Consider the following 72089-nt stretch of genomic DNA (forward strand, 5'->3'; position numbering starts at 1 on the left):
CCATTAGACTGCCCTTGAGGCGGTAGAGGAGAGATCCATCGCCGAGTCCGAGCAAAAAACCGACCCTGGAGGGTAAACAGATAAAGAAGGAGAACAAGAAGAAGAAGAAGGAATATCGTCCTCTTGCCTAAGGCGAATTGTGAAGTTTCGAGAGTTGGTGGCTGTTTGGGGAAGTGATGGCTGTTGGCAATGTATTCTGTGGGTGAAATTACATTATGGCTCGTATGACTGTTAGTGGCTGTTCTTAATGGGGTGACGGGTGATTGTGGATGAGTGACATGGTTTTGAAGATGAAGTCAATGAATGGTTGGTGGATGACAGGGTGGTGTGATTGGTTGACTGAATGCTCGGGTGACTGACTAAATTTACGTATGGACGTTCTTTGTTTTCATTTTAATTAAATTTGTGACGCTGGGATAAAGTTGGGGATAGCTGCTGGTGGATGATTGGGTTTAATGGTACGTGACTTGATGGGCAACTGAGTAAATGCGTGGAGAAACAGTATTTAATTTTTTTTTTTCGTGAACCATCAGATAGGCTACCATCGGACTGAAGTTGGATCAAAACCGTCGACTGCGGCTGAGAAGTTTAGTGCTATTAGCACACAAGTGAAAATTTACTAGCCCTGGTAGACACAAGTCCATTGTAACCCCTATGATTACCGAGTAGAGTGTAATTCCAAACTCATCACCCTACCGCCATATTTCTACGCGAATATCTGAGAGAACGAATTGGCTTAAGCTTCTAAATGTTACCCGTGTTTCTCTTTACCCCAGCGTCCTCAGAGGGTGGTTGGTTAGCTTTGTCTTTCGGGTGACAGTTCTTTCTTTTGTCGGCCTCTGACCCTGCTAATTTCACAGCAAGGGGTCTGATCTAGTAACTGGAGATACCTGCGCCGCTTAGCTTTGCACACAGTGAGTAAGTCAAGGGCATGTCAATCACCCCCCCCCCCCTAAAAAAGACACTGGCGTCATATGATAGACGACTCAGGCCTTCATACCTGAAATATTGTAGGCCTACTTTCTGTATGTTGTAAAGTTTCTAAAGAGTAGCCTACAACAGTCAATAGGTAGCCTACAGTAATTAATGACAACTGTCTTAACATTCTGAGAACCAGAACATCTCTCTTTTGATAAAATTTTATTATAATAAAAATGTTATTGTTTTTATGTCCCACTAACTACTTTGACGGTTTTCGGAGACGCCTTTGTGCCGGAATTTTGTCCAGCTGGATTTCTTTTACGTGCCAGTAAATCTATCGACACGAGGCTAACGTTTTAGAGCACCTTCAAATACAACCGGACTGAGCTAGTATCGAACCTACCAAGTTGGGTTCAGAACGCCAGCGCCTGAACCGTCTGACGTCTGGCCGGTAACATTTCATAACAGAGAGTACTTCCCTAAAGGTGTTTGGTTGAGAGACAGTGAAGTGAGAAGTATACCACACCAAGATAAAAAAGAATACAGAAAATTGGAACACAAACATATATTCAATTTTAATTTATTTTTAATTATTTTCTGCGGGATATTCAATTTTTAAACAGTGTCCTTTTAATAGCATACCAGGCCTCAGGAGGATATACGAGCTCGCTTTCAAAATCGAGTTTTTCATGTACTGTTGTAAAATTAAATTCACTAATAATAATGGCGTATGGCCTTCGTAGAGAAAGAATGGTTGCCCAGTTGTACTTCCTATTAAAACAATAATCACCACCACCACCTCCTCCGTAGAGGCCTGGTTTAGGTCTTCTCTAGATTGGCGGCCTTCTAGGCAACCTGAGTGTCGGTGAGGATGGGGCCCTACCAAGGATGAATTCTAATGTTTGAAGATGACACAAACAGCCAGGCCTCGAGCCAGAGAAATTACATACATACATACATACATACATTATCATTATAGACTGTTATGCCTTTCAGCGTTCAGTCTGCAAGCCTCTGAGAATTTACTAAACGTCGCCACAATCCTCGATTTGCAACTAGTGTTGTGGCCTCATTTAGTTCTATACCTCTTATCTTTAAATCGTTAGAAACAGAGTCTAACCATCGTCGTCTTGGTCTCCCTCTACTTCTCTTACCCTCCATAACAGAGTCCATTATTCTCCTAGGTAACCTATCCTCCTCCATTCGCCTCACATGACCCCACCACCGAAGCCGGTTTATGCGTACAGCTTCATCCATCGAGTTCATTCCTAAATTAGCCTTTATCTCCTCATTCCGAGTACCATCCTGCCATTGTTCCCACCTGTTTGTACCAGCAATCATTCTTGCTACTTTCATGTCTGTTACTTCTAACTTATGAATAAGATATCCTGAGTCCACCCAGCTTTCGCTCCCATAAAGCAAAGTTGGTCTGAAAACAGACCGATGTAAAGATAGTTTCGTCTGGGAGCTGACTTCCTTCTTGCAGAATACTGTTGATCGCAACTGCGAGCTCACTGCATTAGCTTTACTACACCTTGATTCAATCTCACTTACTATATTACCATCCTGGGAAAACACACAACCTAAATACTTGAAATTATCGACCTGTTCTAGCTTTGTATCACCAATCTGACATTCAATTCTGTTGGATTTCTTACCTACTGACATCAATTTAGTCTTCGAGAGGCTAATTTTCATACCATACTCATTGCACCTATTTTCAAGTTCCAAGATGTTAGACTGCAGGCTTTCGGCACAGTCTGCCATTAAGACCAAGTCGTCAGCATAGGCCAGGCTGCTTACTACATTTCCACCTAACTGAATCCCTCCCTGCCATTTTATACCTTTCAGCATATGATCCATGTAAACTACGAACAGCAAAGGTGAAAGATTACAGCCTTGTCTAACTCCTGTAAGTACCCTGAACCATGAACTCATTTTACCATCAATTCTCACTGAAGCCCAATTGTCAACATAAATGCCTTTGATTGATTTTAATAATCTACCTTTAATTCCATAGTCCCCCAGTATAGCGAACATCTTTTCCCTCGGTACCCTGTCATATGCTTTCTCTAGATCTACGAAACATAAACACAACTGCCTATTCCTCTCGTAGCATTTTTCAATTACCTGGCGCATACTGAAAATCTGATCCTGACAGCCTCTCTGTGGTCTGAAACCACACTGGTTTTCATCCAACTTCCTCTCAACGACTGATCGCACCCTCTCTTCCAAGATGCCTGTGAATACTTTGCCTGGTATACTAATCAATGAAATACCTCGATAGTTGTTACAATCCTTCCTGTTCCCTTGCTTATAGATAGGTGCAATTACTGCTTTTGTCCAATCTGAAGGTACCTTACCAACACTCCACGCTAATTTTACTACTCTATGAAGCCATTTCATCCCTGCCTTCCCACTATACTTCACCATTTCAGGTCTAATTTCATCTATTCCTGCTGCTTTATGACAATGGAGTTTATTTACTATCCTTTCCACTTCCTCAAGCATAATTTCACCAACATCATTTTCCTCCTCCCCATGACCTTGACTGTTTGCAACACCACCATGATGATTTCCTTTTACATTGAGAAGATGTTCAAAATATTCCCTCCACCTCTCCAGTGATTCCCTGGGATCTGTTATGAGTTCACCTGAATTACTCAAAACACTGTTCATTTCCTTTTTTCCCCCCTTCCTAAGATTCTTTATTACTGTCCAGAATGGTTTCCCTGCTGCTTGACCTAGCCTTTCCAGGTTATTACCAAAATCTTCCCATGACTTCTTTTTGGATTCAACAAGTATTTCTTTCGCTCTGTTTCTTTCATCTACGTACAAATCCCTGTCTGCCTCGGCCCTTGTTTGGAGCCATTTCTGATAAGCCTTCTTTTTACGTTTACAGGCTGCTCTCACTTCATCATTCCACCAAGATGTTCGCCTTTTCCCATCTTTACACACAGTTGTTCCTAGGCATTCCCTTGCTGTTTCTACTACAGCATCCCTGTATGCCACCCATTCACTTTCTATATCCTGAACCTGCTTACTGTCTACTGTTCGAAACTTCTCACTAATCATATCCATGTACTTCTGTCTAATTTCCTCATCCTGGAGATTTTCTACCCTTATTCGTTTGCAGACAGATTTCACTTTCTCTACCCTAGGCCTAGAGATACTTAGTTCACTACAGATCAGATAATGGTCTGTATCATCGAAAAATCCCCGAAAAACTCGTACATTCCTAAAAGATTTCCTGAATTCAAAGTCTGTTAAGATATAGTCTATTATGGATCTGGTACCCCTAGCCTCCCATGTGTAGCGGTGAATAGCCTTATGCTTGAAGAATGTATTTGTAACAGCTAAACCCATACTAGCACAGAAGTCCAGCAAACGCTTCCCATTCCCATTAGCTTCCATATCTTCCCCACATTTACCAATCACCCTTTCGTATCTTTCAGTTCTATTCCCAACTCTCGCATTGAAATCGCCCATTAGCACTATTCTATCCTTGCTGTTGACCCTGACCACGATGTCACTCAATGCTTCATAAAACTTGTCAACTTCATCCTCATCTGCACCCTCACATGGTGAATACACGGACACAATTCTTGTCCTAATTCCTCCCACTGACAAATCTACCCACATCATTCGCTCACTTACGTGCCTAACAGAAACTATGTTGCGTGCAATGGTATTCCTGATAAAGAGCCCTACCCCAGACTCTGCCCTTCCCTTTCTAACACCCGTCAAGTACACTTTATAATCTCCTATCTCTTCCTCCTTATCTCCCCTTACCCGAATATCACTTACTCCTAGCACATCCAGATGCATCCTCTTTGCTGACTCAGCAAGTTCTACCTTCTTTCTTCCATAAGCCCCATTAATATTGATAGCTCCCCATCGAATTCCATTTCGTTCGCCAAGTTGTTTCCAAGGAGTCCCTCGCCTGTCAAATGGGAGTGGGACTCCATTACTCCCATAGGTCCGAGGCTTGCTTAAAGTGTTCTGAGCTCGGTAAATTCATGAAGCAGGATGCTGCCCTACTTGCACATAGTCCAAGTGAGGATCTCTCCTCTAACGGGTTATGGACCACCGGTGAATTGTGTAGTCCTGGCCGCCTGAGCACAAGGAGGGCCACGACTCAGAATATGTCCGAGATGCCCACTCCCATTCCATAGCAACTGGTATCCCGACTCTCAGGACCACTTACTAGGCCACTCAGCCGTTGCCCATGGTTCACGAACTAGGACGTGACTACAGTAACCCACAAACATGAACCATGCCAGAGAAATTAACCAATATAAATATAAATATAAATATAATGCAAACTATGTGCACAGACCACTTTGGACTTTATAAAATGAAATCATTGACGTTAATATCCGGCTCTGTAGTTAAATGGTTGCCATGCTGGCCTTTGGTCAAAGGGGTACCGGGTTCGATTCTTGGCCTGGTCGAGAATTTTATTTTGAACTGTTTCTGGTGTTTACTTTAAAAATCAATCAATCAATCAATCAATCAATCAATCAATCAATCAATCAATCAATCAATCAATTATATACATACGCTACAAAAGGTTTGGAATATTGTGGGATTAGGCACGTTATTCGGTTGGGCGTGTGCAGTCTTTTTGTAAGTAATTCAAAATTCAAATGCTTGTTTACAATACAGCAGATGTTGCTGCCTATAGCCTGTGTTGAGCCTGGGGTGAACTACAGTATGTCATTTCAGGTGAAGACTGGTAGTAGTATATACAGTGCAGTACGATGGAGCTTCAGCTAGTTTATATACAATGCGTATTTCTTAGTTTGACCGAGCCAGAATTGTGGCACTGATTCAGGGTGGACATACACAAGCAGCAGTATCACTCATCTTAGGAGTTACGCAAAGTGTAGGGTCAAAAACGTGGAAAAGTTACCACGAGATCAATGATGTGACTGACGGACGGAGGGAAGTTAGACCGAGGCAGACAACGCCACGTCAAGATTATATCCGCATAATCGCGCAGAGAAGACCATCTTCGACTGCTCAATAATTACGAGATAATTTCTTGAGGGTAACCGGGATCCGTGTGTCCGTACAAACTGTACGCAATCGGCTGCATAGTGCCTAATTAAGATCATTTCGACCGATTCGACTTGTTCTACTTGAGAATAGTCATCGTGTTGAGATGAGAAGGTGGGCCATCCGACATCTTGATTGGGAGTTGGATAAATGGCGTAATGTAATGTTTCCGGATGAAATATGGATAACACATAGGCCAGATGCACGACGACAGAGCGTGTGGGGATGTAAAGTACGTGGTGGAATGTACCGGCATGATCAAGTGATGCATGCATTTGGAGGAGGTGGTGAAATGTTTTGGGCTGGAATTATGCATGGCCGTGATATATACCTTTGATACAAATTCGATTAAAGTTAATTGCCCAGTGGTATATCGAGGGTATTCTTCTACCATTTGTACAACCTTTGAGGGATTAATATGATGTTGAATTCTTTTCTGTTGACAGAATGCTCGCCTCATTGAAGTGCATCAGTGAGGAACTTCATTGTGCATGGATGAGACAGGTTGCTAACGGCTGTTTTTGATCACCTACAACCTCCACAGACACTCCCAAACATCAATTGAGTTGCCCGAATAGAACGGGGCCTTCTTCCTTAAGATGACTTCAATCTACTGTTCTCAAGCTTGCCACAGCTCGTCGGAGACTTGCACAGTGCCAGACAAGACCATATACGGTACTAAGGCAGAGTGAAGAAGGGACAACCTTAACGAAATGGAAACCACACAAACTGTAATCTTTACATTATTACTATTTATTTGCGTTAGATATTGGAAGAAAAAGATTTGAGTTTTTAGTGTTTACACTTCCAGTTTGTCTGTCTCGGTAATACAATATACATCATTCTGTAATTTCCTTATTGCATTTTATCCTTGATATTCCAAACTATATTTTTACCATATATACGGTATATTCTTCAATGATATGACTATGCTGAGAGTGTCTTTCTCTGAGTGTATTTTGCATTCCCCAGGAAAATGCTGTGATCGTATCTTATTTCAAGTCACGTAGCATATGACCAAATTTTAGTCCTAACAATTACAGTCACAGTACATGCACTGCTATGGTCAACACAATATCACATATTATCAGACACGTTTTGACTCCCTGGAGTACACGGAGATGCTGTCTTACAATGTCCTAAGCCTCTAAAAGTAATCAGCAGTAGCATTATACTGACTGTAGTTTATGGAGGTGTGCTCCGTTTCTTTCGCAGGCATCATCTCCTTTATACGAACTGCATTTCTTACGACAACACCATTATGATACGATTTCAGTAAAGGACTGTAGCTCAGGTAATACCAAACTATCAAAGACGGGTGCAAAAGCTAAAATAATTTAGTAGAAATCCTTAACATTCCAACTGTCAATATTATCAAATCTAATTAAACACAGAATGAGCTGAATCAGTCTAGTCATCTCACACTAGCTTCAGTTGAGAGTACTAGAGCTGGGTAAGTGATCGTAATTTAATATCGTCCTCCATTTACTGTAAATGCTCTGCTTTAGAAGAGAGGATGAAATTCTGAGGACGTAAATTTATGACTGTATACAAAATGTTAGTCGCAGAGTACAAGCAGAGCAATAACAGCAGTGAGAAGTTCGGGAGCCGTGAACGGTACACGGATGTAGTGTAGTTGAGGAGGAATTTATAACGATACTAGCAATTACCCGCAGCTTCGCTCACGTGGATTTCGTAATTTGAACAAAGTAATCGTTCCTCGGCATTGTACTGAGATATTATCTGAGAGTTCCTAAAGTATAAAACTCACCAAAAAATTGAGTTTCATTTACCCCAGACATTCTTTGTAAACCATGTTTATCGTATTACCTTTTGAGGCTAAGACGACCATGCGACATAGAACTGTACATGTGAGAAACAATCTTCTCTCAAGTCGAAAAAATAAATATATGTTCCTTTACTTTTATAGGAGATTCCAAATACCTATTCCCACATCTGTAACATCTTCACTTTTTGATATGTATAAAATCATCCCCGTAAAAAATTCAAAACCTTGATCAGTCCTTCCCTCACCCCCACCCCCATCTAATTGTATTTTCCGAAAACAAAAATAGAAATTTCTTTGTTTTTGAATGAGATTCCAAATACCGATATTCACGTGTGTAACATCTTCAGTTTTTAAGATATAAGTATTCTCATGAAAAATAATTCAACTATTTTTCACTTCTTTTCACCCCCCCCCCCCCTGTTAAGTGCCTTCTCCGAAAATAAAAAGGTACATGTTCCTCTATATTTAAAGGACTTTCAAAATACCAAGTTTTCTGTCTCTAACATGTTACGTTTTTGACATATAATGTAGATATACCGGTACTCATCTTAAACATTCACCCGCTTTCCCAATTCTTTTCACGTTAATTTGGTCCCCTCCCCCTCCAAGAATAAAGGAGCGTGTCTCGTCATGTTTGAAGGAGATTCCACACCTGTTACCTTCAGTTTTGAGATATGAGTATCCCCATATATGTAATTCACTTTTTCACTTCTTTTGACACTCCCCCCGAATTGAATTTTCCGAAAACCAAAAATATTGTTTCTTTATTTATAAAGGAGCTTTCAAATGCCAATTATCACGACTGTAACATCTTCAGTTTTGAGATATATGCATCCTCATAAAAAGGAATTAAACTCCTTTTTCACCGCCGCCGCCCCATGTTGATTCCTCTCCCCAAAATGAGATTCCAAATACTAAGTTTCACATCTGTAACATCGTTTTATTTTGAGATATAAGTGTCCTCATATAAAGTAGTCAACTAATTTTTTTAATTACGGTAATTCACCCCTCTTAAGTGGATTTTCCAACGACAAAAGATTACCTGTTTCTTTACTTTGAACGAAAATTCCAAATACAAATTTTCATGTCTCTAAAATCTTCAGTTTTTTGAGATATAAGTATCCTCATGAAAAGAATTCAACACTTTTTTCACTCCATCCCCGCCCGTTAAGTTGGTTACCCCCACCCAAACAATGCGTGTTTCTTTACTTTTTAGGAGTTTGCAAATACCAATTTCCACGTCTGTAACCTTCAATGTCGAGATATAAGTTTCTCCAGAAAAAAAATTCAATTTTTTTAGTTCCTTTCACACTCCCCACTGAAGTGAATTTTCCAAAAACAAACAGTGCCCGTTTCTTTAAAAGAGCTTCCAAATACCAATTATAACGATTGTAACATCTTCAGTTTAGGAGATATATATATCTTCGAAAAAGGAATACCAGTTTTCACGTTTGTAATATCTTTAGCTTTTTGGTATATATACATTCTCATACAAATAATTCAACTCATTTTTCTATTCTTTCACCCCCTCCCCCCGCGCGTTAACGGTTTTTCCCGAAAACCAAAGAATTAGTTTTTCCGTATATTTAAAGATATTCTAAATACCAATTTTCACGTCTGAAACATGTTAAGTTTTTGAGATATTCTTTAGATACACTAATTTAAAAATTAACCCCCTTTTTCAGTTCCCCTTAAGTGGATATTCCGAAAAAATTATTTACGTTTCCTTACTTTTACAGGAAATTCCAAATACCAGTTTTCAAATCTGTAATGTTACGTGTGTGAGATAATTTGTAGATATGGTCTTTTTTAATTCGCCCCATTTCTCACTCCTGTTCACCCCCTATTCATCGGATTATCCAAAAACGCAAAAATACATGTTTCTTTACTGTATTTTCAAAGGAGATTCCAAATACCAATTTTCATGTCTGTCACATCTTCTGTTTTTGAGATATAAGTCTCCTCATAAAAGGTGTTCAAAACTTTTCCCCGTTTTTTCACCCCCTTAATGGGATTTTCCAAAAACAAACCAATACGTGTTTGTTTATTTTTAAAGGAGATTCCAAATACCAATTTTTACGTCTGTAAACTTTTAAGTTTTTGCGACATAGATCTCCTCATTTTAAAAATTCACCCGACTTTTCACCCCCTTAGCGGTGGAATATCCAAAAATCCTCCCGTAGCGAACACCAACATGTTAATATTAATGCATACCCAAAACTTCATATCATTATGTCCGGTAGTTTTGGCTCGGCGATGATGAATCAGTCAGTCTGTCAGTCAGGACAAGTTATTTTATATATGTAGTTTACCAGGAAAAGGTGATTTCAAGAGAATGAGGTCTTACTGAGGGGTGCCTAGTCCTTAGGAGAAGGTACAGAGAGAGAGGATTGCAAGGCTAAATAATAGATATTATATCTTTCTTTCCTTTATTCAATCTCTGGAAGGTCACCCTATTATATCGCCGAATCATAAATATTTACTAGAAAATAAATCCCAATTTCAACAACAGAATATCGAAAAATCAAGTTGACCAAGTAAAATTCTAATGCCTTTCTCAATCTGTTATGTCCATCATAACTTTCATGGCATAAATCTATATATATATAAAATAAGAGTTCTGTCTGTACATTGCTCAGAATTTGAAAATAATTGTATTTCTGTATCGGTCATGTCCAAAGTAACCAGGAAATGTACTTTTTGCTTTTCCGTAATTTCTGTCTGTCTGTCTGTATGTATGTATGTATGTATGTATGTATGTATGTATGTATGTATGTACACGCATCACGAGAAAACGGCTGAAGAGAATTTGATGAAAATCGGTATCTAAAGTCGGGGAATGAGCTACTACAATCTAGGCTATAAATCATTTTATTCACTCTGAGTGAAATGGTAGTTTAGGGGAAGGCCTAAAATATAATTCTCAAATATTTACATTATTAGTGGTCCTATCGATAAATACTACACAACTAAAGTTATATAGAATAACATTTCCGATCATTTATGACTTATACATTTTTACAGTACCGGCTATGATAACACAGATATTCATGAATTTGTATTTTTGTTGCTAAGTCCATATCAATGCCGAGCCACGAGAAAATGGGCTAACAGAATTTAATGAAAATCCATATAGAGAGGCGGGGAATAAGAAACTACAGTTTCTTAATTTTTAAAGGCCTTTGTTATTGGTCCTATCGATAAGTACTACATAACAAAAGTTATTTCCGATCATTTATGTTTTATTCAGTTTTATCGTACCGTCTATGATAAGAGTGGAAGGGGCCTATTTCAGAGTTGGAAGAAAACTAAATGTGAAGGTCTACAATATCGAAAGCGCGTAACAGTGATCAAAAATAACATTACATTGCCCATTGTTTGTTGTGATGTTCTTTGTCTCTTATGCTGCCACTCCTCCCCGATAGATGGGATTACTGCTGCGTACCGAGTATAATAGCCTGCCTGAATATTGGCGGGAAATAGGTGGGGAGTTAGGTAACTTTCTTCTTTAGTAAGCCATTCCTCTGGTTCATATATTTTCTGATACTACTAGCACGTAACACATTGGTTCATCATAGTATTCAAGCTATTCGATTCCTACTCTGACGCGCTGTTTTGAATGAGCCGTGTCACTCGCCGTGTACACACTTAAGGCATAGGCTCACTTAGTAGTAGTAGTATAACCTGGTCTAGAATTACAATTTCGGCCTATTCCAAATTATAGCGCCACAATTAACTAAATAACTCAAAATTAAACACTGAAGAGAGCCGTTTCTTTAGAAAAGCTTCTTCCTCTTCATTTTATTAAGTTCTTCATTGATTTTATTCCAAGTTAGCAGTGAACAGGGGGTTTCTCCTCTGGCTTAGAGGAAAAATTTCCCTCCAAGTCAAGCTAGATTTTTCCGCCGCCAGTGTAGTGAATTAAGATTTTCCGACTCCTCGGGAACGCCTATTAAACAGATGAGTAAGAGGGCATAGTTTTGGTCCTGGGACTCTATATTATTCGCCCCCTCCCCCCGCCCCGCCATCTTCACTCCCCCTGCCTCCAGAAATTAAAGAGTGTTCATGGATCACGGCTGTCTACGGCCTGGTCATTCCAGCTCTGGAACTTTGGACTGTTAGATCGGCAGCGTGGTACTGTTCGTTAAAAGTGAGAAAATGTGTGGTTTTTAATTTTTATTTCATATGATAGCATTGCTTTTAATTGCGACATTCCTACCGACGTCATTGTACCGATCTATGATGATTTCAGTTGGGAAAACCACTAAGACAGCCTTTCTGAGGATATAAAAAGGCAGGTGGACAGTAAGTATAATGAAAACACCCAGACTTTATTGTGACTGATGGTGGGCAAGAGGGCCTACCATTACAATTAACCCAGTCTTCACAAAAGACTTCCCCATCACATTTCTAGGGTAACGTCAAGAGCCTTGCAATTTAATGCAATCTGGCTCACAACAAGTACACTACTTAACCTAGAATTCTGTATACAATGTAGAATTCTGTAGCGAAGCACAGGTACATCAGCTAGTTAATAATAAAGCTTGTTGTAAGTAAATAAGAAATCCTAAAGTCTTTTCTATTGGCACTTGCGATTTCAGATTACGCTTTCTACATAAATTAAATAAAGTAAATTTGGTAATTCCTTCTTGTGAACACATCAAACTCAAATATGAAACACTTGAAAATAAATCTGATTTTCTCGCATAAAGTTCTGATTATCGTCCTATTTTTTGTAGCTTATTACACACTCTACGTAAATATTGTAAACTAGCAAGATACCCGTGCTTCGCTACGGTATTATACTGAAATTTATAATTGAATGCTTATTGTTTTAGATATATAATCCGCCGAAATTCGCGATCTGACTCGTTTTCTGCGAGAATCCACCAAAATTCCCGATCTGACTGGTTTTCTATGATTTTACGGCACGTTTCCTCCAATTTTAAAATCTTCCTTTCCAGCAATCGATTTCGTACTTCCCGGGCTAGGCTCAGGTATTGCTCCCGGTCAGTTGGGTTCGTAAATCTTTGCCATCTTTTCCTATAATATTTTTAATATGGATAAAATCCTTCAGGAGATCCGGAGTGGTGTCATACTGGGTGCCTTGGTGGCACTGAGCCCGCGGCCGGACTGCATTCTTAGTCATTACCCGTCCAGGAGCCGTTTCCAGCGCGGTCCGCACATTAGACGACGGTCCGGAATATTATTATTATTATTATTATTATTATTATTATGTGTTGCTGGAATGGCTGATGACAGGGAAAACCGAAGTATCCGGAGAAAAACCTGTCCCGCCTCCGTTTTGTCCAGCACGAATGCCACATGGAGTGACCGGGATTTGAACCACGGAACCCAGCTGTGAGAGGCCGGCGCGCTGCCGCCTGAGCAACGGAGGATCCTTATAAGTACATTAATAACAGTAAAATCAATTGGTCTCACCTCCTTCTACACCCCACCGCCGTTAAGATTATTTACCGCCACCCCCCCCCCCCACCAAAAAAATTAAAAGAATGCTTGTTTCTTTATGTTTAAGGGAGATTCCAAACACCAATGTTCACGTCTATTACCTTCGGTTTTGAGATGTAAATATCCCCATAAAAATAATTCACTTTCTTTCACTTCCTTTCACACTCCTTCCCCCCCTCCCCTAAGTGAATTTTCCCGCAAAAAATACTTGTTTCTTTAATAGTAAAGGATCTTCTAAATACCAATTATCACGACTCTAACTTCTTCACTTTTTGATTTATGTGTCCTCATGAAAGGAATTCAACTCCTTTACACTCCCGCCCTCCAAGATGGTTTCCCCACAAAAACGCGTTCTTCTTTGTTTTTTAAGGAGGTCCAAATACGAATTTTCACGTCTGTAACAACTTTAGTTTTTATTAGATGTATGTATTCTCACACAATTAAGTCAATTAATTTTTCAATTCTTTCAACCCCCCCCCCCCTCATTGGATTTTCCGAGAATACGTGTTTCTTTACTTTTAAAGCAGATTGCAAATATCAAATTTCACGTCTGTAACATCTTCATTTTTGAGATATCAGTAGCCTAATTAAAAGAATTCATCACCATTTTCAGTCAGGTTTACCCCCCCCCCTCCCGAAAACTAAAAGTACACGTTTCTTTATGTTTAATAGAGATAAAAAATACCATTTTTCACTTCTGTAACATGTTAAGTTTTTTTAGATATACTGTAAAAATTCTCATTTTAAAATTTCACCCCTTTTGAGTTCCCCTTAAGTGGAGTTTCTAAAAACAAATCACCTACATTTCTTTACATTTACAGGAGATTTACACCCACTCTTTACGTCTGTAACATTTTACGTTTCCAAGATATTCTGTAAATATAGTCTTTCAAAACGTTCACCCCAATTTGTCATTCCTGTTTAACCGCCATAATTGGCTTTTCCAAAAACTAAAACATACGTGTTTCTTTATTTTTAAAGGAGATACCATATGCAAATTTTCAATTCTGTAATATCTTTCGTTTATGAGATATGTGTATCCTCATTAAAGGCATTCAACCCATTTTTCACCCTTTTACACCCCTCCTATTAGGATTTACAGGAAACAAAAAAAATACGTGTTCCTTTATTTTTAGAGGACATTCTAACTACCAATTTTTACATCTGTAAATTTTAAAGTTTTAAGATGTAGACACACTCATTTTAAAAAATTCACCCCCCTTTTCACCCCCCAATATTTGGATTTTCCAAAAACGAAAAAAATACGTGTTTCTTTACTTTTAAAGTAGACCCCAAATACCAATTTTCAGGTCTGTAATATCTTCAGGTTCTGAAATATAAGTAGCCTCATTAAAGGCACTCACCCATTTTTCACCCTTTTACACCCTTCCTATTGGGATTTTCCGAAAACAAAAGAATACGTGTTTCTTTATTTTTAAAGGAGATTCTAAATACCAATTTTTACACCTATAAACTTTAAAAGTTTTGAGATATAGATACACTCATTTTAAAAAATCACCCCCTTTTCACCCCCCCCATTAATTGGATTTTCCACAAACCAAAAAATACGTGTTTATTTATTTTTAAAGGAGACCCCAAACACCAATTTTCAGGTCTGTAATATCTTCAGGTTCTGAAATATAAGTAGCCTCAGTAAAGGCATTCAACCCATTTTTCATCCCTTTTCACTCCTCTTATTGCGATTTTCCGAAAACAAAAAATACATGTTTCTTTATTCTTAAAGGGGATTCTAAATACCAATTTTTACATCTATAACCTTTAAAAGTTTTGAGATATAGATACACTCATTTTAAAATATTACCCCCCTTTTCACCCCCCCTTAATTGGGTTTTCCAGAAACAAAAAAATAAGTGCTCCTTTATTTTGAAAGGAGATCCCAAACACCAATTTTCAGGTCTGTAATATCTTCAGTTTCTGAAATATAAGTAGCCTCATTAAAGGCATTCAACCCATTTTCACCCCTTTTCACTCCTCCTATTGCGATTTTCCGAAAACAAAAAAATACGTGTTTCTTTATTTTTAATGAAGATTCTAAATACCAATTTTTACATCAGCAAATTTTAAAAGTTTCGAGATATAGATTCACTCATTTTAAAAATTCACCCCCTTTTCACCCTCCCATTAATTGGATTTTCCAAAAACAAAAAAATACGTGTTTATTTATTTTTAAAAGAGATCAAAAGTACCAATTTTGAGGTCTGTAATATCTTCAGTTTCTGATATATAAGTACCGGTATCCTGATTAAAGGCATTCAACCCATTTTCCCCCATTTTCACCCTTTTTCTCCCCTCCTATTGGGATTTTCTGAAAACAAAAAAATACGTGTTTCCTTATTTTTAAAGAAGATTCTAAATACCACTTTTCACATCTATAAACGTTTACAGTTTTGAGATATAGATACACTCATTTTAAAATTTCACCCCCCCTTTTCACCCCCTTACCGAAGGAATATCCAAAAATCCTCTCTTAGCGAGCACCTACATCATAATGTGAATATATCCCCAAAATTTCATTTCTTTATGTCCAGTAGTTTTGGCTCGGCGATGATGAATCAGTCAGTCAGGACAAGTTATTTTATATATATATAGATTGAGAGTTTATGATACACTTTCACTATGAATGAAACACTCAATTGATATTTTAAAGTTTCAATAAATGAGAATATACGACATTACGAGAGCACACAGTTATTTGAAGGTCTGTGTTTACTTTAAGAGTTGTAAAGCGTTAATTTTCCAAGTAAAATATTAAGTAAGTGAGCCTTTAATGTTCTTTGTCAGTAATGACACTGTTTATAAAAGTTTTGTTCAAAGTTAGAATTATGTTTTGAATGGATAAAGCACTGATACCACCTGACATGCGCCTTCTTGTTGAACTCGAACAGTTGAATACTGCTCTGCAAGCAGCAATCTGGAACTCAGCTATCAGCTATGTTCCGTAGTACCACGTCCCTGGAACTATCCCTCGTAGTACCAAGTCCACATTGATCTGCATGAAATATCCGTCGATCTCCGTCGTCTCGAGTAAGGATTTCTCATGTTACTAAAAGAGTGGCTTTAACACGAGAATGTTAGGTTGAAAATATGCACCGTTTGATTTTGCACTGTTAGAACTAATTATCACTGTCTCATAAACAATCACCATTCACTGGATGATAAATACGTCGGAGCACTGTCTATTATCGTAAATCACGATAATGAGAAAATACAATTCCCTGCACAGTTCATATTGACACTTACTGCACACTGTTCGTATTGTCAAAAATAACTTTCGTTCGAAGCACAGTTTATCATGGCTCACTTTCACAGTAAGGAATAAATAAATGGCTCTCTCTCGTAATATCTCGTAATGTTCCTTCTCACTATCACAGTTCTACAAGTATTCGTGCATGAATTCTATACTTCACAATATCACTGAATTACGAAGTTCATTATACAGTCTGTCCATACGGGTTGTTTTAAATGGTACAGACTGTTATGACGATACGCGAACAGTCTTTCGGCACAAATTAAAGTGTTCTAGGCTCTGATAATACTCAAAATAGTCAATGTGTTGCGACCTACACTCACGATATTCTGAGTTCAAGATCATTACAATTTAATGGAGCCGTGCCAACTTCAAGTTTGTTATAGTTATTCACACGAAAATTGAGATATTTGTCAAGTTCAAATATTGGTGAAATATTACAAGTCTTATGACTTTGATGTGATACACACGTTAATTTCCTAAGTTTGAATGTCTGACGAATTGCAAGTCCAACAATTTATAAGTTATTCACTGGTATTCAAAGAAACTAAGTGTCAACTTGCCGTCAAAATTATCTAAGTATTACGATGTCCGGCAGTATGAATATTGAGTTCGACTCGTCGCGTGCAGATTGACATACGAGCCAGCTGTGTAGAATGCGAACTGAATTGCTACGGTCTGGTCCGCTGCTTATATTCCGTACGACCCAAGGCTGCTTGCCACGTCACTGGGGGAAGTGTGATTCCTTTCTCGCTTATATCTATTGAATGCCGTGATGGATTTTATTGAAATTGACATATGTTTACATTCAGAACATGAGCTACACGATGATGTATGTCTCCTTTCTGTGTCTTTATCGGCTAAAAAGTTAGAAATTTTCCTTCCAGTACATTCGAGAGAGAGGCGCACATGTGGCAGCGACGTTACCCGCAGGTTCATTGCTCGTGACGTGTCCAGCTCGCCACGAGGAGCTTCGTATCGCGCTTGAACAAGATATCGGACATACGAACACATATTATAGCCGTCCCTTTTCAATATATTCCGGCAACTATAAAACAATGTACCGGGCTGGAACAGTTCCTGGTACAATAGATTAGGGAACATTCAATAGCAAATTACAATCATTTCTGGGAAATCTATATAAATAAAATTGTAGGGGGTCCGCTGTCTGTAATTTCTTTTGTTTCGCCAATTTTTCAGATATTTATCCGTTTTAGGTCAACTCAAGACCGAATCGGTGGTTTTTACGTTTCGTGTCTGTTTGTTTGTCTGTTTGTCTGTCTGTTAGTCTGTTCCACCATCACTTCGAAACGGCTGGAGAGATCCCAACCAAACTTCATATTTAGAGTATACTCATCCCGGGGAAGGTTTCGATATGCACATTATTTTAAAATCTTTGAATAGACGGGGGGTTTATAGGAAAACTAGAATGGGTTTTCCACCATCACGTCGAAACGGCCGGACAGATCACAACCAAACTTCATATTTAGAGTTCACTCATCCCGGGGAAGGTTTCGATATGCATATTATTTTAAAATCTTTGAATACACGGGGGGTTTATAGGAAAACATGAATGGTTTTTCCACCATCACTTCAAAACAGCTGGATAGATCTCAACCAAACTTCATATTTAGGGTATACTCATCCCGGGGAAGGTTTCGATATGCACATTATTTTAAAATCTTTGAATAGACGGGGGGTTTATAGGAAAACTAGAATGGGATTTCCACCATCACGTCGAAACGGCCGGACAGATCACAACCAAACTTCATATTTAGAGTTCACTCATCCCGGGGAAGGTTTCGATATGCATATTATTTTAAAATCTTTGAATAAACGGGGGGTTTATAGGAAAACCATTCTGGTTTTCCTCCATTTTTTCTTATACTATTGATTTTCTGTAAACTTAGTTTACCGTACGTGAAACATCTCTTCATTATAAACAACTTTCGTTATGTTCATAATTTACCTTACTCTTCACATGACGGAGAAATTTACAATTTTCCGCTGGTATCATGCTCTTCATTGAGTGACCGATAGACCGACAACGAACCTACAGGTTACCATGGCAACGTCTCTGACTGCATGCCAGCAGGGAAGTAACGTATTGCCATTTTCCTCATCATGCTTTTAAATTCGTGGTTATTCATTGGGTAGAAGGCAAGAGAGGCGTCAATAGGCCTATCTGCGGGATATTGGCGGAATATCGTTGGATGTTATAACCGCCCTCGAATAGATTAAGTAATAACACCATTAGTCATCTTCTTATTATTTGTTTATCTAAGAATCACTGGACCTAAATTTCTCCTCTGTTACCGCTTTATTATATCCATAACTCACACTAGCATAATTTATTGAGGGGCATTTGATTTTCCAATACATTCACTTCGCCTTTACATATTTGTCGTCATCTGGCTGTCCTAAGTTATAATCCATTTTCTATTACTTTCAACTTTCTTAACTGTATTATTTTCTTCCTTAATTACGCCGTATGTACGCGAGTGCTACAAACTACTGGATGTATTTCCACCAAGACTCATATTTAGAATACACCTGTCCTTGATAGGTTTTTGGGAAAATATTGTTTCTAAATCCCTGAACTGACTGCGGGTTTATACGAAACCGAAACAGTGATTTTCCACTTCCACAAAATATACACAACCAAACTTAAAGGAAATCTACCTACCTTGGTAGAAATTAATTTCTAAACCTTTTTTCTCATGTGCATCATTTCGATACGAGGATTAATAAGGGAGATATCATTAACGGACCGTTTTTCTGTACAAGTCCCATCGGACTTAACTCACGAGCGGGTGCGTGTAAAGCGTATTCCTTACAACTTGAAAACTACTGAAGACATTCGAACCAAACTTTATATTTAGCATCCACCTGTCCAAAGGTAGGTTTTAAACGTAAATAACATTTCATGTTCCGGAATGGACTGGCGGTTTATAGGGAACCGAAATGGTGATTTTACTCTTCCACAATATATACAGAACAAGACCGACCTGACTGGAAATCGACCAAACGTGATGGAATTCCACCTCTAAACCTTTTTTTTTCATGTGCATTTTTTCGTCACGAAGATTAATAAGGGAGATATCATGAATGGTCACTTTTGCAGGTTAAGTCCAGCGGACATAGCCAAAAAAGTGTTTTACATGGAGCAGATTCCTTATCTATATATATTAAATCGTAACGACTGTGTGCCTCTACACTGACTATTTTGGCGAAATTTTCGTACAGCTTTCCGTTTAAGGGGTAATAATGACCATCTCCATAATTTTTGGTTTAGTTTCCTGAAAGTCCTAATTTTTACCCGCCTCGCCCAAAATCCAGATTGCGGCATAATCTGCCAGAAGAAAAAGAAAATAATTGAAATTTGACAAAATTATACGTTTTAGCCTGTAACGAACGGAAAACATCCAAGATCATTAAATTTTTCACTTTTTATCCGCGAAGAATATCGAAATATGCAGGCAATTTTAATGATGGTGCAGACCTTCGGAAATTCCTATCACATCACGGATTTCGCAATCTCCGCTCAATTTGGAATGATCTACAATCTTGGTCTTATGACTTTTTGCCGTATCTGTATCCCTTTTACGTTGGATTTTTCTCTATTAATCGATGTTAAGTCAATTTGGAATTTTCACATACAAAATTCATACTTTCAATTAGCCTACTTATATGAAATACAGAATCATCAAACTCTTCACGAAAATTGGCCCACCCAGTAGCCATATGTGAGCCAAATGCTATGTATGTAGCTGTCACATAATTATCCGAAAAGTAATGTAATGTGAGATAATCTTACAAAACCTTTACCCTGTTCCACGTTTCTAACTCAATCTGACCCATGAATAGATGACATATCATAGGACCAGCCATTTAGGCCACTAAATCCGGCGTGTCTTATGGTATAATCCTTTGTCGATATGACGTACGTTTAGTAGCAGTTAATCTGTAAATGAAGGTCTTCAATATTGTAAACACGCATATACTTTCGTATGTCGATCTATATATATTTACTGATGTCGATTTTTAGCGATCGAGAAAGGGTGGGTCTGCTATTGTAATCAGTACTCCCCACACCGACTTTGACTGGCAGTAGGAAAGGGTTCCTTCTCCAACTCCTGTGTAACTGTCATTAGTAAGGAAGGCCTACAATTGTAATGAATAGTTCCCTTCTCGATTTGACTTGCAGAAGGCAAGTGAGCATGCAGTTTTGTTTAAAACTCCCCTACCCGATTGTGTTTGGCAGTAGGCAAGGGTGCCCGCCATTATAAAGAAATGTCCTCATCTAAAATGTGACTGGCATTAGGCATAGTGGCCTGCTATTTTGATGGAAACTCGCCAACTTGGTGTGACTGGCAGTAAGGTGGCTGGCAGTAGGAAAATGGGCCTGGCATTATAATGATAACTGCACAACTCAATTTCGAGTGATAGTAGGGTAACTGCCTGCCATTATAATAAAAACTGTAATCTGTCTGGAAGTAGGAAAGGGGGCTGCCATTTTAACGAAAAATCCCCAAATCGATTCTGTCCGCGTAGTAGGCAATGGGGCCTGCAATTATAATGTAAACTTCCCAACTCGATTGTGAATGGCAGTAGGCAAGTGAGCCTGCCGTTATATCACAAATCCGTTACAAACACTTTACATTGGAAACAACGTACGAGGACCTCCTCATGCTCTTTCTCGGATAACGCTAAGAGACATGCAATTTTAAAATAATCTTATTTACTGCATGTACACTATTTACTTCGATATTCGAATACAATGTAGAATACCGTAGCGAAGCACGGGTACATTCGCTAGTATTAAAATATAACGCTTATATAAATTTCAGACGAAATAAATGATGATATCCACCATGTGATCAATTTAATTTGTCAAAGTAAATTAAGAGGTGTAGAGCCTAATAGACAATTTCATACGCAAAAATGTGGAACATGAAAGCAGTCATTTTCAGCATCCCCATTAGTATTATGTGTAAGCACATAACTTCGTAAGTTAATTCGACTCTATAAGACTGTTACTCTAGTTTTGCTACCACGGGCTCTTCTGTAGCACCGTTGGCCGTGAGCGAAGGCTTGTTGGCCGATCCAGTTCCCGCAGCCACTCGTGGTCAGATAATAAAGTGTATTAGGAGTGCAGAGTACGCCTCCACTCAAGTTGGTATTTTGGGGCCATGTCATTATCCTGTTTCTTTACTGAATAGGCCTCAGTAGGTTGGGTATTTTTACCCCTGTTTTTATGTGTCCGGAGGACAGCTTGAAGGTGGAGTTTGGTGTGGCCTTTGATGGGCTTGAACTTTGAGAGCGGGTTGCTCTTTCTTAAATTTGGTTTCTGTGTACCTCGAGCAGGCTTTACTGGGTAATTGGGAGCAAGTGCTCCTGGGCATGATTGGGGTTTTCCGCCCCTTTGTCAAACCTTGTATTTGGGTAAGGTTGGGCTAATTGCTCAAGAATTGTGAGTCTGGGGCTCGAGGCCCAAATCCTGTAGCAAACTGTAATTGTACATTCTTAATTGGTTGATATGCAACTGAATACCTGTTATACTTGTTATTTCTTGATCCTGAAAAGAAAATATAACCTTGTTAAATTTTAAATTAACTTTAATTTCGTAAGTTGAGACCTATTCATCCCAACACCTTCTTTCACCTCTAACTACCACGGAAAACTCCGTAACAAAAACCAAGACGAGAATGCTATTTTAATGACTGTGGAAACCGAACTGAGCATTTTCACTACAGAATGAAATCACAGAATCCACTGCGTTAATCAAATCCGTCAGTGGAGAAGATTTCTCAACCTGTGAACTCATAGGGAAAGATACTACTTCTATGTGAAGACGTCAAACAATACCGGCCAGAGATCTACCTACTGTAGGCCCACCTTTACTGAAAGGTAGGTAAGCTGTAAGCAATGGGGCCTACTTATATATATTTTGTACAATTAGACAATACCTCGTATCATAATAATAATAATAATAATAATAATAATAATAATAATAATAATAATAACACAGTATTACTTTTGAAACGATGTCCAATCTGGCTCTAATAGAATTTGGCAACCCTAGTTGCCTCACTTATTGTACTACCCGCGTGTCGGTACTATGACTTCTTGCTTACACTTCTAGCATGATTGTAGGATTGTCAGTATTTTGCCCATCATTAGAGGTGATCTGTAATTAGTTTGGATATTTTAAAAGAAGTCTACGGGAATATTCGAAGGAATTTTGGTGGTCCACCAATTGGCCAATACGGAGCGTTACATATTTTATTTCCGAATAAGAGGCATGAAAGATAGAGACAGGACAAGAAGTTATCTCTTTTAAACTCGATTTTTATTCTTCTACCCTTCTACCTAGCAGCCACCCCCATTCTTTTCTACTTGAATACTTCTCTAACTTTCTCTAAGATGAGAAGGTAGAGAGTCGGTTCTTTACACCCAGCTTCGTCATGCAACATGGATATTTTCGTCTCTTTGATAAATACGTTATATTTCTCACCACATTAAACTGACTATGCCATGTTATCAACAGAAGCGGCTCTTAAAAGACTACTCTTTAACACTCGTGTTTTATAAGCTTCTCTTCATTTTTTGCCATCCATCATGCGTTTTCCATGATAAATCGTCTTGAATGTGAATGAATGGGCTAACAGCTGTTGAGCGCTACTGGTGGCACCTGGTGATGTCATCTCGTACTAAAGAGGGGAAGCGCGGCTTCTCGACTCCCAATCAGCTCTAATTACTCCACATTCATCACACTTTATGATCCCTGCAGCCAATTATCACATGAGGATGACGATGAGGGGAAAGGCGTTGACAAGTTCCACATCTCGCATCTCCAGATTCCGACCTTGTTTGCATAGAGAGATTCTTCGCGTATTCCCCCCCAACAGATGCCCAACTTTAAGCAGTACTTGAGAAGTAGAAAGTCCATGCTTCTCTTTTTCTCATGAGAAAGGAATATGCATCGGTAATTTTCTCGCTAAATGAAGGGCTAAATTCCAGGATCTATTCTAGAATGACGTAAAGTTATGGAAAATAGGACGCATTTATGATTTATGATATCATTTCTTCTGAATTATTTCCAAATAGCCCAAAGATAAAAATATTTCCCTACTGAAGAGTGTTAATGAATATATTTAAAACACACGGCTTGTTACTTGAAAACTTTGCTAGTTGCTTTACGTCGCACCGACACAGATAGGTCTTATGGCGACGATGGGACAGGGAAGGGCTAGGCGCGGGAAGGAAGCGGCCGTGGCCTTAATTAAGGTTCAGCCCCAGCATCGGCCTGGTGTGAAAATGGGAAACCACGGAAAACCATTTTCAGGGCTGCCGACAGTGGGTTTCGAACCTACTATCTCCCGAATACTGGATACTGGCCGCACTTAAGCGACTGCAGCTATCGAGCTCGGTACTTGAAAACTTGCCAAGTTCTTAAAACAAAGTAGGCCTATAATGTTTTCTTTAGTAAGCAATCCAGGAGGTTTATAACCATTAATATTGGGACTATAAGTATCGGAACCCTAATCTTACCTCGCAACATGACCCTTTCATAAAATAAAATAAAAACTTCTATCACCAGTCTAGTGCAAATTGAATCATAAACACTTAGATGACAATAATGTTACTTGCTTTTGCATCCCACTAACGACTTTTTCGGTTTTTAGAGACGCCGAGGTGCCAGAATTTTGTCCCACAGGAGTTCTTTAACGTTCCAGTAAATCTACTGTCTGACGTATTTGAGTACCTGCAAATACCATCGGACTGAGCCAGGATCGAAACTGCCAAGTTGGGGTCAGAAGGCCAGCGCCTCAACCGTCTGAGCCACTCAGCCCGGTCCACGTAGATGAGAGCTAGTTACTTCATCATAGGGCTATCGCAACCCTATATTAAGCCCAGTGGTAGATAGTTTAAGAAGATGGAAGGGCGTTAAATTACGGTATTCTGACTAAAATGAACATGAAAAATTTAGAATATCGAAGAAAATCTGGTGAAATGAAAATTTAACGCAAAATTATAAATGCAACAATTGGAAAATTGGTCTTCCTATCACCCCTCAATTTTAATGCTCGCTGTATTACATGAATGTCAACGACAGTACTTAACAACCCAGTAGTAAGAACTGATTTACATAACAACTCACATTTTACTGTGAGTTATATACAGTAGACTGTTCAGTGAGTCCAACAGTGCTTTTCGTAATAACCAGAGCCTGGAATTCAGAACTCCTCTCCATACGTTTATGTTCACTTTCCGCACTACACAGTTAAACAGAAATGTTGCCCATCCCTAGAAATGAAAATTAACATATATGCGATAATTAATAATACTTAATGTTGCGTGAACTGACTTTAACCTTGTTTGTTGTTTAGTTTAAGAAGATGGTGTGTACAAATATACAGTACCGTTAATATAATTTCATTTTGTGTCATTCTTTTGAGCCGGCCCCGTAGTGTAGGGCTGGCGTGCCTGCCTCTTAACCGGAAGCCCCGGGTTCGATTCCTGGCCAGACTAGGGATTTTCACCTGCATCTGAGGGCTTGTTCGACGCCCACTCAGCCTGCATGCTTGGAATTGGGGAATTATCGGGCGGTGAGACCGTGGCCCCGGTCTGGAGAACCAAGAATAACAGCCAAGGGGATTTATCGTGCTGACCACACGTCATCTCGTAATCTGCAGGCCTTTGGGCTGAGCAGCGGTCGCTGGTAAGCCAAGGCCCTTCACGGGCTGTTGCGCCATGGGTCTTTTTGTCATCCTTTTGAGCCAGTTTTACTAATTGGGTTATAAACCAAACCAAACTCCATAGCGCAACAGCCCCGAAGGGTCATGGCCTACTAAGCGCCGCTGCTCAGCCCGAAGGCCTACAAATTACGAGGTGTCGTGTGGTCAGCACGACGAATCCTCTCGGCCGTTATTGTTGGCTTTCTAGACCGGGGCTGCCATATCACCGTCATATAGCTCCTCAATTGTAATCACGTAGGCTGAGTGGATCTCTAGCCAGCCCTCAGATCCAGGTAAAAATTCCTGACCTGGTCGGGAATCGAACCCGAGGCCTCCAGATAAGAGGCAGGCACTCTACCCCTATACCGCCTGGCAGGCGCTAATTGGGTTATACATCTATAAAACCGATCATGAATGTTTTCCATGTTGTCCGGTTCTTCGGCCGCATGGTCAGTGTGCTTTCCTCGATTGCTGAGGTCTCCGAGTTAGATTTCCAGCCGGACGAGGAATTGTAACTGCCTCTGATTAATTTCATTAGGGCGGAAACTGGATATTTCTGTTCATTTATTACTAATATAGCATTCCTCCACATTGTGGGACTCGGAACTTGGAAGAGAAACGCTGACAGCTACTAGATTTTAAACTTTCTTAAAAATGCAATGGTCACGCAGCGGCAGAGATAAAATGCGAGAACAGTACACATATTAATTTAGGTATAACACGTCATACTATGAACCACCACAGGAAAGTACAATGGTGAATACATCCCTGCACACCGAATACAGCTTTATATTTGAAAGTACAGTACCAATAATCTGTCTAGGTACAATGTATTTGGGGCCCTAATGAGTCCTGTTAAGTACGAAGGACAAATAAATAAATAAATAAATAAATAAATAAATAAATAAATAAATAAATAAATAAATAAATAAACAAATAAACTGTACTAATGAAGATTATTTTTTCGGCTCCTTGGCTGAATGGTCAGCATCGGGGTTCTCCTATCAAAGGGTAGGGGATTTTGGCCACGTCTGGTTCATTCCTCTGACTTTTTTTTGCTATTGTCTTTACGTCGCACCGACACAGTAGGTCTTATGGCGACGATGGGACAGGAATGGGCTAGAAGCGGGAAGGAAGCGGCCGTGGGCTTAATTAAGGTACAGCCCCAGCATTTGCCTGGTGTGAAAATGGGAAACCACGGGAAACCATCTTCAGGGCTGCCGACAGTGGGGTTCGAACCCACTATCTCCCGAATACTGGATACTGGCCGCACTTAAGCGACTGCAGCTATCGAGCTCGGTATTCCTCTGACTAGCGGTCCGGGTGTTCGTGTTTGTCACAACACACATCTCCTCATCTTACAACAACACACCACTTTACCTACCACCGCAGAAACGCACAATAATTAACTTTCACAGAGCGTCTGAAACAGGAAGGGCATCTGGCCGTAAAACAGAACAATGTGTACATTTTGCACCCATGAACCTACCAGGATATAGGAGAAGTGGTGGAAGAAGAAAATAAATGGAGAATTATATGAGAAAGCTTAAGACAATTAACCTTCTTCGTCGTAAAGATGTGAGTTTTAGACAGAATATGTTTGATGGAAACACTGGTCGTTTTGTAAAGTGGTGTAAACTTAGGGAAGATGCTGATAAAAGAAATTCAAGCAGGGCTGAAGCTAATCACGTTCTGATTTGAAAAACAAGTTACCCTGTATGACCAAACTCACACAATTAATGCGGATAGAGCGAATTAGGTAAATGCAGCGGAGTTGGGTTAATAAAGAACTCTACCAGTGTGGTGTAGTTCATCAGCACTAAAAAGAGCTTTCGCCGCTACTATATTCGTACCGACAACGAGCTATGCGGGTTCCTTTCATCAGCTGGTCAATTAGTGCCGTAATTAGAACAATTAATTATTAAGCTAATATACTTCATTGCCGTATGCGTTTCTCACTGGTTGAGCACGTCATTAGTAGCACTGTATACTTATATGAAATAATTAAGTCGTGTGCCTTAGCTCTCCACTGCGCTAAAAAATTGAAAAGATTAAGCTAATAGAAATACCAGTAGCGCTGTGAACATTTCACTGGATGTCTATCACTCTGTTTCTCATCAAGAGGTTTTTCTTGACTTAACTCAGCATCGCATGGTCTTGTCACACAAGTGAATCAATACTGGCATATTAATATAATGGTTCATTCAGAAATTGGTCTTTATTTCTTCATTATTCGAAACAGCAATCAGTCTTTGTATTTTCATATTATTTTGTGTTTATAGAGAAAATACCCTTAATAAATTTAACGTTAATCCATGAAAAGAAACTTGGCTAATAATAATAATAATAATAATAATAATAATAATAATAATAATAATAATAATAATAATAATAATAATGAGCGGTAAGGGACTTTTTTTAAATTTCGTGTGGCTATTTCTAGCCTAGTGCAGCCCTTGTAAGGCAGACCCTCCGATGAGGGTGGGCAGCATCAGCCATGTGTAGGTAACTGTGTGTTATTGTGGTGGAGGATAGTGTTATGCGTGGTGTGTGAGTTGCAGGGATGTTGGGGACAGCACAAACACCCAGCCTCCGGGCCATTGGAATTAACCAATGAAGGTTAAAATCTCCGACCCGGCCTGGAATCGAACCCGGGACCCTCTGAACCGAAGACCAGTCCGCTGACTATTCAGCCAACGAGTCGGACAGTAAGGGTCTAAGATGGTATAACTCTGGCTTCCTGGGCCCATGTTGGTGAGTTCGATCCTGGTTCAATCCAGATGTGCTCAAATACACAAGCCTCGTATCGGTAAATTTACGGGCAAGTACAAATGAACTCCGGCGGATGAAATTTGCTGGTTCATCGCCGCTTCAAAGTGGTAAAAGTAATTAATAGAGCGTAAAACCATTGACATCATTATTATTATTATTATTATTATTATTATTATTATTATTATTATTATTATTATTATTATTAATGAGTGGGTAGCAGGAGGAACAATATCTGCTCACATTAATTGCATTTCATGATTTTTCTCACGTGATATATTTTCTAATGCAGCCCATTATTCCATTAATTTAATATAATTTTAAACAAGAACATAATAAAGTCGATTAATTGAGATGTAGTGTCTTGACTTATCCCGTAACCTTCATTTAATGATTCCGGGCTTAGTAGCTCAGACGGTAGGGCGCTGGCATTCTGTACTCAAGCTGGTTCAGTCTGGTGGTATTCGAAGGTTTCGTGTCAGTAGATCTACTGGCATGTGAGAGAACTACTGCGGGACAAATTTTCGGCACCTCAGCATCTCCGCAATCCGTAAAAGTAGTTAGTTGGACGTAAAACCAATAGCATGTTATCTCCAATCACGAAGAGTATTTCATAGGTAGTGTTACTCTTCTCGTCTGCCAAGGCCAGAAATAGAATCACACAGTATGAAAATCGGAAACCACGGAAAACCATCTTCAGTTCTGCCGACAGTGGGGTTCGAACCCATTATCTCTCGGATGCAAGCTCACAGCTGCGCGCCCGTAACAGCACGGCCAACTCGCCCGGTCCGGGCAATATCAGAAGTATTTCACAGACCAGACTATAATGTCAGGCCAATGACTACGCCAAAGGGACGCAAAAGAATCTAGAGCAACGGTCCGCTAAGTGCGTTCGCACCCCCTTGGATGGAGGGGGAGGGGGCGACAAAGATCGGAATTTTATATGATACGAACTTCGTCTCGTTTTTGAACAATTATTGCCAAGCCCCATATCTGCATTACGGTAAGCCAGACAAGAAGCTCTTCCACTCCTATTCAAAACGAATATACAGTACTTGCACGGCATAACACTACTACTTCATAACTTTTGACCAGAAAGGCTGGCAAATAGCCCTGCCAGCACGAGTTCGGAAATTAGGTGCCGTCACATGTCTTTCACCATAGGCATTACCCCAGATCCGAGCCTACCGCATTTGACTCCAGCTTCCATCCAATGTACAGTAGCTTATTGACAATGATACAGCCACTACCTCGGCCTGAAACTCGTTGACAGTCAGTGCGAGTGAACAGTACGCTGTGCTTTACGGACGGATTTCTGCGCCTTCTGAGTAGGGGTAGCTTAAGGGCATCGTCATAATCCTGGACAAGTGGCTATTTCCAGTAGTAAAACGCCACCCAGTGAAAGTTATTCGACGAGAACCTGTTCTCCCATGAAAATATCTAATAAAGAACGGAATTCAAATTTAGTTGTATGTTCATCTTCTACATGTGCTTCGGCTCTCGCCGGTAAGGTTAACTGAAAATGAAAACCTACAACCTGCTTTCCAGTCAGTGACCTGGTCAGGGATGGAATGAATGAATCCCCCATCTTGCGGCGAGGATAGGAATTGTGCCGGCTGCTGAGATCTCTCGCACTTCGCTGTAGCAATGATTAATGACTGACAGATGAAATGAAATGATATTGGAGAGTGTTGTTGGAAGGAAAGATAACAAGAAAAACTGGAGTACCCGGAGATCAATCTGTCCCTCCTCCGCTTTGTCCAGCACAAATCTCACATGGAGTGACCAGGATTTGAACCACGGAATCCAGCGGCGAGAGGCCGACGCGCTGCCGCCTGAGCCACGGAGGCTTCCCGGTAAGGTGAACTATTCGACAAAAACAAAAATGCGCAAATATCACGACGATTATAAAATTAGGTTTCACTAACATTGTTGTGAATGACCAGGAACGGCCAGGGTGGGTTCTTTGTTTAGTTTACCAACGATAGTTTGAAACCTGCAAAACTTTTCAAGACACTTCCACAAAAAAATCACAGCATGTGAGTTAATCTGTCGACTTCTTTAAGTGTCACGAGCAACAATTGAACGTGAATGTAAAATATGCGCAGAAAAGCACGTTACAATTCCTAAGAAAGCACTAAGAGCATTCATAGAAGTTTTAACTAGAATCATTTGTTGTCACAGACCACTATATTATTACTATTATTCATTCATTCATGATACGGCCATCTGTGGGCCATGTTTACACAATCTACATATTCTTCTGTCTCGTAGACTAATGCGCCTCTCTTTGCACTCTCGCTAAAAGATCATTAAGTCTTTGGCTTCTCCCTTCTCTTCCTTCCGCCGATGTGTTCCGTGGCTTGGCCAGTGACTTTTCGGGTGCATCCCTCACTCTCGCAATGTTTTTTCTATAAATGTTATTCTGTCCTGTATCTCTTCCTCCTCGAAACCCACTTCTGCAAGTCTTTGTGCACTTGGGTAAGCTACCCAGGCTGTTTTTCCCACTTTTCTTTTAGAAGGAGTATTATGTTGACCAGCATCTCTTGATTCAATCTTTTAATGTGTCCATAAAAGGTCAGCTTTCATTTCCTCATTGTCGTGGTAATTTTTTCGATTGTTTTATCGCGTTCCTGATTTGATCTCAAACGGAAAGTATGTTGGTCATTTTGCAACTTCTTTGGACTTAAGATGTTTCGAAGGAACTTTTTTCAAGGTCTAAGTCTGCCACCTTTGTAAGTGTTTCTGCTCCACAAAGGCGTTCCATTCTGAACACTCTCCAGTAATGTCTTAATTTGGCTTGAATGGAAATGGACTTGGACTTGTATGTGTCATGGCATAGTCTGAAGGTCATCTCCATCCTCCTCACACTCACTTTTATTGCCTACTAGCGAATGTACCCGTGCTTCGCTACGGTATTCTACATTGTATTCGAATATCGAAGTAAATAGTGTGCATGCAGTAAATAAGATTGTTTTAAAATTGCATGTCTCTTAGCGTTATCCGAGAAAGAGCATGGGGAGGTCCCCGCACGTTGTTTCCAATGTAAAGTGTTTGTTATGGATTTGTGATATAACGGCAGGCTCACTTGCCTACTGCCATTCACAGTCGAGTTAGGAAGTTTACATTATAATTGCAGGCCCCATTGCCTACTACGCGGACAGAATCGATTTGGGGAGTTTTCGTTAAAATGGCAGCCCCCCTTTCCTACTTCCAGACAGATTACAGTTGAGGAGTTTCTATTATAATGGCAGGCAATTACCCTACTATCACTCGAAATAGAGTTGTGCAGTTATCATTATAATGCCAGGCCCATTTTCCTACTGCCAGCCAGCTTACTGCCAGTCACACCAAGCTGGTGAGTTTCCATCAAAATAGCAGGCCACTATACCTAATGCCAGTCACATTTTAGATGAGGACATTTCTTTATAATGGCGGGCACCCTTGCCTACTGCCAAACACAATCGGGTAGGGGAGTTTTAAAGAAAACTGCATGCTCACTTGCCTTCTGCAAGTCAAATCGAGAAGTGAACTATTCATTACAATTGTAGACCTTCCTTACTAATGACAGTTACACATGAGTTGGAGAAGGAACCCTTTCCTACTGCCAGTCAAAGTCGGTGTGGGGAGTACTGATTACAATAGCAGACCCACCCTTTCTCGATCGCTACAAATCGACATCAGTGAATATATATAGATCGACATACGAAAGTATATGCGTGTTTACAATATTGAAGACCTTCATTTACAGATTAACTGCTACTAAACGTACGTCATATCGACAAAAGGATTATACCATAAGACACGCCGGATTTAGTGGCCTAAATGGCTGGTCCTATGATATGTCATCTATTCTTGGGTCAGACTGAGTTAGAAACGTGGAACAGGGTAACGTTCTTGTAAGATTATCTCACATTACATTACTTTTCGGATAATTATGTGACAGCTGCATACATAGCATTTGGCTCATATATGGCTACTGGGTGGGCCAATTTTCGTGACGAGTTTGATGATTCTGTATTTCATATAAGTAATCGAAGGTATGAATTATGCATGTGAAAATTCCAAATTGACTTAACATCCATTAATAGAGAAAAATCAAACGTAAAAGGGATACAGATACGGCAAAAAGTCATAAGACCAAGGTTGTAGATCATTCCAAATTGAACGGAGATTGTGCAATCTGTTATGTGATAGGAATATCCGATGGTCTGCACCATCATTAAAATTGCCTGCATATTTCGATATTCTTCGGGGATAAAAAGTGAAAAATTTAATGATCTTGAATGTTTTCCGTTCGTTACAGGCTAAAACGTATAATTTTGTCAAATTTCAATTATCTTCTTTTTCTTCTGGCAGATTATGCCGCAATCTGGATTTTGGGCGAGGCGGGTAAAAATTAGGACTTTCAGGAAACTAAACCAAAAATTATGCAGATGATCATTATTACCCCTTAAACGGAAAGCTGTACGAAAATTTCGCCAAAATAGTCAGTGTAGAGGCACACAGTCGTTACGATTTGATTTATATAGATAAGGAATCTGCTCCATGTAAAACACCTTTTTGGCTATGTCCGCTGGGCTTAACCTGCAAAAGTGACCATTCATGATATCTCCCTTATTAATCCTCCTGACGAAAAAATGCACATGAAAAAAAGGATTAGAGGTGGAATTCCATCACGTTTGGTCGATTTCCAGTCAGGTTGGTCTTGTTCTGTATATATTGTGGAAGAGTAAAATCACCATTTCGGTTCCCTATAAACCGCCAGTCCATTCCGGAACATGAAATGTTATTTACGTTTAAAACCTACCTTTGGACAGGTGGATGCTAAATATGAATTTTGGTTCGAATGTCTTCAGTAGTTTTCAAGTTGTAAGGAATACGCTTTACACGCACCCGCTCGTGAGTTAAGTCCGATGGGACTTGTACAAAAAAACGGTCCGTTAATGATATCTCCCTTATTAATCCTCGTATCGAAATGATGCACATGAGAAAAAAGGTTTAGAAATTAATTTCTACCAAGGCAGGTAGATTTAAATTAACGTTGGTTGCGTATATTTTGTGGAAGTGCAAAATCACTGTTTCGGTTTCGTATAAACCCCCAGTCAGTCCAGGGATTTAGAAACAATATTTGCCCTAAAACCTATCAAGGACAGGTGTATTCTAAATATGAGTATTGGTGGAAATACATCCAGTAGTTTGTAGCACTCGCGTACATACGGCGTAATTAAGGAAGAAAATAATACAGTTAAGAAAGTTGAAAGTAATAGAAAATGGATTATAACTGAGGACAGCCGGATAACGACAAATATGTAAATGCCAAGTTAATGTATTGGAAAATCAAATGCCCCTCAATAAATTATGCTAGTGTGAGTTATGGATATAATAAAACGGTAACAGAGGAGAAATTTAGGTCCATTGATTCCTAGGTAAACAAATAATAAGAAGATGACTAATGGTGTGATTACTTAATCAATTCGAAGGCGGTTATAACATCCAACGATATTCCGCCAATATCCCGCAGATAGGCCGATTGACGCCTCTCTTGCATTCTACCCAAGGAACAACCACGAATTTAAAGGCATAATGAGGAAAATGGCAATACGTTACTTACCTGCTGGCATGCAGTCAGAGACGTTGCCATGGTAACCTGTAGGTTCGTTGTCGGTCTGTCGGTCAGTCAATGCAAAGCATGGTACCAGCAGAAAATTGTAAATTTCTCCGTCATGTAAAGAGTAAGGTAAATTATGAACATAACGAAAGTTGTTTATAATGAAGAGACGTTTCACGTACGGTAAACGAAGTTTACAGAAAATCAATAGTATAAGAAAAAATGGAGGAAAACCATTCTGGTTTTCCTATAAACACCCCGTCTATTCAAAGATTTTAAAATGATATGCATATTGAAACCTTCCCCGGGATGAGTATACTCTAAATATGAAGTTTAGTTGAGATCTATCGAGCCGTTTCGACGTGATGGTGGAAAAACCATTCTGCTTTTCCTATAAACCCCCCGTGTATTCAAAGATTTTAAAATGATATGCATATCGAAACATTCCCCGGGATGAGTATACTTTAAATATGAAATTTGGTTGAGATCTATCCAGCCGTTTCGACGTGATGGTGGAAAAACCATTCTGGTTTTCCTATAAACCCCCCGTATATTCAAAGATTTTAAAATGATATGCATATCGAAACCTTCCCCGGGAGGAGTATACTCTAAATATGAAGTTTGGTTGAGATCTATCCAGCCGTTTCGACGTGATGGTGGAAAAACCATTCTGGTTTTCCTATAAACCCCCCGTGTATTCAAAGATTTTAAAATGATATGCATATCGAAACCTTCCCCGGGATGAGTATACTCTAAATATGAAATTTGGTTGAGATCTATCCAGCCGTTTCGACGTGATGGTGGAATAACCATTCTGGTTTTCCTATAAACCCCCGTGTATTCAATGATTTTAAAATGATATGCATACCAAAACCTTCCCCGGGAGGAGTATAGTCTAAATATGGAGTTTGGTTGAGATCTACCTAGCCGTTTCGACGTGATGGTGGAAAAACCATTCTGGTTTTCCTATAAACCCCCCGTGTATTCAAATATTTTAAAATGATATGCATATCGAAACCTTCCCCGGGATGAGTATACTCTAAATATGAAATTTGGTTGAGATCTATCCAGCCGTTTCGACGTGATGGTGGAAAAACCATTCTGGTTTTCCTATAAACCCCCCGTGTATTCAAAGATTTTAAAATGATATGCATATCGAAACCTTCCCCGGGAGGAGTATACTCTAAATATGAAGTTTGGTTGAGATCTATCCAGCCGTTTCGACGTGATGGTGGAAAAACCATTCTGGTTTTCCTATAAACCCCCATCTATTCAAAGATTTATAAATGATATGCATATCGAAACCTTCCCCGGGATGAGTATACTCTAAATATGAAATTTGGTTGAGATCTATCGAGCCGTTTCGACGTGATGGTGGAAAAACCATTCTGCTTTTCCTATAAACCCCCCGTGTATTCAAGGATTTTAAAATGATATGCATATCGAAACCTTCCCCGGGAGGAGTATACTCTAAATATTATTTATTTATTTATTATTATTTATTTTATGCCTTTGTATGTGGCGAAGTTAGGGCTCACGGCCCTCTCTTACACTTAACCACTACGTACAGTACATAATCACATACTTAGGAAAATAACATTAGCAGAACCTAGGAGCTACTTAAATTTATGGAGTAATATTATAGTAGATTATAATTGTTATTTTTAATGATTAATATTATCTAGCCTATCTTCATCTACATCACCTAACAATAGTTCTAAATCATAATTGCACTCATACACACTAACATTCATACAAGCTGGTCACGTATTTAAGAGGAAATCTCGACAAGACCGTTTAAATGAGACTGTTGAAGTGCTATTACGTATACTGACAGGGAGTGTGTTCCATAGCCTTGCCCCAGACACTTGGAAAGAGTGGCTGTATACAGATGAATGATTAACAGGTATCATAAGGGTAGAAGTGGATCTGGTATTATGTTCATGGAAAGATGAAATGTAACTTCATGTGAGGATAGGTATTCAGGTGTAGATTCGTTCAGAAGTCGGAAAATTAGTGTCGCAGTATGTAAATTCCTTAGTTGATCAATTTTCAGCCAGGATAGCTTCTCATAAGTTTGGTTTAGATCTATCCAGCCGTTTCGACGTGATGGTGGAAAAACCATTCTGGTTTTCCTATAAACCCCCATCTGTTCAAAGATTTTTAAATGATATGCATATCGAAACCTTCCCCGGGATGAGTATACTCTAAATATGAAATTTGGTTGAGATCTATCCAGCCGTTTCGACGTGATGGTGGAAAAACCATTCTGGTTTTCCTATAAACCCCCCGTGTATTCAAAGATTTTAAAATGATATGCATATCGAAACCTTCCCCGGGATGAGTAGCCTATACTCTAAATATGGAGTTTGGCTGAGATCTATCCAGCCGTTTCGACGTGATGGTGGAACAAACAGACAGACAAACAAACAGACACGAACAATTTTATTTATATAGATTTTTCCTTCCCATCGTGAGTGAGAATACCTCCCAGGCTTTTAAATTTATGAAGGCGATGGATGTCCCCAAACTGGGTTACAGTTATGTCAGCGTCATCTGCTTTGTCTGAGTCTATGAATGCTGTTGTTTGAAAGGAAATTCTTAATCCTGTTTTGGCGCAACTTGCTCCACGGCTGTGTGAGGGTTGTCTATTATCAGAACGACGTCATCTGTGGAGGTTAGACAGTCTAATATGAGGGCATTCATCCCATTATTATTATTATTATTATTATTATTATTATTATTATTATTATTATTATTATTATTATTATTATTATACCAGGGGTACACCTCCGTTCCGTTGAACTGCGCGCCTTCTAGAAGGCCATCTGTGTGGAGAATCTGGAACTAATGTAACTCAAGGTACGTGGACCTTTAACCTTGAGATGTCTCTACCATCGGCCTATGTGCCCCCTCTGGCGGGATTAAGGACAATTAATTCTGAAGGGAATTTCAATTTTTTGAAGTTGGCAAAACTTGATTTTTCGTAGATTATTATTATTATTATTTTTGTTAATGTATCTTGTTGCCAATACTCCTACGGCTTCCTTCTTCCTTAAGTTAATAACCAATCAAGAATTTTGTGTATATCTCTCTATCCAATTAAAATTGGGGGTGTGTACAGGCATTCTGCCTATCACAAGAAAGTTCTGGAATCTTCCCCGCTGGGATGCTATAAAAGCTGGGCGCTTTAGGGCCGTATTGTCATCTTCATCGCTCCGGTCTAGTGAGTGCGTCCTTACAAGGAGGCAGGGGCTGCCTACCATCGTTTGGAAGGCCCAACTACTAAAGTAATGCAGAAATTTATTAACATGTGATAGCTCCAGCAGATAACTTGAGGGGAAGTTTTCAACCTTCTTTTATTAATGTAAAGTTCTAAAGTCAGTGTTTAAATGTAAATTTTCGGCAAGTCTGAGGATATATGTAAATTAAGGGAACGAAGAGTGTTCACCCTCTGTTGACTTCCATTCAACTTGCTATGGGGTGAATGGAATTTTCTAAGCCTCTAAATTCTTCACTCGCCTTCGGCATTTAATATTTTTCGTTTAGTCACCCCTCTGTAGTATAGGCTTAGCCTCTGCAACGTCGGGCCATAAGCCCATGTAGGATCTTAAGCGTTTTTCTAAAAGGAGTGCAAGTGTTTCGCCTTCTAGCCTTTTGTTCATGGCCGATCGTCTTAAACCTTTTAATTTCACATTATGGCCATTTAGTATGGGCACTCACTGTCCCGGTTTAAAGTGACATTGTTGATAAACGAGTGTGTAACACACTGTTGAGCAGAAGTGACTGCTAACACAGTATTTTTTGAAAGTTGTAAGACATACTTTTGTTAGAAGCTAGTGCCTCTTAGAGGCTGGACTACAGTAACCTTTCGGAGTTGTCTCCAAGAATTTAAGTGAGTGGAACAAATCTGCTCTTGTAAAATAGTGTATCTTCAGATACACTGTTCATACCTTGTAAACTATTGTGTCAATAATTTTCTGTATTGTATCTGATTTTTGGACTTATAGTCCGCTGTTGTTACCCAAGCTGACGAAATATTGTTGTTGTTTATTCAGATTATATATCAAATTTTAAAATCAGAAGAAAAGGAAAGAAGTAACATTACCAAATTTAGTGCTTTAACTTATGCTCTTATCATTTCCCTGTCAACCCATTCACACCGGCACCTTCTTATACTTCTGAGTTCCACGAAATCCCCGGAAAAAATATTATTATTATTATTATTATTATTATTATTATTATTATTATTATTATTATTATTATTATTATTATGAACATAAGTTCTCGTTAGTGGGGTTTTTGTGCAATCTAATGATCAGTGGGAGGAAAGGAAAGAATGAAGAGTAAAGATGGGTGCAATAAATTGTATGCTCCAGAAGGGGTGCACAACTGATCTAGAGGAACACTTCTTTTGTGCTGAGGTGCATCAGCAAGTGAACCAAAAAGGAATGCAGACGATCAACATTCCATTGCGGTGTGCAATGCGATGATGTTGGTAATTTAATTAACGAAATAATGTTTTAAGAGATGCTCGGACACATCAACATAACGGTGCTTACTTTTCGTTGGAACCAGTACATAATTCCAACCATTCTTTGAAGTGGAAGATTGTTATTATAACTCCTTAACTCTATGAATTAATACAATAATTTTGTCGGTTTCCATAAGGCTCGCTAGAAAAATTCTCTCGAACCTATAATAGCCATAGGGTACCAATATTTGTATACATTTTTCCTATTCTCAATTTCATCTCCTTTTATCAATTCAAACGATTGGAGTATGTTCAAAAATGAGTATACTTCTTTCAAAACCGTCTCATCTCATCAATCTATACGCAGTTATAACTCATTTGTAATTTCGGTAGTTCGACCAAGGAAAACTTACCTATCTCTGTCAGTGAATTCTCGCCTGTCAGGCCTACTTAAGGCAACGTTGCCATCAACAGATTTACAAACAAAATTGATCAAATTTATATGCCTTTTATAAGTTAATTAAAATGCAACAGGAGGGCGTGATATCGAAGTGGCTTTGTTACTGGCTTATCGCCAAGATAGCTGCTGTTTGAATCCCGATCACTGCATGTGTGGTCTATGAAATTAAAATACACGCCCCTGTGTTCGGATTCCACGTTATACTGGAGGCTCCATAGCTATGATCACGACATCAATAATTACATACATCTACAAGCTTTCTAAATGTCGTAGAAGAAGGAAAACACTCTTACATTTACATGACTGTTGATACGTGATCAGTGCCATGGGACCTGCAGTTTTACGAGGAGTTCGAACAAGAGCGTGAATTTTCATTTAAATAATCACACTTGCTTTGTTCGGGATGGGAACTACTTGGTCCTTGTTGAGAATATAAAACAAATTACAGCGCAGATATCTGAATAAAAACACACAGGCCATTGGATTATTATGCTCAAGATATGTATTTTGAATGAAATCAGATACACGAGTAGGCCACATATTTTCTTACCAATTAAGATATCAACAATTATTCATTGGCTTTGTACTTATGCTGTACGATAATTTCAACCATAAGCTTGTCAAGATGTGATCAACGAAGCTGTAACCGAGAAAACTTACCCTGTTTGATACCATCGAAAAGAAACCGGAAACATTTCCTCTCGAAAACCACAACAAGTAAAAATTAAAGCAATTTCGTTCATAAACGAATAGCACAATATATCAACTCTAACATAATATTCAAGCACTTTTCAGTTGTGTAATTACCAGCGTTTCTCCCCAGTCTTGTAGCCGACTCGTCAGTTAGGTTGCCACACATTTGCTAGACACTGACGGCTAGTGCGCCGTTAATGCAGCACTGTATACCTCCTTTGCAGGACAATGCAGTGACAGTGCACCTGGTGAGATATATAACTCGATTTGTATAAGTGCCTTCCATTGGATTTTAAAGGAAAAATGAAGTTCCCAAAATGAAACCATAATGTCATCGAAAGGTATGGCAATCCAAATGACAGGCCCACTGCCACAATGGGGCGAAACAAAGGTGATTTCACGATTGAAAAAGGCCTAATGAGATTGAATAAAATATTCGCAATCGAGAAAGTTAATTATGGTTTCTTTCTGGGAGCTTAATTTTAATTTTAAATTCACGCCCATTGAATTGATAAAGAGGTAACAAATAAGTTTAAGTGTGATGGAAAAATTTCCCAGCACTATAAGTTAGTTCAGTTCTCATACCAGACAAATACGCGAGGTCTATAACAACAGCACACAGAGTGTGAAGTCAGCTAAATCAAATGCTATATTTTGATTACTTTAGAACAAACTTTGAGACAACTCTTTTAGGAAGGCACCGATATTTCAAATTAATTTATTGATCTCACAATAAGAGCAGCACTCCAGATAATTGTTTGTGATTATGCAAATAATGCGCTGGTTTCAATCGGAAACATTCCATGTCAGAAGACAGGATCGCCCCCCATTCCCTTGCTCGTATAACCTGGAGATACTTAAAGTCGTGTCTGCGAGCCATGACACGTCCGATCCCCGCCTCTCCATAAATCTAATGATTGTCGCACGATTCGTGAAGAGAAACAGAGCCACGTGCTATCCTACCTCCTTTTGGCTTCTCTCCCATCTCCATCAGACTTTTATGGACTTTTTCATGCCGACAAATTGCATTGCAACTTTTATTCTTCATTGTGTTTCTGGGACAGAGTGAAACAATTTTGTAAAGCCAAGTGTTGCTCTCTTAATGAGTAAAGTGTGGTATGACTTCGCTGGTGCGTTCAGGCTCAAACAATACCTTAATTTAAGAAACAACACTTATTGAAATTTTCGTACCTATAGAGAACTTGCTTGATGTGTTATCTCTGTTAGAGATCAACGCTGCAGACAATACAGCAGTAAAGATATTACTATTGTTGCTGTTGTTGTTGTTGTTGTTGTTGTTGTTGTTGTTGTTGTTGTTGTTGTTGTTGTTGTAGGGAGCTACTTACCCGAAGGACAGGAAATCGAGAATTTTAGAAACGAGACTTTTCTTGGGTTCTCTCAATCTACACCAGAAATGGGTACCAGATTAATTTCTGGGACCATTGGTGGTCGGACATAGAGACAACCGCTCTTATCTCATTTAGAGCCCAGGTAATGCTCCAACGGCCTTAATGGCTAATAACGGGGATAAACTATTATTATTATTATTATTATTATTATTATTATTATTATTATTATTATTATTATTATTATTATTATTATTATTATTATTATTATTATTATTGAGACTAACCGTCAACATAACATAACGTACAGTAGTCCGACTCGTTGGCTGAATTGTCAGCGTACTGGCCTGCGGTTCAGAGGGTCCCGGGTTCGATTCCCGGCCGGGTCGGGGATTTTAACCTACATTGGTTAAATCCATTGGCCCGGGGGCTGGGTGTTTGTGCCGTCCCTAACATCCCTGCAACTAACACACCACACATAACACTATCCTCGACCACAATAACACACAGTTACCTACACATGGCAGATGCCACCCACCCTCATCGGAGGTTCTGCCTGACAAGGGCTGCACTCGGCTAGAAATAGCCACACGAAATTATTATTATTAACGTACAGTACAATGGTTGTTACTGAGGTTGCCGGTTTTTGAAACGGAAAATTAGGAAGATTTTCCAAAACAACCACAATAGACAGTTATCAAAATATTCTAATATTCAAAAATAGTTTTATTCTTAAATATACTGATAATTTGAAAAAAAAACATTTATGTAGAACATAATTTCAAAGCAATACGTATATTTATAATTTAATTTTCGCACTCATTCGTAAACTTTACTTTGTAGATCTAGATAAAAACCTAAAGAGTTTTTTACAAGTCATGTTGAAATTCGTAACAAGTTATTAATATTTACGTAATCAAATCAAAAAGTACTCTCGTGTTTCCAACAGCTTAATAAATTATTATACTAACATGTAATAATAATAATAATAATAATAATAATAATAATAATAATAATAATACTAATAATAATAATAATAATAATAATAATAATGACAGGAATACGACCTCTCACTGAGTTTGAAATCCCGCTCATGTACTGATTTTTGGTGAAATTGTTGTAAATTACTGAACACAGGACCCAATAGGCTACATTCGTCTAGTAGATACCTAAGTGCTGGAGTTATTTCTATAAAATTAAAATTAATATCTTTTCTGAAAATGTAAGTGCAGTAAAGGTTAGAACATATCAGCGGTTGAGTTCACTGGGAAGTTATTGAACAGTACAACATATATTTTATAAAGATAGGTGGTCACTTTATAAGCTATTACCAGTGTATAATACGACATGGGAAATTAGGAAACTGACTTTAGAAAAATGGAATGCCATTTTCAACTTAATTTATTGCATTACTACAAGATTTTTATCTCAATTACAGTTGCTTTCCTCTTGATACGTCTTGCAATTTCAAATAATCATAACTTACATTTACACAGTCTAGTGTAATTAAATCTTACACAATTTAACTTAACCTAATCCAATATGTTAATGTCGGATTGCGCTTACAATAAATGGTTCCAAAACGTATTTTTAGTATATACTCAAATTCAGATACATTTTGGGTGAAACATAGTGTACGGAGCGATTTGGCCGTGCGATTAGGATTTCGTAGTTGTGAGCTTACGTTCGGAAGGCGGTAGGTTTCGAACCTCACCGTTGGCAGTCCTGAAGATGATTTTCCGTGGTTTCCTATTTTCCCACCAAGCAAATGCCTGGGCTTTACTTTAATTAAAACCTTGCCAGCTACCTTATCAATCCTAGCCCTTTACCATCACCGCGTTGCCGAAAAGTTTCGATGATTTGTGTGATGTTAAAACACTAGCAAGAAACAAAACAAAACAAAACTAAACTAAAAGAGAGACATAGTGTTTACAGTGCACTATGTCTTCTGGCATGGGTCAGAACAAATTTGTTACTTTCTTTGACTTCCCTCAGTCTTACCATTCGTCTTCACAGAATAAAGGCGGCTGAGGTGTGGCCACCAATCCTTGTAATGTAATTTCTTATGCAGCTGGTACCTGTTGCGAATGATGTGAAAGTGTTGCTCTTAAAGTTCATTAATGTGTGAACTTCGGTAAGCTTGACAGACTGATATGTATTGCACATTCTTGCTGAGCAAGGAAAACAACTGGAAATTATATCATTCATAATTTCTCTAGTACGCCTCTTTGGTTTCGCATAGGCAGGTTGTAGAGCTCTTGGGGATCCAACTAGCCTTTCAGCTGAGGATCTAATATACATACATACATACATACATACATACATACATACATACATACATACATACATACATACATACATACATACATACATACATACATACATACATACATACATACATACATACATACATACATACATACATACAGTATATTACACAGATTTGTGCCAAATATTGTAACAGTGAATGGAAGCCGTGAATTCTTTTATAAATGTTCTCATGTTTGTATTAAAATCAAGAGCATTATTTTTCTGAGATGCACTGCTACAGATATTGCTTAATCTGTACATTGTCATCTGAAAGTATGAGTAGCCTGTAGTGATTACTTGGCAGCGAGGAACAACCATAACGACCCCTGTTCTGTTTATCGCCTCTGAACTCCAAGAAATGCTAATACAACAAAACCTGCATGCGGTAGCTTGGATTGTCTGATTTAATTTTCTTTGTGTTTAGCGTTCCTTTCACTCAGAATGGCCTTAAGCATTCTTTATATTCTCCACGCTTCGTAACCGAGGGAAGTCCTAACTCAACAGCATACATCAAATCATATTTCTATGACTTCTAAGCTTAAGACTTCTAATACAGGCCGATTTCTCATCCCTTTACATCTTAACTCAGATTAAGGAGATTTTCAAGAACAAACTGAAGGAAAACACACACACACACTCACACTACGTATTTGGAACTGGTCGCATGAATCACTTTAATGAAGCTCGGGGCGCTACCTCAGCCTGACAGGTTATGGCACAAGTTGCGGGTGTGAAATATATACAGCATGCCTTTTTTATCAACTCCCTGAAGAAGCCGTCTACAGGAAGAAGAAACCAGGGGACTGGCCTAGGACAGTTAATTTATGGCCTCAGTCGGCACGATCTACAGACCAAACTGGCATCTTCAAACGGGCTGCGGGAATATTGCTTCATTTAAGTCGACCAACCTCCCTGTGTTAAAACACAGGGCGATGCAGGTAGACCAGGTCAGCTTGGCTACCATATCCCCCAAAGTTTTATTTTTGATATCGTGACTATAGGGTACGGGTACATAGATTGTTGGTACCAATTGTAATCAAATTTGTACTTACTGTTAAATGAATAAGTAAAAATATGATAATAAGGACCGAGACGTTAACTAAAAGGGAATGAGAGGGATAATTTGTGGGTCGATGGGAGCATAAGAAGTGAGACATAAGACAAGAAAATGAGATAAGGCACTGAATTGTATGCAATAAAATATGGAATTGGAACATTTAATAAAGGATTCTAAAGGAACAAGAAAAATCAGTGAAATATATATGGGAAGAGATAGGTAACACTCGAAATGAACCTTACACTCGTGTCAAGTTAATTAATAGAAAGTGGAAAAAATCAAGGAGAACATTGACGGAATGCATTATTATCAGAGGATTGTGGGGAAAGAAATATAAGGAAAGTGAAAATAGCAAATATGCACGCAGGTAGAGGTAAAGATATGCATGAAGAGGAGTCCTGGACTCGACATCTTTGTTAAAATCTTGTACGGCTCAAATTTCTATGTTTGTCTAACTTTTTACACCCGAATCCAAGAAGATTTTAAGGTATACATGCCTATATTTTAACGAATTTTTGCAATATCTTGTTAGCTAATATACCTTTAGGATTTTTAATAAACAACGGACTGCGTGTATTTATGATGATTACGATAAAATGAATCATCTCTTCTCGGTTTGCTAGTCACCCGTGATTGGGAGAAAAGAGTCATCATCATCACCATCATCCTCTTCCCTCATCCAGCTCATGCCGGGTCGAATTATTTATGGCACTTCCCCAGCTTCCTATCTCCTTCCAGCATTCCTCTTCCATAATTTTGTCCCAGGCCAGGTTTCTTCTTTTAGCATTCCTGTTTATTGAATCAATCTACCTTGATCCAGATCTCCCTCCCGCACTCCTTCCATCATCTATTTTGGTATTCTTTTCCCGTCCATCCTCTTTACATGTCCAGACCACTTTAGTTTATTCCTATTAATTCTCTCATTTAGGTTTTCTCTTCCGTTTACTTTCTAACATCTGCGTTTCTCATTCTGTCTCCCATTGTTTTTCCGATCATACTTCTTAGGTATTTCATTTCGCTGACTTGATTTCTACTCTCCTCCGTACTTGTCATTTTCCATGTCTCAGCCGCATAAGTCAATATGGGTGCATAATACATTTTGTGCATTATCCCATTACACTTCCTTGGTACTCCCTTAATCCAGACTACGTTTCATACACTCTGGTAGAATGCATTACCCTGTTGCAGCCTCTTGCTAATCGCCATTAATTCACTCCATAGGTATTTGAAACTGTCCATAATTTCAAGGCTTTGGCCACTAATATTCACAACGCCTTTCCATTGTCTTTCTGCTCTTGATGTCACTATGGTGTTGTTATTCCCTGTGCTGATTTTTATGCCATACTTTTAGTACACCAACTCGTTCTTGTACATTTTTGCTGTTCTTTCCTCAGACCACGATATGGTCTGCAAATAACTTCATCTCCCTACGCTGCTGACGTGCTGATGCAGTTGTACATTGCTTGCATCATTCCTACACCTTCTGTACCTGGTCTCTTTTTGACCATGCTTCCCCAGAGCAAGTCTAAGTCTGGGAGAAAAAAACTATTCTATTGAATCATTCATTATAAGTAGGGGGCGGATGTTGTTAAAATGTCATCTTTCTTTTCTCTGAATTTGGACGTCGCTCAGTAATACAGAAATTCATTCTTATCTGCAATAAATGATAATAACACTTTCTTATTTTGTTTTCATTTGCATGTTTTCAACGATTTGCGATGATCAGTCATTATTTCAACTTTCAAGAAGGTTTTAGGTCAGTATACAGCATTTTGAAGAATTGTTGGATCATTTCAAAATGTGTTTTAATTTGAGCATGTACCGACATTCTTTATTGTCAGACTGATAAAGTCCACAAGTAACAACATGAACAGTTATATTGTTTTCTTACATATGATTAAATTTGCTAAATATCTCTCAAGACCACGATCAGTTGTTGGTGACTAAGAAAGTGTAAGGAAAGCAGCCTTTGCACCCGCCCATGCAGCCAGTCATTCACGCCTACTTACCTCAAAGCCGAGCACAAATAGAGATGAAAAGGGACTGGAAACAGTACAGAATTATTCTCCCAAGTAGTTCTGTGCAAAAAATATGCCATACGTGAAACCAACATGGAGTGTACTTTTATATCAGCTAGTAAATTAATTTGGAAAAGACGTGTTTACAACAGATGGGAGAGTTTTATTTTATAAATTGTGCAGTGTTAAAGTGAGGGCGGAAAGGAAGTTTCTGTACAGCAGCACATGAAACGAGAAAATCATCTGTAAACCGTAACAAGTGGAAGAACAAGTTTTCCCAGCAAATCATTATGTCCACATTTATATACACTTCCAATTAAATTTAGAAGATAATTATTTCTATAAAAACAAGAGCTGTGAATTGAATAGAATAGGGTTATATTACTTGTAAGACCATTGTTACACAGTCACCAGAATTCACCTTGTTCAAATATTCTATAAAGTCATTTTTACATATTTTATAGCATATTTCCATATATTTAAGGACATTTAATTGATCATATTCAGTGATTTTTAGGTCATAAACACCCGCCCCTAATTATACGCTAATTGTGAAGTATTATTCTTGAAGACGTTCTCATATCTTCAAACGATTACAAAGAAGGAAACACTGAGGTACTATAATTCATAAACCTTTATGACATCTACATTCACAATAGCCTTGCATTTACCAGAATTGGAATATGAAGTCAAAATTGTGAGGGACCCACACTCACAATACTCATCGTACAACAATCAAACCACTCGGTTTTATATATCTGGTCGACTCACCGTACGAGTTTGAGACAGCCGATAATAATAAAAATAGGTGAGTATATGTTAGAGATCAGGAACTACGAGTACTTTGAATTTTAACTGATGTAAACTTGTTGAGAGGAATGGATGTTGAAGTTTTATGAATAGTGTTCAACTCTCTGCGTTGACTTGAAAGGCACAAAACTTGAGTGTAATAGTCTTCATATGAAAGAAGCTTCTACGATGACTTAAGGAACAATAATTTTTGTTAGTTTCACATTCCATTACTCTGGTGTTATGGTGACGATGGGTGTGAAGCTACCATGACATTATGCATAATTTATTAATTCTTTCAAATATAAAGTTTTCATTCCAAATAATGCACAAACTTCAGGACAATGTTTTTGTAAATCTGTGTCAATTCAATGCCAAAATATGAGTTTTGAATGATTTACTTGCAGTACATATAAAGTTGAACAATTAGCTCCAGAGGCTAGTCCCACATTTCAACCGTAGAGAATTTCTCTGCTCATGAATACTCTGGATAAACAATATTTTAGTGCTACGCTTCACTCCAGCTAATTAGCATGAAAGGTCTAAGAACAAGTGAAAATGGGAAACCACGGAAAACCATTTTCAGGGCTGCCGACAGTGAGGTTCGAACCTACTATCTCCCGAATACTGGATACTGGCCGCACTTAAGCGACTGCAGCTATCGAGCTCGGTCCCGGAACTTGTATAACACATGGTGTGGAGTAGAAGCCTGCATAAACTCGCTTCGACCTCGATTCGTCAGCAGACATAATGTGAGGACTCTACTTGGACAAATATTTCACAGCGGACTGGCGTTGCCCTGCATATATCACTGCTTAAGAAAATACTCCGCGAATCTAACAGAATAGCCTACATCAAATTCAGTGGTGCAATATTGCGTTACTAACAGAAACAATTATTAGGTTGGTGCTTATGTCCGTAGAGTTTTTGTTTTGCTTGTCGGTTCTCCGGTTAATATGATTTTATTTATCGACAATCATCTTTGTCTTAAAGTGCAGGTATTGCGCTTGAGGTTACGCATTCAATGTGTCATTCTTGCAGACAGTGAGTGTTGCTGTGGACGTTAGAATATTGAGTGTCAAGTGGAGAAAGTTTAACATTTCCGACATATACTTTTCTTTGAACTCAATATAGGGGTGAAGGCAGCGGAGGCTGCGAGAAACATTCGCGCCGTGTATGGGGACGATGACATCAGAGAGAGCACAGCAAGGAAATGATTTTCTCGTTTTAAGGAGGGCCGTTTTTACATGAATGACTCTCTACGTTAAGGACGACTTTCGGGATTTGATGAAGGCCGTATAAACCATTTAATCCACAATGACCCACTTCACTGTACCCGAGAATTGGCAAATGTGTTGAACTGTGACCATTCAACCATCGTGCAACATATGCATTCAGTATCCAAGGTACATCGTGTGTATGGATACCGTATGCTCTAAGCCCAAACTACAAATACCAGTCGGTGCATGTGCTTGAACGACATCGACCATTCCTATCCAGTGTCGTTACTGGTGACGAGAAATGTCTTTACACCAACCTAATGAAAAGACAGGAAAGGCTGAGCTCTAACATATAAAAACTCCCTGCAAAAAAGGTCAATGGGCATCTGGTGAGACAATTGCTTCCCGGGGTACAATCATCACTTGTTGACATGTATTGCCACCACCTGAGACGTCTTGAACATAATCCAAGAAAAACGCCCAACAAGACTGCGTGAACTGATGCTACTCTTGCTCACCCGCACTCTGCCAACCTGACAAAAACACCATCGAGGAGTTCGGTTGGGACGTCATTCCACACCCACCTCATTCACCTGATCTTGTGTCCTCAGATATTTACCTTTTCCGCCCTCTATTGAGCAACCTTCATGGAACTTCCTTTCCGGATGAAAATGCGCTCCGAACTTGGCATCAGGACATTTTAAAATAAAAAGTACAAGATTTCTGCCACCGATACAGGCTACTGTTCGAATGTTTGTAAAGGTTTGTAAAGATTGTAAGCAGGCTGAAAAAGTTACTTCTTGTAAACATTTTTTTCATCCAACTCAGACTTCTGAATAGCTGCAATTTCCTCTTGACATCTTGTTTGCAACATTGTTTCCATAAAAAAAATATGGTTTTTCTCTCACTACTTTGTTCTTCTATTTCACTATAAGACAAATTCCTAAGATTTTTGGACCATTTTACAGTTTTTAATGTTCTTTTCCCTTTAGTGTACAATTACCATTTTGTACTTATGTTTTTACTGGTCCTTAAGCGATGAAATAGATCGTGTCCTTACGAATTTGCTTTTCCCAGCTACTTACTCTAAGATTATTTTTATAACCTGGGGATCTATTCCTGTTCTATAATTTAAATAACGCATTTCTTATAGGCCTATTTTCACTGTGTTAACTAAAATAATTGTATTAATTACTAGTCTATAATACATGAAACAAAATTATTTTCTCACGCATAATGGGAATTAAAACATAAAGGCACCATACCGTTTGACTACATATTGTTGTTGTTGTTGTTGTTGTTGTTGTTGTTGTTGTTGTTGTTGTTGTTGGTGGTGGTGGTGGTGGTGGTGGTGGTGGTGGTGGTGGTGGTGGTGGTGGTGGTACGATTCTGCGATAAACAAAGAAATTACTTGAAGGAAAAAATTTGACACGGACAGAAAGGGCTGAACATAAACAGACTTGTCCCGAATTTTCATATATGTTTGTAGTAGCCTATACAATACTGCTTTACAAAATCATTTGTCGTTTTGGCTATACAACCGGGCGTCAGACGTTCGTTTAACCTATGGTCTTCATACGCGGTCATACAGGGCTCTACTGTAGAGCATGCCCTGATATCCGAACATCGTGAGAATTCAAGGATAATCACTCAGAAAACGCTAAAATTTATCGGAATTTTCGAGAATGTGTGTAGAAAAGGAGAAAGTTTACAGTAATTAGTAATTACAATCTCAATATTGATTATCAGCTGATTTCTACTAGTTTGTTAAGGATAGCTGAGGTAAGAAGGTAGTAATCTCATTCCATCCGATTATTTTCTGAGCCTTTTACTCTTTATTCTATATTTACATAGCTTAATTCAAATAAAGGATATAAGAGGTAACATTTGAACACTTTGATAAAACATTGTATACCCTTCTAGTGAGGACTTCAAGATTCTCACTAAGGCTTGTTTAACACTGATTAACTCGAGATAAACCGAGAAAATGAGAAACGTCGCTTCGTTATAAAATAGTAACTAATTAATACAAAGAGATATCTCCCTTAACAGATCATATGCGGGTTTGTAGTACGACGCACTGAGCAAACCGAAACAGTAAGTCATATGAAATGTAATATCGTACGGCTTTTAGTGCCGGGAGTGCCCGAGGACAAGTTCGGCTCACCAAGTGCAGGTCTTTTGATTTGACACCCGTAGGCGACCTGCGCGTCGTGATGAGGATGAAATGATGATGAAGACGACACATAAACCCTGCCCCCGTGCCAGTGAAATTAACCAATTATGGTTAAAATTCCCGACCCTGCCGGGAATCGAAGCCGAAACCCGTGTGGCCAAAGGCCAGCACGCTAACCATTTAGCCATGGAGACGGACAGTAAGTCACATGACACCGGATGACATTGTGTGTATTAAGTTTGAGAATAAATGAAGTCCACATGGAAAAAGGGAGGCAAGTCAAGATTTCATAATTTTACACAGGGTCTGATTTAAAGTTTCAAACCAAATGACGTGCATTTGTCTTTAGATACGTTACAATGGCAGTATGTAATGTAACAAACGTATATATCTTTCTTATGGAATACAATATTATGCAATTTTTGTCAACAGGAGCACAACACATTAATAAAAATTATTTCAAGGAGTCACCTTTTACAGTAGAATAGGGAGGTAAATCAACAAATCTATTATTGTTTTAGCAAAATGTGATCACATTATTTTCTGCACGTTCATTTTCTTCGTAATTTAGCTTCATGTGGTAGATTCATGTAGTAGATTTGAGCCTCCTTTGAACAAAAGCTTTCAATTATTGGAGGTCTTTGAACTTCTCTTCTGATATCGGTAGACGTCCCGAGTATGCTCTTGGAGGACAACGTAATTCATTAGGTTCCATATCACGCACAACGCTTCTTTCTGATCTCCTCTTGCGCACAACAGTGGAAATCCATGCTGCATTGTATAATTCCCGGTGGATGACTAGGCGCGGATGGTCTGCTTCAACATTCAATTCCTTGATTGGCCTGGTTGGAATGGGATACTTCTTACAGTAGTAATCATCAAGGAAGCTGCTCTAATCTCTGATCATTCCATCGTCTACTTCTATTACTGTGAAGGATTCAGGTTTCACTCTTGCACGTTGGAACACCCCAACCCAGTCTTGAGAAATTTCTGTCACAGTTTTTGTCTTTATCAGTCCCATATCTTTGTCACAATCCTGGTATGAATTCTCTCTTACCTGGGAATGTGTAGACGTTTCTGCTCGTGGACAATATAGTGTAAGTATCGGAAAAGAGTGTAATTTTTGTTCTTCCCTGCTGTAGAGTCACAGAAGCTATTTAAATTCCGGACATCTGGGCTGAGAATTCTTGTAATGTATTCATTAAGAAAAGATGTTACCTCATTTGCCCCTTTTCTGAAGCCAGTTTCAGGGTAAACGTAGAAAATAGCCTTCTTTTCAGGCAATTGGTGGACATTGAAGGAAAAGACGCTCAATTGTCGCTGGTAATAAAAAATGTTTGTAGAAATATTTGGACAGGGGAGATTTTTTTGGAAATCTATGGATTTCAGTAATGGGATCCTTTCTCCTCTTCATCCTTGACTTTCTCTTGCGATTGTAAAATGTCTCAGCTCTAAGAATGTGCACTTTATGTTGAGTTTCTAGAAACATGATCCTCTTCTGTAATTGTTCTTTCTCCTCTTCACTTGCTGTACTCAACTGGGATAAGAGTGATTTCTTGTTTACACCCAAATCATCACATGAACTGCATGAATCACTTCTGGGATACCCAAACGCAATATTGAACCGTGTATTGAAAATTGTTCAGTATGTTTCATAGGACACCACGTTGTCAGGATTCTTTTCTTTATACATGTTATAACTTTTATAAATGCTTAATTCCTCATGAAGGTACACCTTCTCTGATCTCCTTCTGCTATAATGGCTTCCATGGCCCTTAAATGATGAGATGTGATCTACAACCAAACTTTCAGTTTCTACTGATAATTTAATGTGGCGGTTAGAGCGTTCGCCACGCATATCGATGTCTATTTGTGAATTACTTCTTATGGATCTCTGGCTATTTTCAAGTCTCTTTTTAGAAATCCCATGCAAAGACCTGAACGTTTTTTGACACACGTCAATTTCTTTTGCATCAGTTTCATTTGAAACCCTTACCTTGTACTTGAAAATTTTACCTCAAGGATGGCACCTTCTTCATCTTTGCTTGCCTTCTCTGTTTAATATCGTGGGCTGAAATTAAAGCAGCCAAATGTAAAGTGTGTTTCACCCAACACTGTGAAATATTGAAGTCGTTGATGATTTTATTTCGCTTCTTTACGTCAAGAACATTGACACATTTTACCCTACAATTATAAGGATCACCAATCTCATGAGATTGGGCTCTCAGATATTTTTTTCATCCTTCATCCTACCAAAACTCTTCCTTTTCTTACTACTTTGATAAGATGTACACGGTTCTTGAGCACCTCCACTCTCTGCACAGGTATTTGTATCTATGTTGTAACTTTACTGACACACAATAATTACTGCCAAAACAACAGTATTCTATAGTAGGCCTTCTTGTTGTTGTTGTTGTTCTTCTTCTTCCATGCCAGCTTGTTGCCACACTTAGCACACTCCATACACTGTAGAGCTGCATTCTAATAGATGCAGTAGTATGACTTACCTCCCTATTTGCCTCTTTTCTACTGACTTAGCTCCCTATTTCCCTCTTTACTACTGACTTCCCTCCCTCTTCCCCCGTAGACGAAATTTTCAATATGAAATTTCTCACTGACTAGCCGTCCTTTTGCTCTGCAATTTACCCCATACAAAATATGCCTCTCGAGCTGTATGGTTACGGTCTTAACTCATTTTATCCCATTTGCTGACTTACCTCCCTTTTTCCCTGTGGTCTTCAAATATTTCGAACTGCGTGCGTTCTGTAAACAGTAAGTGATAGTAATTCCGTAAATATGATTGCATTGATTGCTAACCTGTCCGTCTACGAAGACCTGAAGAGTGCTTCTTCCCTATAAATGAAGGTGGTATGGCTGAAGATTTTTTCTTTCGTGCCAGGGATAAAGAGTATAAGTTAAAAGTAGCAGATTTTCAGGAAGTTTTAAAAATAGTGACACTATTAATTGTAGGGTGTTTGAAATTAATGGGCCTACATCAACATATTTGAGAAAATTGTATCTTCATTTTGTAATAATAGTTTTAGGGCGGAATTCATAGACAGCACTTATACATAAGTGCCCCTTATAAGCCAGCTTTCATTTCATATTAGCTACTTAAGTGTCCCACTTATTGCTATAAGTGGACCTCGCACACACACTTAAGTGACTCACTTATGTTGCAGCAAGATGGAGGATGATTTTGCTGAATATGCTGCATTTCATTCACTGAATACTTTCCATGTACACAGTAGAGATGGAAAATCCTGTCGAAATGTAATGTGACCAACAATTTTAAGAAGGTTTCGTTTTAGTAAAGTGAGAGTTATGAATATTCTTGTTCCTTTGATTGAGAGAGTGAACACAACCTTTAGAGGACTCACTATCTCACCATTAATGAAGATATTGTTTTGAGATTTTATGCCACGTCTTAATTTCAAGTTATTATTATTATTATTATTATTATTATTATTATTGATATTATTATCATCACTATCATCATGAGCGGTATTTCGCTTAAGTAACTGGAAATGTGTTACAAGTTGATAGGTTACCAAGACTGTAAGCCTATGGAATAGTAAAGAACTATACTGAGTTACAAGAAATTTGAACGTGTTGCACTACTACCATTTATTTTACGGTTGATTTGTGCTAAGTATATCAGGTTAGTCAACCAATCGTTTGCCGGTATATATCAGAAGTTTCTGAAATTATGGCATCGCACATCAAAACATATTAATTCCATTTCATTTGGGAAGTAATTAGGCATATTACAACGTAACGGCTACGGATATATTTGTCAAATCATTAAGAGCGTTGTAGGGCTAGATATTCTACATGTGGATGAATATTTATATAGGTTCGAGTGCCTGGATAACTATAAACATATTATATTAAGAAGAAAATTAGACTCTGGGCATTTTCGTAGTTTGTATTGTCCACAACAAGTTTTTCCAACGTCAATCATATTCTGATGAGAAACTGCGTCGGTCTACTTGTTCTATATTATGTGCATGTAGTGTACTTCGACACAAGTTCTTGCAGGTGCTGTCTCAGCTCGCTGTTTTATTACCCATTCCGATAATCAAATCCAATATAGACGATCTTTTAACCTCAAAAATTTCGCGCGATGTCCTTCGATAAACAAAACACAATAGATCATCCCACTATTCGGTAGCCAGAACTACACGATCCAGGAAGCATGGGCATAATATACAGCATTGCCACATCTCCAGTGATACTTACTGTATCAATGAGTGTGCTCTATAAGTGCTGTCTATGAAATGTAAACTCATATAAGTGAATACTTACTATAAGTGATCCCTTATTACTTAAGGGTTCCACTTATATATAAGTGCTGACTATGAATTCGGCCCTTATTCTGCTTACTGTTAACAATTAAATCAGTAACGTGTACTGTGAGGACCTGATATAACATTACTTATATTCTTACCGCCTGGAACGAAAGATTTATTCTTAGGTGTATTTATTGATCATGATCACGAAATCAAATTGTATTGATTATAGACTATAGATTCTTATTATTGTACATTTTATCGGCTTTGAGTAATTCGTATTTGAAACAATAAGCAGATTTAAGTAAGTTCGTGTTGTGGTCCAGTGCATGAAAGCAACATTGCGCTCAAATCAACAGATTCGACTTAGCAATGAAGTCAAGCACGCCGTATCTTTCACGTTCTTTCTTACGAAATTCGCACTCTATTAGTTTACAGGAAAAGGCAAAAGAGTTTTTAGCCATTCTCAGTTAGAACTAGAGATACAGTTTTTTGTAGATTTCATTAGTGTAGTATTGGAGAAAGTGTAGAATATTAATCATAATTTAGATCAATATGCTTGGTATCACCTTTCAAAAGTGAGCTCTCTAGGGCGAAATTATCTGCAGAACTGGGTCGGACCAGGAACCTTCGCAATAGCCATAAAACACAAAAAGTTCACAAACTGCTATTCTGCTATTCACTGATGAAATTATAGAATTATTCATGAAATGAGAAATAGAAGATGTAAACACCACCTGATAAAGTAGACAATGAGAAGCTATTGGCAGTGTGTAAACGAGAGCATTCTTAGTATCTCGTACGTCTAATTTTTAAATCGTCTGATGAAAAACTAAAATCAGTTCTTACAGATGAATTCTTATGATTTGTTTTATTTGCCAACTAGCAGTTACCGCGGCTTCGCTCACGTGGTTTGATAAAAGTAATTGTTCTTCGGTACTTTACCAAGGCATTATCTGAAAATTCCTAACTTATAAAAACTCGCCGAAAAATTGAGTTTCATTTACCACAGAAACTCTTTGAAAACCACGTTTATGGTGTTGCCTTTTGAGGCTGAAATAACCATGCGACACGTTAGAAATAGTTTTCTCTCAAGTCTAAAACGAAATACAAAATGATTCTTTATTTTTAAAGGAGATTCGAAATATATATTTCCACGTCTGTAACATCTTCAGTTTTTGAGCAGTAAGTCCCCCCCCCCCCACAAAAAAAGAATGCAGCGCATTTATCAGTCCTTCCCCCACCCCACCTAAGCGGAATTTCCGAAAACAAAAGAAATGCACGTTTCTTTATTTTTAAAGGAGATTCCAAATACCAATTTTCATGTCTGTAACATCTTCAATTCTTGACATATAAGTATCTTCATAAAAAATAATTCTACTTTTTCGCTTCATTTCACCACAGTTATGTGACTTTTCCGAAAACAAAAGATACATGATCCAGTAATTTTTTAAAAGACTTTCCAAATATCAAGTTTCATGTCCGTAACATGTTAATTTTTTGACATCTACTGTAGATATAAGCCTACCGTAACTTATTTTAAAAATTTACCTGGTTTTCAATTCTCTTTAGCCCCTTAAGTGGATTTTTCGAAAACGAAAAATATGAATTTCATTATTTTTAAAGGAAATTCCAAATACCATTTTTCACGTCTGTAACATCTTCAGGTTTTTAGATGTAAGTGTATCTTCATACAACGAATTAAACTAATTTTTCAATTATTTCACCCCGTTAAGTGGATTTTCCGAAAACGAAAGAATACGTGGTTATCTATAAAGGAGCTTCCAAATACCTTATTAGGACTGCAACATCTTCATTTTTTGAGATATATGCATCCTCATAAAAATAATTCAGCTCCTTTTTCATTCCCCCAAGTTGATTTTACCCCAAAAATGCGTGTTTCTTTATTTGTAAAGGGGATACCAAATACCCATTTTCACGTCTGTAACATATTTCGATTTTTATAAATAAGTATCCTCTTACAAATAATTCAACTATTTTTTTAATTCTTTCAACCCCCTTAAGTGGATTTTCTGACAAAATAATACGTGTTTCTTTTTTAAGGGAGATTTCAAATACCAATTTTCACGTCGGCAACATCTTTAGTTTTTGAGATATAAGTATCCTCATTCAAAGAATTCAACAAATTTTTCAATTCTTTCACCCCCCTTAAGTGGAATTTCTGAAAACAAGAAATAAGTATTTCTTTGTTTTTAAAGGGGACTCCAAATACCAATTTTCACGTTTCTAACATATTTAGTTTTTGAGATATCCATATCCTAATAAAAAATTTCAATCAAATTTTCAGTCATTTTTACCCCTCCTTCTTTAGTGGTTTTCCTGAAAACAAAAAATGCGTGTTTATTTATTTTTTAAATAGATTGGTGGTTCATGTTTGTGGGTTACTGTAGTCACGTCCTCGTTCGTGAACCATGGACAACGGCTGAGTGGCCTAGTAAGTGGTCCTGAGAGTCGGGATACCAGTTGCTATGGAATGGGAGTGGGCATCTCGGACATATTCTGAGTCGTGGCCCTCCTTGTGCTCAGGCGGCTAGGACTATACAATTCACCGGTGGTCCATAACCCGTTAGAGGAGAGATCCTCACTTGGACTATGTGCAAGTAGGGCAGCATCCTGCTTCATGAATTTACCGAGCTCAAAACACTTTAAGCAAGCCTCGGACCTATGGGAGTAATGGAGTCCCACTCCCATTTGACAGGCGAGGGACTCCTTGGAAACAACTTGGAGAAAGAAATAGAATTCGATGGGGAGCTATCAATATTAATGGGGCTTATGGAAGAAAGAAGGTAGAACTGGCTGAGTCAACAAAGAGGATGCATCTGGATATGCTAGGAGTAAGTGATATTCGGGTAAGGGGAGATAAGGAGGAAGAGATAGGAGATTATAAAGTGTACTTGACGGGTGTTAGAAAGGGAAGGGCAGAGTCTGGGGTAGGGCTCTTTATCAGGAATACCATTGCACGCAACATAGTTTCGGTTAGGCACGTAAATGAGCGAATGATGTGGGTAGATTTGTCAGTGGGAGGAATTAGGACAAGAATTGTGTCCGTGTATTCACCATGTGAGGGTGCAGATGAGGATGAAGTTGACAAGTTTTATGAAGCATTGAGTGACATCGTGGTCAGGGTCAACAGCAAGGATAGAATAGTGCTAATGGGCGATTTCAATGCGAGAGTTGGGAATAGAACTGAAGGATACGAAAGGGTGATTGGTAAATGTGGGGAAGATATGGAAGCTAATGGGAAAGGGAAGCGTTTGCTGGACTTCTGTGCTAGTATGGGTTTAGCTGTTACGAATACATTCTTCAAGCATAAGGCTATTCACTGCTACACATGGGAGGCTAGGGGTACTAGATCCATAATAGACTATATCTTAACAGACTTTGAATTCAGGAAATATTTTAGAAATGTATGAGTTTTTCGGGGATTTTTCGATGATACAGACCACTATCTGATCTGTAGTGAACTAAGTATCTCTAGGCCTAGGATAGAGAAAGTGAAATCTGTCTGCAAACGAATAAGGGTAGAAAATCTCCAGGACGAGGAAATTAAACAGAAGTACATGGATATGATTAGTGAGAAGTTTCGAACAGTAGTCAGTAAGCAGGTTCAGGATATAGTAAGTGAATGGGTGGCATACAGGGATGCTGTAGTAGAAACAGCAAGGGAATGCCTAGGAACAACTGTGTGTAAAGATGGGAAAAGGCGAACATCTTGGTGGAATGATGAAGTGAGAGCAGCCTGTAAACGTAAAAAGAAGGCTTATCAGAAATGGCTCCAAACAAGGGCCGAGGCAGACAGGGATTGGTACGTAGATGAAAGAAACAGGGCGAAACAAATAGTTGTTGAATCCAAAAAGAAGTCATGGGAAGGTTTTGGTAATAACCTGGAAAGGCTAGGTCAAGCAGCAGGGAAACCTTTCTGGACAGTAATAAAGAATCTTAGGAAGGGAGGGAAAAAGGAAATGAACAGTGTTTTGAGTAATTCAGGTGAACTCATAATAGATCCCACGGAATCACTGGAGAGGTGGAGGGAATATTTTAAACATCTTCTCAATGTAAAAGGAAATCATCATGGTGGTGTTGCAAACAGCCAAGCTCATGGGGAGGAGGAAAATGATGTTGGTGAAATTATGCTTGAGGAAGTGGAAAGGATAGTAAATAAACTCCATTGTTATAAGGCAGCAGGAATAGATGAAATTAGCCCTGAAATGGGGAAGTATAGTGGGAAGGCAGGGATGATATGGCTTCATAGGGTAGTAAAATTAGCGTGGAGTGTTGGTAAGGTACCTTCAGATTGGACAAAAGCAGTAATTGCACCTATCTATAAGCAAGGGAACAGGAAGGATTGCAATAACTATCGAGGTATCTCATTGATTAGTATACAAGGCAAAGTATTCACTGGCATCTTGGAAAGGAGGGTGCGATCAGTCGTTGAGAGGAAGTTGGATGAAAACCAGTGTGGTTTCAGACCACAGAGAGGCTGTCAGGATCAGATTTTCAGTATGCGCCAGGTAATTGTAAAATGCTACGAGAGGAATAGGCAGTTATGTTTATGTTTCGTAGATGTAGAGAAAGCATATGACAGGGTACCGTGGGAAAAGATGTTCGCTATACTGGGGGACTATGGAATTAAAGGTAGATTATTAAAATCAATCAAAGGCATTTATGTTGACAATTGGGCTTCAGTGAGAATTGATGGTAGAATGAGTTCTTGGTTCAGGGTACTTACAGGAGCTAGACAAGGCTGTAATCTTTCACCTTTGCTGTTTGTAGTTTACATGGATCATATGCTGAAAGGTATAAAATGGCAGGGAGGGATTCAGTTAGGTGGAAATGTAGTAAGCAGTTTGGCCTATGCTGACGACTTGGTCTTTATGGCAGACTGTGCCGAAAGCCTGCAGTCTAACATCTTGGAACTTGAAAATAAGTGCAATGAGTATGGTATGAAAATTAGCCTCTCGAAGACTAAATTGATGTCAGTAGGTAAGAAATTCAACAGAAATGAATGTCAGATTGGTGATACAAAGCTAGAAAAGGTCGATAATTTCATGTATTTAGGTTGTGTGTTTTCCCAGGATGGTAATATAGTAAGAGAGGTTGATTCAAGGTGTAGTAAAGCTAATGCAGTGAGCTCGCAGTTGCGATCAGCAGTATTCTGTAAGAAGGAAGTCAGCTCTCAGACGAAACTATCTTTACATCGGTCTGTTTTCAGACCAACTTTGCTTTACGGGAGCGAAAGCTGGGTGGACTCAGGATATCTTATTCATAAGTTAGAAGTAACAGACATGAATGTAGCAAGAATGATTGCTGGTACAAACAGGTGGGAACAATGGCAGGAGGGAACTCGGAATGAGGAGATAAAGGCTAATTTAGGAATGAACTCGATGGATGAAGCTGTACGCATAAACCGGCTTCGGTGGTGGGGTCATGTGAGGCGAATGGAGGAGGATAGGTTACCTAGGAGAATAATGGACTCTGTTATGGAGGGTAAGAGAAGTAGAGGGAGACCAAGACGACGATGGTTAGACTCTGTTTCTAACGATTTAAAGATAAGAGGTATAGAACTAAATGAGGCCACAACACTAGTTGCAAATCGAGGATTGTGGCAACGTTTAGTAAATTCTCAGAGGCTTGCAGACTGAACGCTGAAAGGCATAACAGTCTATAATGATAATGTATATATGTATGTAAAGATACCAATTTTCACGTCTGTAACATGTTAAGTTTTTGAGATATACTGTAGATATGCTCAATTTAAAAATTCACCCCTATTTCATTTCCCCTAGTGGACTTTCCGAAAGAAAATTATCTGTGTTTCTTTACTATTATAGGAGATTCTAAATACCAATTTTCACGAATGTAACATGTTACGCTTCCGAGATACACTGTAGATATAGTCCTTTTTTAAATTCAGCCCTTATCACTCCTGTGCACCCCCCATTAATTGAATTTTCCAAAAACAAAAAACACGTGTTTCTTTATATTTAAAGGAGATTTCATGTACAAATTCTTACGTCTATTCCATCTTTAGTTTTTGAGATATAACTATTCTGATAAAACGTATTCAACCCCTTATTCACTTATTATTACCCCCCATATGTAGATTTTCCAAAACAAAATGATAGGATACGTATTTCCTTGTTTTTAAAGGAGATTCCAAATACCAATTTACATGTCTTTAAACTGTTAAGTTTTTGAGATATAGATGTGCTCACTCTAAAAGTGTACACCCCTTTTTTACCCCTTTGAAGAAGGAATATCCAAAAATCCTTCCTTAGTGAGCATCTACACCGTAATACAAATGTATTCCCAAAATTTCATTTCTTTATATCCAGTGGTTTTGGCTCGGCGGCGATGATGAGTCAGTCAGTCAGTCAGTCAGTCAGTAAGTCAGTCAGGACATGTTATTTTATATATATATAGAGATAGATGAAAAACTCATAATATCCCTAGTTGTGTGTAACCTGGAAGAACAGGTAAAGAATAATCGAGCGAAAAATTTTCCGCAATATTTATTAGCAAATTTGAATGTTTTCAATCCTCAGTTGAGGAATAAAATCCTTGATCGAGCCGAGGATCGTATCTAGGATCTGCGTGTACCCTAATGACGGGACTGTCTCATTAACGTAAAACACTGGTAAATGTTGCAATGTATCTTTCATTTGCCTTCTACTGTATATTAATAAACGGAAGTCGAAATGTAGCAATGTTGTTTTTGTTGTGTTTGTTATTACGTCGTTATCCTCCGTAGCGTAACGGTTAGCACAATTAGATGCCGTCCTCTTAGACCCGGGTTCGATTCCCGGTACTGCCAGAGATTTAAGAATGGCAGGGGGCTGGTTTGTGGCTAAAATGGCACAATCAGCCCATCTCCATTGGGGGTGTGCCTGAAAAATGCGCACCACCTAGGTATGAGGACACGAGTTTACTTCATTACTACGTCGCATCAACTCATGGAGTTATTTTGGCGATGATGGGTTAGGAGAGGCCTGGGAAGCAAGCGACTGCCACCTTAGTAAAGGTGCCTGGTTTGAAAATGGAAAACTATCGAAAACCATCTTCGGGGCTGCTAACAGTTGGATTCGTACCTCCTCTCTCCCGAATGCAAACACACAGCTACGTGACTGGAAGGGCGTAAACAACTCGGTTGGTATGGAGTAATGTAGAAAGTTTTGTGTACAAATGATAATAGGGCACTTCCAGGTACACTAGAAACTAAAAACTCGATACCAGATTATGTTATAACCCAAGATCCCAGAAAAATCGAAAATTCCCAAAACTCCCGCGAAGTCAGTACTGAGGGGCTTAGGGGTCGAAATTGAGGCCTTGAAGCAAAACAGAATAATTACTGAAGCGCAAGTACTTTGTTGACACTAAGGGCTACTTTTTCCTAAATGTAGAATTTATATTTGCTTAGAAACAAAGCACGCGTATTGACCTTTCAAGTAATACGAATGAAAGAAGTTAAGTATACATTTTCCTTTTCGAATGTATTTTGACCTTTAACGTAAAGAATACGACAAACTTGTTTCACCTGTTTAATAATGTTATTATCTGCTACGGTCCATCCCAGTCTTACTGTACATGTATAGTTAAGTTCAATGTGATTTGTACGTTTGGTACCGCCTGTGTTTTAATAAAACTAAAAGGTATAACGAGTAATGTATAGCCTATACTAAATTGGAGCAGGCATTCCTTTACGATACTACAGTGCATTACGTAAGCCATAGATCATCTCATATAGCGGATTGACCACGATTAGTACGTCATCGCGCGAACATAGATAAAAGAGGTAGGAAAGGTTTTTTTTTACAATTGGCTTTACGTTGCACCGACAGAGATAGGTCTAATGGCGGAGAAGGGAAAGGAAAGGTCTAGGAGTGGGAAGGAAGCGACCGTGGCATTAATTAAGGACAGCCCCAGCATTTGCCTAGAGTGAAAATCGGAAACCACAGAAAACCATCTTCAGGGCTGCCGACAGTGGGGTTCGAACCCACTATCTCCTGAACGCAAGCTCACATCTGTGCGCTCCTAACCGCATGGCCAACTCTCTCGGTAGTTTTTTTTTTTTTTTGCTATTTACTTTACGTCGCACCGACACAGATATGTTTTATGGTGACGATGGGATGGGAAAGGCCTAGGAGTGGGAAGGAAGCGGCCGTGGCCTTAATTAAGGTACAGCCCCAGCATTTGCCTGGTGTGAAAATTGGAAATCACGGAAAACCATCTTCACGGCTGCCGACAGTGGGGTTCGAACCCACTATCTCCTGAACGCAAGCTCACATCTGCGCGCTCCTAACCGCATGGCCAACTCTCTCGGTAGTTAACAGTTAAGGGCGAGTCTTAAACACTGTCGTATTATTGTTAATGTAGCCATTTTACTTGTGAAGTTAATCAGATGATTTAAAACCAAAGAAAACTTGAGGTTTCATGTGACTGTTGATATCGTGATCATAGCCGCGGGACCTTCAGTTTTACGTGGATTAGGAACCCCAGCGACGTGATTTTTTATTTCAAAAGACCCACGTGTAGGCTTTCACGCACTCAACCAGATGATTTGACATCGTCTGAACTGCCAAGAACTTCACTAAGATCTAAAAGTCCTTACCTAGAAAGCGATAAATCTTTTTATTTTTATCCTAGGTCACAAGAACATTTTTCCCACCATACTGGCTCATCGAGTGTGCATTAACACCGAAGTTTTCTTTTCCGGTTTTTAATTTGACCCACTGGATAGGCATTTCCGTGTAAGGTATACATTTAAGCAGTGTCTTCCAATAGCCATAACAAATGTCCCTCCTTTGCCTCAAGTCTTAGTTGGCCAAATGTTAGCAGCCACAAGATGATAAACCAGATTTAGCCGCAATGAAATCTCGATTTCTCTTGAAGACAGAAACGTTTATCTACGTATGACACGACATGCAGCGTGTTACCATATTCGTGACAGCACTGTAGACCTCCTTCTCCCCTGGAGGAGTTTATCTCGCCCACCATTAATCATTCTGCCTTCTCGAGAAAATATGAATCCCATGTCTCTGAATCGATCCATCTCCTTCAGTGCTAACTTCCATTCCTGCACTTACATTTTGGTTGGACATCGGAATTTCGGGTTTTAAAAGGCGTTGTGAAGCTAGAAGAGTATCCCTTAACTAAATACACACATTGAAATACTACTAACTTGAGATCTGAAGAGTAGATACCGATTGCACCATAGTGGCTCAACGGGAGACCATTTAACCCAAACCCAATTTTGATTAAATGACAGTAAAATGGTTTAATCCTACTACGGAAATAAGCTTGTTCCGTTTTAGGATTTGAGGCTGCCTAATCGAGTCGGTAAATGCGTGCTTATTTCACTCAGAAGGACCTGTGTTTGGTTTTAGGGGCTGCTTAACCGAGGCTGTGAAGACATGGTAGTTTTGCCTGGAAAGATGTGGGTTCAGTTCCCCTTAAGAGAGCCGAAATGCTTTCCACTTCTGGAGAGGCGAATGGCCCTGAAGTTCACCAGCCTGTACCAAGAAATGAGTACTAGGTGAATACAAGGTGAAAGGCAAACAGACATAGGACTAACCACTCCATCCCAATCAGTGCTGAAATAAGGGATTACGGAATCATTTGCCTTCTACTTCTCCAATGACCTTCATGGCCTGCATGGAGATAACTTTGACTAAGTGCTTGTGACTATATCAGAAACATTTAAGATTTTTTTTGCAATCAGCCTTACGTCGCACCGACACGGATAGGTCTTATGGCGATGATGGGATAGGAGTGGGAAGGAAGCAACTGTGAGATCATTATTATTTAAGAAAGTGATTTATTTGTTTAATTAGATTTGTCGGTAGCCTATACTTTTGGGCTTGAGATATAGTGGTCATCAATCTTATACACTTCACTATTGCTTATATCAAGTGGGTCGATGACCTAGATGTCCCGCCCCTTTAAACGAACAAGGAAACACTTATATGAAGTGTCCCCGAATCTCAGTCATTTTGTTCGAATTGGCGATCAAAATGTCAGAATAAAGGATAGACAGACCCACTGGTATAAAACCTCTACTGATTTATCATTACATTAAGTAAACTAATGTATTTGGTTCCGTTTCAGATCATTTATTTCAAATTGGCTTTCAGATATTGCTAAAACTGTCACCACGTACGAGGCAAGTGCAGGCCCTATGTGGCGTACAAATATTTAGCTTTGATGGTTACATGAATTTAACCGACCTATGTTTATTATTACTAATTCTTATAGTACTGTAGTGTTATTAATATGAATACTAAGCAAACATCCCGTAGTGAACCGTATCGTTCATGGTAAGAGAAATTTATATTATTTAACGCAGCAATAGTGAAGCGTCAGAGGATTGAAGACACAAAACGGCTCAAACTCGAGCTGAGTGTTTTAGATGGGTGCAGCTCGCAGAGACGGGCGTAGCACAGGGAGTGAGCGAGAGAGAATATAGCAGATAAAGAATGACGATACTCGGATGCTATTCGGGAAGTACATCTACCACCTTGCTAAGAATTAAAGCGGCAAGAAACTGGCTTGACACGTCTGGAAATCAGACAATATCTAATCTCAAGCAAGGATATTAAAGAAATTAAAACTACAGTTATATTCCTCATAATTTACTGAATAATATGATGTCTTGAGTCGTTAATAAGTAGTGTTTTTCGTAATACAACATTCGCGCGAACACCGTGGGAATCAAACGACTCACCACATAGAAATCTTAAGTGTGTTTCTTGGTGAAGTCCTAGCGTGGCGTCAGCTACTGTTCCTTGTAAATAGAGAGAGATGTGTGGGGAGACTTCATTCATTCTAACATTAGTCCGGCTGATGATTGCGCTGTGAACTTACCATAGAACAAAGACTTCGTCGTAGAAGCTGAATAGACGAACAGTGTGTAGAACGAGTTAGGAGTGTAGCTAGAGCCTGAACTAGAACGGGAAGAATTACAGACTTCTAACAAGAATTCGTGTGCGGTTGAGCGCGAGTTTGATAATGTACATAGTTGTAAAGTCAGGGTATTTAAAACGTAAGAGTCTTCCGCCTTATAGTGCTGAGTGGGAACTCATTATGATGTACTAGGACTACTTAAAGTCAGGATTTGCAAGTCTGTCTGTGTGCATGAAATTCACAGAAAGGGGGGAAGCAGATGAGCATGTGTCATTAACGTCGAAACAATGAGGGTTATCAAATTTCAGCTAGCTAGGACACAATCTTAACCTAAACATAAAGGTCAGATTTATAACATGAGTTCGCGTGCGTTTGAGCATTAGGCATTTAATAAGTATATTTGGCTTGACACGCAGCAAATTTCTGCCCTAACGTAAATAAGAAGGAGTAGGAGAGTCCGGAGTGCATCTCAAACGATTGACTGGGTGTTTGGTTGCAGTTAGCACCTTGGAAACTACGGCAAGAGCTGCTCATAGCACGAGACCTTCCAACACTCATTTTCAAGAAGACGGCGTCACGATGAGGCCATTTCAGGAGCCGAGACGAGGACTGTCAACCCAGAATGACGACGGCCTGATGATGGGCTAGATTCCACTAGCGAGTCCGCCATGGAGGAGCCATGAGTTATACAGCATTAACATAAGTTGAACAGGTGTTTTGGTATGAGTTAAGGACAGCGATTTTTGCAGATAATGATCTTTCAATTTAATTAAATCCTTATTTAGGCCCTTTTGGCAATCTACTGATAATATCAGGACCAATGCATGTATAGCCAGTGTTTTACCTTAGTTTTATTATTGGTAACAAAGGAGATAGGTCCAATCTAGGTTTGTTGTCATGTAATATTTTATTTTATTCCTTTGTGTTTGATAATGTACTTAGTTGTGAAGTCAGGGTCTTTAAAACATAAGGATCTGCCGCCTTATAGTGTTGAGTGGGAACTCATTATGATGTACTAGAGCTACTTAAAATCAGGATTTGCATGAATTTCACAGGAAGGGGCGAAGCAGAAGTGCATGCGTCACTAACGTCGAAAGAATGGAGGTTATAAAATTTTGCCAGCGGGGTTTTCCTACAACTGTGCACTCGATATGAACCGGGGCTCAGGGACAAATAGATATAATGTGCCGATGATTCTCCGTGAATTTTGATAAAGATATGATATATGGAAGAGTTTCCATTGGATGAAATTGACCTGATATGAGATCTGGCACGTACGTCTTGATGTGAATCAGAAGGGAATGATCCCATGTGTATTATAAAGAGGCCCAGAGAGCCGAAGGAATGCCCGCTTTGAGAGAAACGAAATGTTTATTGGTCCCATTATCTCAATACTGTTGCCAGCTGTGTATAAACCCTGCCGAGCTAAGAAGGTGTCAGATAGCGTTTTGTTTTGAATGGCTGGAAGTGTAGACTAACTTGCCCAACCCCTCGCCACGAGTGGTCATTGCCACAGCCTAGCACGCAGTGCAGAGGGAGAGATCCATCCCTTACCAAGACAGCAACCTGAGTGAAGTGTTTTGTTTCCTCTGGCTTGTAATTATTTTCAGGTGCTGCAGAGTTTCTTGTTTTATTTTGTGCCATTTTGTGTTGCTCTTACTTATTGAGTTGTCATGTGTTTTTGTTAGATTGTACAGTAGAACGTACGCTACCTAGGGGTCGTGAGTTCAAGCCCCATCCTTGCTAGTGAGATTCGGGCTCACACTTAACTTCTGTGTTATTTTGTGGGCAACCAATGATCTTGCATTTATGTTTATGTGTAGTTACATCCCGTATGTGAGGGAATTGATGTTAGATTTAATTTTCAAATCTACGAAATATTTCTGTTCCTAACATCATAAGTTTTAAACGTTGTGCCAAGGCGATTTCGCCAAAAGCCTGTTCAAACTCAGAAACCATAATCACGGACAGAGCCGATGATCAATTATTCCCTTGTTATAGGATACATATCGGAGAAATCGAGATAACGTCAGTCTCAAACGATAGGAAATGTCGAGTATTGCAATCAATATTAATGGTTCGTGGCTGGATGTAAGTTACACGGAGTACGACAGCCCGAAACGTAGGTAGTGAGAGCAATATTTGGCTCAAGCTGCGGATTTTACAGCAAAGTTCGAGCCCACTGTTAGGTAGAAACCTGGCAAGTTTATTAACTTAAATCTAGGGGCTAAGTAATGTTAAAATTTTTCTAAATTTACGGGTTCTTATTCATGGATAGCATTCTGTGTATGACGAAAGCGTATGTGAAAGATTTTAGTGCAGCTTTAAAACGGTTGCGTTGTAGACCGAGCTTGATTTTCTTGGGGATAACGTAAGTTAATATAGGCTGCGGGGATAATAAATATTTATTTTGGGGAACGGAACTGTGAATTGCTTTAGTACAGACCCGTGTTCTTCCAGAAGGACTGGTATCTCGATAGCACAACATTATGGCGTTAGCGTTAGAAGTGTTGTGGGAGCAGTTGAAGGAGGAATTGGCGGATATAACGGCGCAGGCCGCCTAAGACAATGAAAACCAGTTAGCTGAAATGAAGGGAGAATTGGCGGACATGAAGGCGCAGGCCGCGAAAGGCAGAGGAAGGCAATTGTTGGAAACATAAGGACAATTGATAGGGGTAGGAACTCGCACGAAAGAGCAATTGGTAGGTTTAGAAGCCCGTACAAAAGAACAGTGAGAAGAGCACATGAATGCCAAGTTAGATCAGTTGGTGATCGACAACCAGGTGACACAGAAAGGATTTGTAGAGTTGGACTAGATAATCGAAAACGTGCGTATATGTTGTATTACGAGCGCAGATGACTTAAAGAAGCAATTGGCCACGGTCCAGGTAGAAATTCAGGATCAAATTGTCGCTCTTAAGTGATCAGTAGAAGCCTTGGAGAAAAGGACGAGTAATAATGAAATCGAGACTGAAAGGAAGCCGGAAGCGTTTACCAATGACCTTATAGGAAAGGTCGAGGAAGGAGACAAAAACAGGTCTAATTTATCGTTATTGGAAAAGAAGGTACAATCTAAAGTAGGAGACTTCATCGAGAAGATGGCAGACAAAAGGGAGCGGATCGATGAGAAAACAAAAGCGAAGGTTGCGGATCTGGAAGTCCAAGTAGGACAGGTTGAAGCGAAAATGAAGGCCAGAATGACAGGTTTCAAACTCCAGGTAGGGCAGTTGAGAGACCAATTGGAGCAGATAAGCTTACATGGAGAAGAAGAAAAGAAAAACAAGCAAAGCAAGCTAAGTGCACACCTGAATGAAGCAGAGGAGGCGTCTGATAAAGATGGCAGCCGGTTGAGTGAGGCAGTATTAGTGAGCGAGCTCTCCAATAGCCAGAGATCAGGAGTGCGTAGCTCGACGCCAGAAGTGGTAAAGTCGATCCCGGTTTACAATCTAATAAGATCTGCGGAGGATAAGCCCGCGAAATTTTCAGCGAATGAGGAGATCACGCCTAGGTAATTTCTGAGAGAGATTGAGGAGTACATGGATGATTGTCGCATCCCTAAAGAGTAAGGTCTCCGTATGGTAGAAAATTTCCTGTGGGGTACTGTATCCCAATGGATGACGACCTTTAAATATATTAGCGTTCGAAACTTACGACGAGTTTAAACAGGCATTTCTTAAAAAGTACTGGGGTTTGTCTATTCAACAGAGGTTGAGATTTGAATTATACTCTCGCCGATACGCAACGACATTACCAACTCGTTTCTCTGAACACTTCACTGTACAATTGATTAAATTAAGGGAATTGGATAACCCGCCTCCAGAGAACGAACTGATCGCGATGATTTTGAAGCAATTGCCTGTCGAATTGCAGCGAACTCTTATAGCTGCTAACGTGAACACAGCCGTTGAAGTGGAGGCAACACTGCGACAGCTGGACCAGACTACGGCCCAGAATCACCCAAGGGTCAGTCATACAGAAACAACTCATACGGTTGAAGTAATACCGGAGGAAGAATCGCCCATAAGGAGAGGAAACGGAGTTATTCAAGACTCAGGGACGCAAACGTCAACGAGAAATGAAGAGGGGAGCCGAAACTGCTACCAGAGAGGATCGAAGTGGAGACCGCAATAGTCGAATAACCGGCGAAAATACGGAAACGAGAGAGAGAGAAGCGATGGACGCCCGTCTGGTTATAACCAAGGACTATCTGGTAGGACGCATCGACACAGGTACGAAGCCCGGAACGAGCCACGAAGACCATATCCACAATGGAAGTGCAGGTGAGCTCAGAACTCTAGGCGACAGGGGAATGATTATCGTCCACCAGAGGCAGAAAGGAACAGAGAGTCCCGCCAGTATTTTACTGAGTGGGAGCGGAAACGTAGCGAGCAAGAACAGTGGAAAGAGGCCATCCATCGGCAGGCTGAACAGAGGTGTGAGGGAACCGAGAGTCTGGAATACCAGCAGCACGTCAACCAGAATATGGGACGCAATGGGGCGGTAGAAAAGAACAATGATGGTGACTAAAGGAGAAGAAGAAAAAAATGATGCAGTAGGAGCTGAGGATCCTGTGGATGACCATGACAGAGGAATAGAGGACATAGGCGCCGGTAATGATGAGGGAGCTGTCAACATAGTCAAGTCAGACGTGGTCTTTCCGGAGAGCAAAGAAGATGACGAAGGAGCAGAGAACGATTGCGAAGTATGCCATGGGAATCAGAGGAAATTCCTTGCCTTACTAGATGCTTACTATCACCAAAGGAGAGAGCAAGAGGAACTAATGAATAAAGTGAAGGGATCTGGCAGTAATGCAGAGTAATAAGTAAATTTTGGACTATGAGCGTTAATATCCAGTTGATTAAAAAAAATACAGTTTGTATTTTTTAACGTTGTGGGACGGCTATGAACTGTATCGCTCAAGGTAAGGGAAATTTATATTTAACGCAGCAATAATGTAGCGCCAGAGGATTGAAGTCACAAAAGGCGCGAACTCGAGCTGAGTGTTTTAGGTGGGTGCAGCTCGCAGAGACGGGCGTGGCAGAGGGAGTGAGCGAGAATGAATATAGGAGATGAAGGATGGCGGTACTCGGTTTCTATTCGGGGAAGTACATCTACCACCTTGCTCAAAATTAAAGCGGCTAGAATCAGGCTTGACACGTCTGGAAATCAGACCTATCTACTCTCCTGGAAGGATATTAAAGAAATTAAAACTACAGTTATATTCCTCATAATTTACTGAATGAAATGATGTGCCTTAAGGCACTGATAAGCAGTGTTTTTCGAAACAAACATTCGCGCGAACGCCGTGGGAACCAAACGACTCACCACATAGCAATCCCAAGTGTGAATCTTGATGAAGTCCCTAGCGTGGCGTCACCTACTCTTCCTTATAAGTAGAGAGAGATGTGTGGGGAGACTTCATTCCATTCTAACATTTCATTCAGTGCGGTCGCGAGTGTGTCAGTCCGGCTAGTTCGAGTTAGGAGTGTAGCTAGATTCTGAACTAGAACGGCAAGAATTACCGACTTCTAACAACAATTCGTGTGCAGTTGAGCGCGAGGGATAAACTATGTACATTTCGGCTAGCTAGGCCACAGTCTTTGCCTAAACGTAAAAGTCAGATTTATAACATGAGTTCGCGTGCGTTTGAGCGTTAGGCATTTAATAAGTATATTTGGCTTGATACGCCGCAAATTTCTGCCCTGACGTAAATAAGAAGGAGTAGGAGAATCCGCTGTGCATCGCAGACGATTGACTGGGTGTTTCATTGCAATTAACACCGTGGAAACTACGACAAGAGCTGCCCATAGTACGAGACCTTCCAACACTCATCTTCAAGAAGACGGCGTCACGATGAGGCCATTCCATTAGCCGAGACGAGGACTGTCAACCCAGAATGACGACGGCCTGATGATGGGCTAGATTCAACTACCGAGTCCGCCATGAAGGAGACATGAGGTCTACAGCATTAAGATAAGTTGAACAGGTGTTTTGGCATGAGTTAGGGACAGCGATTTTCGCAGATAATATTCTGTCATTTTAATTAAATCTTTATTTAAGCCCTTTTGGCACCCTACTGATAACATCAGGACCAATGGTTGTATAGCTAGTGTTTTATCTTAGTTTTATTACTGGTAACGAGGGAATAGGTAAAATCCGAGGTATTTGCTTTAATGTTTACACAAATAAGCTATTTTATTATTTCACAATAGTAACATGTTAGTTTGAATTACTGTAATAACCTAAAACGAACAAAATCATACTATTAAAAATTGGACATTTTTATACAGTGACCCTCCTTCCCCTTGAAATTTAAAAGATACGAAAACCATCTAACACTGATATTGCTTAAGGCCGATATTGCTCTGCTTGCTATTTATGTGTTAACGTTATAAAATGAGTCTACCATGCACAGGAAAAACAACTGTATGTAATATTGGCGCCAAGATGGAACGACCATTCCACAAACATGCGCTTTATTATGTGCTTTTATAATACGTGTGCTGCTAACACGAACTAGATAATAGGTGTGCGAAGTGATATGTTGCGGTAGAATGCAAAATGAACGTTCTAAAGCATGAATCAGAGATATGGCATGGAAATTCAATGTCGTGGAGGAAGAGACATTCATCACGAGGGCGTTCCAATCATCGTGGAGTATGTCATCATTGTGGATGAACCGATAAGTTACCAGTCGTTTTCGAG

Source organism: Anabrus simplex, chromosome 2 (genome assembly GCF_040414725.1).
Source record: "Anabrus simplex isolate iqAnaSimp1 chromosome 2, ASM4041472v1, whole genome shotgun sequence".
In the NCBI taxonomy this organism is placed as follows: Eukaryota; Metazoa; Arthropoda; class Insecta; order Orthoptera; family Tettigoniidae; genus Anabrus; species Anabrus simplex.